Source organism: Sander vitreus, chromosome 3, assembly GCF_031162955.1.
Source record: "Sander vitreus isolate 19-12246 chromosome 3, sanVit1, whole genome shotgun sequence".
Taxonomy (NCBI): Eukaryota; Metazoa; Chordata; class Actinopteri; order Perciformes; family Percidae; genus Sander; species Sander vitreus.
Window position 1 is genome coordinate 9,868,229 of NC_135857.1, and position 71,515 is coordinate 9,939,743.

The 71,515-nt window shown below is 41.4% G+C and overlaps 3 protein-coding genes across 4 annotated transcripts; all 3 read left to right on the forward strand.

Moving 5' to 3' along the window:
• The first annotated feature begins 5,264 nt into the window (after nt 1-5,264).
• wdr81 (WD repeat domain 81) lies at nt 5,265-20,466 on the forward strand. The gene is made up of 12 exons (XM_078245915.1): nt 5,265-5,544; nt 6,319-6,817; nt 7,695-11,257; nt 11,342-11,449; nt 11,609-11,808; nt 11,938-12,119; nt 12,354-12,519; nt 12,846-13,011; nt 13,134-13,958; nt 14,108-14,253; nt 14,390-14,572; nt 19,056-20,466. The coding sequence occupies exons 2-12, from the start codon at nt 6,456-6,458 to the stop codon at nt 19,380-19,382; spliced, it is 6,228 nt and encodes a 2,075-aa protein (XP_078102041.1). The 5' UTR covers nt 5,265-5,544; nt 6,319-6,455; the 3' UTR covers nt 19,383-20,466.
• A 91-nt stretch (nt 20,467-20,557) lies between these two features.
• On the forward strand, nt 20,558-25,168 carry serpinf2b (serpin peptidase inhibitor, clade F (alpha-2 antiplasmin, pigment epithelium derived factor), member 2b). Its single transcript, XM_078245917.1, has 9 exons — nt 20,558-21,586; nt 22,211-22,279; nt 22,396-22,470; nt 22,916-23,165; nt 23,340-23,483; nt 23,649-23,837; nt 24,033-24,175; nt 24,316-24,520; nt 24,661-25,168. Exons 2-9 carry the CDS (start codon nt 22,226-22,228, stop codon nt 24,999-25,001), a joined length of 1,401 nt encoding a protein of 466 aa, XP_078102043.1. The 5' UTR covers nt 20,558-21,586; nt 22,211-22,225; the 3' UTR covers nt 25,002-25,168.
• A 1,121-nt stretch (nt 25,169-26,289) lies between these two features.
• rpa1 (replication protein A1) lies at nt 26,290-57,612 on the forward strand. 2 transcript variants are annotated; one of them, XM_078245918.1, is made up of 17 exons: nt 26,290-26,439; nt 26,863-26,910; nt 27,510-27,588; nt 27,990-28,098; nt 28,240-28,328; nt 29,448-29,522; nt 30,768-30,882; nt 31,742-31,844; nt 31,990-32,058; nt 32,381-32,573; nt 35,289-35,425; nt 36,972-37,120; nt 46,049-46,175; nt 49,508-49,684; nt 51,200-51,307; nt 51,797-51,883; nt 56,911-57,612. In XM_078245918.1, the coding sequence occupies exons 1-17, from the start codon at nt 26,410-26,412 to the stop codon at nt 57,013-57,015; spliced, it is 1,800 nt and encodes a 599-aa protein (XP_078102044.1). In that variant the 5' UTR covers nt 26,290-26,409; the 3' UTR covers nt 57,016-57,612. The 2 variants fall into 2 exon arrangements, with proteins under 2 accessions (XP_078102044.1, XP_078102045.1); XM_078245919.1 differs by lacking the exon at nt 29,448-29,522.
• The last annotated feature ends 13,903 nt before the right edge of the window (nt 57,613-71,515 follow it).

Here is a 71,515-nt window from a genome sequence, read left to right on the forward strand (position 1 = left end):
ATGCAAATCAGCTTTCAAATTCAACAGGAAGCCATATTTGGCCATTTGGGGCCAGTGCAAAGTCAGGCACTTTAGCAATAGAATTGTCAATAATCATTATTTGGTTGGAGCTGGATTTTCTCCATAATTCCAGGGTAGATATGGACAGGCTGGGCATGAATGGGAATTGTAGTATCTGTAGTATGTGAATCAGCTTTAAAATTCAATGGGGAGCCATATTTGGCCATTTGGGGGCAGCGCAAAGTCAGGAGGTTTAGTAACATAATTGTCGAAATCTGGATATGTTTGAGTTGGCTTTTTTCTGGCTTTTCTCCATAATTCCACAGTAGATATGGACACGTTGGGTATCCCTAGAAAGATGAAGAGCTGTAGTATGCAAATCAGTTTTCAAATTCAACATGAAGCCATATTTGGCCGTTTGGGGGCAGCGCAAAGTCAGGAGGTTTAGTAACATAAATGTTGAAATCTGGATTTGTTTGAGTTGGCTTTTTTCTGGCTTTTCTCCATAATTCCACAGTAGATATGGACATGTTGGGCATCCCTAGAAAGGTGAAGAGCTGTAGTATGCAAATCATGTTTCAAATTCAACGGGAAGCCATATTTGGCCATTTGGGGACAGCACAAAGACAGAGGTTTTTCTGACAACTTTATTTCTGAGGATGACAGAGGTTTTTCTGACAACTTTCTGTCTGAGGATGAGAGAGGTTTTTCTGACGCTGAGGCTGTTTTGTCTGAGGATGAGAGAGGTTTTTCCGACGCTGAGGCCGTTTCGTTTGAGTCTGACACCTGAGTCTGAGATCTGAGGATGTCCTAAATCGAACACCGTACACTCTCGGCCTCGTCGACTCCGTCCGCAGTTGTGCTGGCATGCGATGACACCTGTCCATCTTGATCCGGTCATTGTCCCCCTCTATATGTTCTGGCAGGTTCATGATTTTAATGTTGTTATGTCTGGACCTGTTCTCCTGGTCTTCTAGCCTGTTGATGGCCTCACTCAGCCGAGCCTCAGTGCACTCAAGTTTGGCTAGCAGCTGCGACACGGTGTCTTCTGTATCGGAGAGTCTCTGTTCTGCGTCTTCCACTCTCCTTTCGACAACTTTCACCTTTTAGCACACCGAGCTCACTGATTTAGTTATCTGGTCGAGTTTCGTATCCAGACTGGAGCTGAGTTTGGCGAAAACGGCTTCACTTATCTTAGGCACCAGGCCATCTATCTCCTCGTCCTCTGCCATTTTGTCAGGTCCGCTGGCTGCTGGTCCCGGCTGAGTCTTTTGAGATTTGGGTCGTAAACTTGTTTGTTTTCAGGTGTTTTAGCCCAGAGGTCACATAGTGACATTACTTCTCCGGTCATGCAATTTTAGCTGTATTAAGCTATCTCTGAAATGTTCAAAATCGTATATATTCCGGGAGCTCGACTCTGGTGCTCCCACTCACTCCGCATCACGTGCCCCTCTTCCATATCGGACCATTCTGATGTAGGATTACTGATGTAAAATTAAAGGCTTTGAAAATGTCCAAATAAAGCTATATTTTAACTCGTTTTCAAGCTCTATTTCAAGCTGCTCTAAAAACAAAACCTCCTGTTTAGCCAGACTCATTTCACCTCAGAGTGATAGTAGCCTACATCACCCCCAGACTGTCACTTGGGTAATATCGGACCATTCTTATGTAGGATTTTAAAATTAAAGTCTTTGAAAATGTCCAATTGAAGCTATAGTTTAACTCTTTTTCAGGCTGCTCTAAAAACGAAACCTCCTGTTTAGCCAGTCTCATTTGTCCTCTGAGTGATAGTACACCACCCCCAGACTGTCACTCGGGTAATATCAGCCCATTCTGATGTAGGATTTTAAAATGAAAGGCTTTGAAAATGTCCAAATAAAGCTATATTTTAACTCTTTTTCAGGCTGCTCTAAAAACGAAACCTCCTGTTTAGCCAGTCTCATATCACATCAGAGTGAGAGTGTACCACCCCAGACTGTCACGTTCGGGTAATAATATAATAAAAATAATAATATCGGAGCATTTCTGATGTAGGATTTTGAAATGAAAGGCTTTGAAAATGTCCAAATAAAGCTATATTATAACTCATTTTCAGGCTGGTAGTTAAAGCTATATTTTAACTCTTTTTCAGGCTGTTGAAATGAAACCCCCTGTTTAGGCGGACTCACTTCACTTCACTTCAGAGTGATAGTACACCAGGCCAGACTGACACTCAGGTAATATCAGGGCATTCTGATGTAGGATTTTAAAATTAAAGGCTTTGAAAATGTCCAATTAAAGCTATATTTTAAATCTTTTTCAGGCTGCTCTAAAAACGAAATCTCCTGTTTAGCCAGACTCATTTCACTTCAGAGTACACCACCCCAGTCTGTTGAAGCCATAATAAGTCTATTGGTATTCATTCATTTCATTGTAAAAACAAACAAGATGATTTGTATTTGGTTTGATTTTTCTATTTAATTTCTAAATTGTTAAATTAAATTTTGGACTTTAAATCTGGAGAAATAATTTAAAATAATTACTAGAATACGGCAACCTCACCTCATCCTCCTAATTATGTTACCTTCGCAGGTATAATGAGGTGCTGGGTGACAGCTTGAGGAGTTCTTTTGTTTGAGTAAGAGAGGTGGGCAGAAAACAGTTTAGTGACCGTAGTGTACACATTGTGATACTTTATTAGTAAAAGTTTAAGTTACTACTTTTTTTTATTTATTTTTTTGACGTAATAAATCTTGCATTATTTGAACAAAATTGAAGGATCTCCGCGAGTGCTTATAAATGTCCAATTCAAGCTATATTTTAACTCTTTTTCAGGCTGCTCTAAAAATGAAACCTCCTGTTTAGCCAAACTCATTTCACTTCAGAGTGATAGTACCCCACCCCAAACTGTCACTCGGGTGATATCAGAGCATTCTGATGTAGGTACCTGCGTAGCTCACCTGGTAGAGCATGTGACCCATGTACAGAGCCTCAGTCCTCGCTGCAGGTTCAATTCCAACCTGCAGTCCTTTGTTGCATGTCATTTCCCCTCTCTCTCCCCTTTCATGTCTAAGCTGTCCTATCATATGAAGGCCTAAAATGTAAAAAAAAATTACCCATATCTCTGTGGTTGACACCAAAACTGTAGTAGCCTACAATTAACTACTACTTCTGCTCTATTAAGTTACCACAAAAATATGGTGTTTAATTTCTGGAGGTAATGAATGACTCAATTATGAATAAGACATGGTAATCTGAATAGCACTATTCACATTATAGGGAACCATGGAACCTGTCTTTGTGAACCTTATGGTATCAGAGACTGAGTGGAACATGTGCTTGTTAGTTGCAGGAAATAATATATCAGAGAGATTATTTTATTCTGGCTGGTGTTTACATCCCACCTCCGGCCTGTGTTATTGAGGTGTTACCACACCTGGCTGATAACTAACGTGGAGAGAAAACATGAGTCCATGCTCATTGTTCTTGGTGACTTTAACATTACAAACCTCAGCAAAGAACTTCCAAAATACAGACAGCACATGAAGTGCCCCACCAGGGACAATAACACACTGGACCACTGCTATCCCACATTAAAGGTTGCCTATCGCTCTCTTCCCAGTGCAGTTTTGGTACTTCATGGTTTATGTTCCCCTGACCTAAAGGCATAAACTAAAATCTGCTAAGCCTGTGGTCAAGACTGTGAGAAGCAAAACTGGAGTTACAGGCCTGCTTTCACTGCACTGATTGGAGGGTTTTTGAGGATGCAGCTACTGATCTAGATGAAGTAACTGACACTGTGACATATTACATCAGTTTTTGTATGCCGATTAAAACCTTCACCACATACAGCAACAATAGCCGCTTTCCGACCAAGTAGTTACAGGAACGTAGTTATAGGAAAAGTCCACTAAACAGATCTACCTACTCTCCCCCAAAACCGTTTTTTCCAATTGCATTCGCACTGGCAAAGTGGCCATAGGGACAGGTAGGAGGGGTAAGGGAGTGATGCAAGCACGGAAACGGTCTTTATAGCGTTAAAATCAGAAAACAAATACACCAAAAAAAGTATGAACTAAATACTAAATCTAATGTATATAGCATATTTGTCATAATTTAAACAAGTCTCCCAAAGAGAAACGTATCTCTCTCTCCCCCCGCCTCTGCCTGCTGCACTGTGGACGTGTGTGTGTGTGTGTGTGTGTGTGTGTGTGATGGCCCGCGAGCCGCAGGACACGCTTGTGGAGTTTAACTCCGAAAAGACAGTTAACCACAGGTTCCTGTTAATCTTATGATGGACATGTGTTGTGATATTTAAACAAACTAACCGTCAACGGCTAAATAAAAGCCTCTTATTTACGAGAGCGGTCTGAGAGACCTCCAGCTCACAGCGGGGTCTCTGAGCATGACTGGCCGAGCGACGAGCTAGCGGCCGGGGCAGGCGCCTGCTGGCTGTCGCCTCACTTCATGGAGCTTCTCAACTCCGAAAACTTTGAAGCAAATTGTCAATTCGGCATCAATCTTCGCAAGACTGCCTATATTCGAAATCTAAACAGTTAATTTATCGCCTAAAACGTTGTCAGAAGTGAAATTAGTGATGAATAAGATGGCGAAAACTGTTAAAATTGTCCCGTTGTTCACCTAGGTTCCTATGCTGAAAAGGGAAAAGGGAAAAGACCCTGCCCTGAAGTAGGAGCTGAAAGAGTTACAGGAACTGCGGCCAGAGGGACTTAAAAATCCCCAAATTGGTCCAGTCGGAACACAAGAAAAAAAGGGTTCTAGGAATTTTATGTTCTAGGAACTGCAAAAATCCCTCTGGTTGGAAAGTGGCTTATAAGCCCTGGTTCACAGCAAAACTCAGGCAGCTTTGTCAGGCCAAGGAGGAGGCCTACAGAAGTGGGTACAGGCCAGCGACGCACTGAAGTGAGACATCTAAGTAACAAAGAGAAATATACTCTGAAAAGCTGAAAAACAAGTTCTCAGCCAACAACTGTGTGTCTGTGTGGAGTGGTCCTATAACACATCCGAATGGTGAATCTGAATGGGTGTTACAGGTTTGAGCCTACATTTACACCCCTCACCCACTGATATCAAACAACCATCTGCTGTTGTTTCAGCTTCCATGGGAGAAAAGAACCATACGAATAACAGGGCTGATGGGAAACATCTGCCAAACCGGACACTGTAGGAGTTCAATAACTCCAGAAGATGGCAGTAATGCAATACTAATAAGGATGCCAGCTGCCGTTAAACTCAAAGAAGAAGGGCAGCAGTAGTCACATGAGATGGGGCTGGTGTTGTGTATTGTGTCACGTGAGGTGTCTCTTCTTAAACATGGCTCCAACAACTAGCACAGAACAAAACAACATCGGCTGACTGACTGTCGTCTGTCTACTGACATGCATCAGTAAACTTTAGAAATAGGGAGGGAGCAAATGTGGCCCCGCTGTATGTCTTCGTTTTATATAGTTACTGTAGTAACGTTACAAACTCATCATGCGTGACACCGGTGGTGCACCGTTAGCTTAAGGCTAGCTAGCTGTCAACTGCTACAAGTGGTGAGAGGTAAGCAAAATACTAAACAGTGAGCGCTGTTTTTCTGTAATTACAGTGGAGTTTAACCAGTATGGCTGCTTCCGTTTCGCTTTGTGTCCGTGTTGCTAGTAACTATATGAGGGCTTTCTGCTTGCTTGAGTGAGGTATCGTAACGTTAGCCACTTCGATAAGCTAGCTAACTGTCAAGTTGACGTTACTTCCCCAATAGTCTTCTTAAACTCCCAACTCACTTTCTCCGTTCCGATAAGTAGCTAGGCCTATAACGTGAAAGACGTTGTCATAACATTTACACTTGTCGTATTTAAGCTAGCAGTTTTTATAGTCTCGGTTGCGTTTTTGATGTTAGCTATCTATTCCAGACAGCTTAAGTTAGCAGCCTAGCTAACATTATAATTCAAACTTTGAACTACTTGTACTGTATTACCGTCTTGGGAACTTGTCGTAAAGTGAGTTGTACATTTAGTAAGCCAGTGAGTAATAATTTGCTTGTGGGAAAGTTACTGTTTAAATCACTTAACTTGAGACTTTTTAGTAAACTTGCCACCAAATAGAGCAAATGTGCTGATGGGGCGGAAGCAGTAATGTGAGCAGAGTTGAGCTCAAACTTCAGGGACTTTAAGGACAAGTACTCGTGTGCATTCACCAACATCACATGACTCCTTCATTGCAGCAACCTGCTTTTCTCCTCTTCAAACATTCTCCCATCACAACAACATTACTGTTAATTAACTACGAAAGAAGCTTATCTAATTATGCATTTATGCTTTTCAATGATTTCCTCAGAGGAAGAGGAGATTAGGTCTGCCTTTGATGACCGTGATTTCTTCCTCCATGAATGTCTGAAAGACGTCCTTGTGGAAGACAGCAAGGCATAAGTGGCAGGACATTGTGCGACTCTTAACAAGCATTGGAGACTCACCATGGATTGGCTGATGCATACAGTTGAGAAAGACTTGGGGGTTGACCGGCGGCAGCAAGGACCAGGTCCCCGTCCCAGGGAAGTCATAGCCCTTGTTCCAACGCGCTGGGTGTTGGGCCTGAGGGAGAGGAGGATCATGCGCTGTGCCCGCTTTGACAGCATCAGTGAGGCAGAAATTCGCACCTACCTTCAGTGTTCCCAGGCAAAGTTGCCTCCTGGCTGGACACGAGTCTGCATTCAGGGTCTGAGGAAAAGCAAGCTGAGCTACAGATTGTCCAGAGACCCATGTCATCAACAAATGGAATTCATGTCACAGGATTCTTATGTCAAAACCATGCAGTGTGTGTCGCAACATAATGTCAGGTACTATATAAACTTTGATATTCTGTTTTTATATATAGTCTCATGTGGCTATACATGTCACCTTATGTCTGTGGTAAAACTCATTCAAATGAAAAAAATATCCTTTTTAAAGACCATGTCATTCCCATGTCAATTGACTGTTATTTGTGAACATTAATTGCTCTCATACAAAGAGCTTAAAAAAAGCTTTTCTGCGACAGTTTTAGGTAGAGCTGAAACAATTAATTGATTAATCGTTAAGTTGATCAACAGATCTTTAATCTGCAACAATGTTTAAAAAGGATTGCTTGTAAAATTCATTTATCCAACAAACATGCTGCTTTACTGCTTTTGTACATTTTATATTGAGATAAAATGTATCAATTTACAGTCTTTAGGCAATTTTTACTACTTTTGGACATTTTATAAAGTAAATGATTGATACAAAAATAACGGTTAGATTAATCTGTAATGAAAATAATTGTAAGTTGCAACCCTAAAATCAGGGTACCTAGAACTTCACTTAAAACGGACTTGCCTTTGTGTATTGCTTTAGAGTTTGTGTACAAATTAGCTTTTTTTCAATTACATAGCTACCTTCTATGGTTAAGACAGGGTATCTAATTCACGGTTAGTGGGATCGCTCAATACTGCACTCTTATAATATTAGGCAGTTCACTCTTGCTTGTAGCTTTTGGAAGGTTCCCATAGTCAGAAAGTCAAACTATCATTAACTATCTTCTTAACTTAACTAATTGAATTCTCGGGCTAGATGTCCATTAAATGTCTTGTTTGCAGTGAATTTAAAGTTCACAAGTGTGAGATTTATGTACGAGTATAAATATCTAACATGTTTGAGATAGCAATAATTCAACTATGTCTTTTCTCTCTTTTTCAGGAATCTGTGGCATGATGCTCATTACAAACTTGTGCAGGCATATGCTGGAGCCAATGAGCAGATGCATGTTGCAGCTGTAGATGCAGTGCGTAATGCTTTACAGAAGCTCTTCAATTCCACCTTCATCTCATCTGACAGAGTGTCACCATCCCTTTCTCCAGCCAGAGAGAAGGAGAAAGAAAACTACTTGCCAACCAGTTCATCTTGCTCTTCCAAGTCCCAGTCAGACCATCTGTGTCCTAATGTTCTGCCTGCAGAATGTCTGCTGGAGACAGCAGAAATGCTCTACGTGATTCTACCTTATACTCAGTATTCACTCCATGATATTGTCTCCTTCAGCCCAGCCAAGCTTGCTAACAGCCATGCCAAAGTGTTGTTCATTCTCTACCAGTTACTGATAGCTATGCAGGGATGTCATGCAGCAGGTCTGTCTTGTGGAGAGCTCTCCCTGCAGGATGTAGCTGTAGATGAGCAGCTCTGCAGCCGCCTCAAGCTCAACCTATCCCATTATGAGGAACTGGGGACGGAATGGGATGCAAACAGCGATGTTACAGGCAGACAAGTGCCAAAACGTGTCCTGCCAAGGAACAATTCATGTGTGAGCCAAGAGAACAAAATACTTTGCAAAGACTGCTTTGATGAGCTTAAGAAGTTGGTTCTGGACTGGGTCCATGGACGAGTCAGTAACTTCCGCTACGTGATGGAACTCAACAGGTTAGCAGGACGGCGAGAAGGAGACCCTAATTATCACCCAGTACTGCCTTGGGTGGTTGATTTTACTGTGCCATTTGGAAAATTCCGAGACCTCAGGAGGTCAAAGTTCAGGCTGAACAAAGGGGATAAGCAGCTGGACTTCACATATGAGATGACCAAAGAGGCTTTGGCTGCTGCAGTCGGTAATGGGGTTGGTGGTAGCGGTGTAGGTGGAGACCATGGTGGCTCTGTAGGTGCCGGCGGTGCTGGACAGTCTGACCATCTCCATGTACCTCACCACATATCTGATGTGCTCTCAGACATTACCTACTATGTCTACAAAGCTCGACAGACACCCAAGTCAGTGTTGTGCAGCCATGTTAGATCCCAGTGGGAGCCGAACGAATACCCAGCCAGTATGGAGCGCATGCAGAGCTGGACCCCTGATGAATGCATTCCAGAGTTCTACACAGATCCCTCCATTTTCCGCTCAATCCACCCCGATATGCCAGACCTGGATGTGCCTTCCTGGTGCAAGTCGTGTGAGGAATTTATTGAGGTCCATCGGCACCTTCTGGAGAGCAGAGAAGTGTCCCAGCACTTGCATCACTGGATAGATCTCACATTTGGCTATAAGCTGTCTGGTAAAGAAGCTGTCAAGGCCAAGAACGTGTGCCTCCACCTGGTGGACAACCACACCAATCTTACTACCTATGGTGTAGTTCAGCTGTTTGACCAGCCCCATCCACCACGCTTATCTCCTTCCCAGTACGCCCCAGCAGAACCTCCTCTCCTTGGCCTTGCTGCTCTTAATGTGCCTTCTCTACACATCCCTCAAATTGACAGTGGGGCTGACACTGTGGATGAAATGGTACCAGAGTCTACAGGGTGTGAGTCCAGTGGCTGGACCATGGTAGACAGAGAAGAAGAGCTTGAACAAGGTATGGAAGCTCTGGACTCATTAGCATCTGCTGGCTTAGCCAGTTCTGTGCCCTGCTCTGTGCCAATGCCAAACATCAGTACGGCTGGAGGAAAGATAGGAGGAGAGCACACAGCACTTAATGTATCTCAGTCCCCGAGTTCATTCCCTGGTGATTTCACAAGCGGCTTAGGCCCTGGTTTACGCAGTGCCATGTTACAAAGAGGTGGGTCAACAACCAAAAAACACGGGGAGGGTAGTGTTACTGCCACCAATGCAGAGGATATCAAGATCGTCCTCCCTGAAGGCTTCAACCCATTGCAGCCATTGGAAGAGCTGGAGAAGTTGAATAACTTCCTGGTAAAGAGTCTGCACGCTGAAGTATGGCATCCTGCAGGATCTACTGACTGCATGAACGATGGTGTCATAATTGAATCTCTACCCTCTCTTACACAGCTCTACCAAAGAGACATGCAGGCCCTTGGTGTTCTCATCGCTGAGATATTCCACTCCTCTAAACTGAGAGGACTGAAACCAGGCACCCCCCTGAGACAGCGTTTCCAAGCTGTAATGAAGCTATGTTGTGCCAGCCTCCGTGATGTGCCACTGTCTTTGCATCATGCTGTTGAGACACTGCTTCTAATAGAGAAGCACTCTGGAATAACACAGAAAGAAGTACCAGATTGCCCACATCCACTTCTTTTCAAATATGAACCCATCTGCGATGGTCTCCCTCCCCCAAACCCCTGCCAATTATTGAACTCAATCATCACCCCCTTTCCTTTCCCTTCCTATTTTGCAGCACTTCATAATTTCATCTTTTCCTACCATGCCAAGATGGATACCTCATGTAGTCTTCAAGGAAGAGATGTTGTCTTTAACTTGTGGCAGCAGCTTGAGACACTGTTGCGGGGTAACATCACAGCTGAGGGTCTTGAAATTCTCTTGCCCTTCATTCTAGCCCTCATGCTTGACGAGTCCACTGCTGTCTATGCTACTTGGTACCTTTTCGAGCCCATCTCTAGAGTACTGGGTCCCAGAAATGCAAACAAGTACCTACTGAAGCCACTGATCAACGTTTATGAAAACCCTCACTGCCTACGGGGACGTTTCTATCTCTACACTGACTGTTTCATTCTGCAGCTTATTGTGAGGCTCGGCCTACAGGCCTTTCTGTCCAGCCTGCTCCCCCACGTGCTGCAGGTCATCACTGGCTTTGAAAGCTGCATCTCAGGCTCGGGCGGGGAAGCTGGCAAAGGGTTGAGGAGTGGCACATGTAATCTAGAAGAGGAAGAAGACTATCAATGTGGCGAGGTGCAGCCATCTTCTGGATCTGTTAGCGGGAAAATGGGAGGTGGCGGTGGTGCCAGTGGAGGAGTCGGCGTGGTGGGGGAGTCTGGGATGGTCGATTACTCCTCTGGCATCAGTCTCAATGACCAGGTTTTTCTCTCAGAGGCAGAGGACTTTCAGAATGAGTTCTATGTCAACGGTGGAGCAGGGGTGGCTGCTGGGAAACAGCAGAGCCAGAACTCTGCAGCCAAGGATCAAGACCAGGAGTCTCTAAGTGTGGGGAAACTAAGTGACAAAAGCAGCACAAGTGAGCTTTCACTGGGTGATGGAGACTCAATGCGGGATCGAGCCAGTCTCAAATCAGCTGATAGCAGCCAGGACCTGAAACACGCTAGTGAGGGAGAGGAGGGAGGAGAGCTGGAGGAAGAAGAGGTGACCGAGACTAATGAGGGTAAAGAGGGGACAGACGACCCTAATATTGCCAACCTGGAGCTCTCTGGCTGCACAGACGCTTCAGGCACTACAGTTGCCACTCTGGAGGGTGAGTTTATGAATGGAATGGCACTGGAAGATACTGATAAAGGCATTGTGGGAGAGCAGGAAGAGGATGACCATGATCCATCAGAAGAGTCTCGGGAGAAAGAGCAAAAGATTCTTTTAGGTGAGTGAATGATTGAGGTTTATGTAAATTTGTTTATTAACTGATAATGTCTAATGATTTTAATCATGTCTACTCCACACACAGACACAGTTTGCAAAACAGTTCGGTGGCTGTCTGCAAAGCTTGGACCAACAGTCACGGCTCGATACGTGGCCAGAAATTTGCTGCGATTGCTCACAAATTGTTACATTGGTACGTAACTGTATAACATAAAATCTTTAATTGCCTCATGTATACATGATTTATATTTTTGCAACATTGAGCAAACCATTTTTGTATTTCAAAGTGGTGTCATGTGTTACTGCTCGTGTTTTCTTCACCCCTTTTCCTCCTCATGTTCTCTGCCTGTAGGGCTTGAGAAACACCAGTTTGTGACCGTTGCATCTGAGGAGAGCAGTCTGGAGAGTGTGGGAATGGGCAGTGTTTATGAGAAGAAACCTGTTCTTGGTGACCAGACAGCAGGGCCTGTGTTGGACTGTCTCATCTACATAGCTCAACTTTATGGGGAGCCTGTACTCACTTACCAGTACCTGCCTTATATAGGATATCTGGTAAGGCGAATGTACACTAGCACACAGACTGTAAAACCTCCTTTGGCCTTTTAAGCTGAATTGCTGTTTTGTGGAAAAATGAAATATGTACCAAATGTTCTTTCATTTCACAAATATGTTTGTTTCCAGGTTTCTCCACCTTCTTCGCAGCGTCTTAACACGCGTAAGGAGGCAAGTCTGCTTGGAGCTGTTGCACTTACACAGAAGATCATTGTCTTTCTCTCTGATACCACTCTAATGGACATGCTTATGAAGATCAACCAGGATGTGCTACTGCCACTACTGGACTTGCTCACCACTCCCCGTATGGGGTAAATAACACACATATAATGACGCAAATACTCTAGATGTATGTTAAGGGAAATAACTTATGATGGTGCATAATTATTTGAACACAGCATGTCAACTAGTAATATCATTGTAAAATATTGCAAACATTGATTTTCTTTTTATTAAGTGAACTGTCTGAAGTATAATCAGAAAACCTGCTACAATACATCTGTCATTCATCCTCTGCTTGGTTGTACCCATTCTGCTGTACTCAGGTTCCCCAGCGGGGTGCAGACACGCACTGCCGTCTGTCTCAAGACACTCAGCCTGATGGCTCTCATCTGTCTGCGCATCGGGAGGGAGATGGTGCAACAGCATATGGCTGACACTCTGCGTCGGTTCTTTGCTGTTTTCTCTCTGCTGCATTCTCTGCAGCCCCAGGTATTCACACACACATAACACATGAAGACTGACAAGTGTGTTGTCAGTTTATTTCTAGAATGCTTTCAACAAGCAGATCTGTCACAAAGAGCTTTACAAAAACGGATGACAGAAAGCCAGATGAAAATAAAAACGAGGCAGAAACTTGGAATACAAACTGTCTGACAGACAGAGCAACTGAAAGAGTACTTGCATTTGTGAGCATGGCAGGATGGTTTTTCTTGTTGCGTCAGATAATTTTGAATTTTCTTCATGTAGTTACACCTATGTCTTTTGAGAATGGAATTGGAAATACACACGTGTTGACTGTCTCTTATACACTGTAGCTGGACAGTGCTCCTCGCAGAGTTGTGGGAGAAGTCACGGTTGTGGACGTCTTCACACCCGAAGAGTCGAATGTGACATATGAGTTGGGGGTATTGGAGGAGCTACAGACTGTATTTAACCCTGAGATGGCCCATGCCTCATACATCCCCTTCTACTGCCTCATTGGTAGGAAACTGCCAAACTCAAAATGCCCTATCCAGCAGGAAGAAGGCAGTATACTCTGCTAAAATCAAATATATTTTTACAATTCAGTGGTAAAAATCAGTGCTGTATTGTGATTTCTGTAGGTGACATGGCTATTCGGAAGCTGGTTCCCAACTACGAGCTGGTCTGGCAGTTGGCCCAGTCCTACCATCAGAGTTTGCGTCAGGGGAGTACAGAGACGAACCTCACACAAGCATCAAGGGTGGAGTTACCTCCTACTTCCATGGGTCTCTCTGGTTTGGGCAGACGTGTGGGTTGCAGCCCATTCCCTGCACCCTCGACAAGCTCCACCTTGCTAGGAGACTCCCTTCCTGAGTCAGGCACGTTTGGGAGCCACCTGGTAGGAAACCGCATCCAAGTGTCCCGGGACACTGATTATGATGGTAGCCCGACCCTGGGCTTGGCAAACTCTTGGGGACGCTCCAGCCATACCACCCCCATTATCACCACTGCCTCCACCTTCACCACTCCGTCAGTAGGCACAGCTTCGTTCTCCTCCTGGGTGACAGGCCCCACCCCAGAGGACAGTGTCCTGAAGCAGGAGCTCCCTCGCAGTGGCCGTTCCCTGCAGGGCAACTGGCTGGCCTACTGGCAGTATGAGATTGGCCTCAACCAGCAGGATCCACATTTTCACTTCCACCAGATCCGACTGCAGAGCTTCCTGGGCCACTCAGGCACCACAAAGTGTTTGGCACCGCTGGCAGGAGAGGATTACTTCCTCTCTGGTAGTAAAGACAAGACTGTGAAGCTTTGGCCTCTCTATAACCATGGTGATGGAACACAGGAGGTGGAGCCTAGGCTGACGTATACTGACCATCGAAAGTCAATCTTTTATGTTGGACAGCTAGAGGCTTCACAGGACGTAGTCAGCTGTGATGGTAATGTGCACCTGTGGGACCAGTATACAGGTAAGAGAGACAATGCATTTCTGGTCATTATTAGAACTGCGCATCTAAAATGTATCATGCATTTTTTTTCATGAGGACATGAGACTCAAATGGAATGAAAATAATAACTGTACTATTCTATATAACTACACTCGATCTGTTGTCCTTAGGCAAGCAGATCCGCTCGTATGAAGCCGTGGATGGGAAGAATCCCATTACAGCTGTCACCACCATGCCAGCACCACACTGCAGTGTTGTGTTTGGCAGTGCAGATTCTATTCTCCGCTTCATCGACCCTCGCAAACCTGGATTGCAGGTAGCAGGTTACACTTAGCAAGCTCATTCTGCCATACAATATTCCCCAATTATATTTTCAAAATGGTAGCACCTTTTGCACTTCTCCACTATAGTTATTTCAGACTTGACGGTGACCAATTCCCCTGTGTCCCCAGCATGAATTTCGTCTGGCATATAACAATGTGAGTGCTGGGCTCATCCGCTACCTGGCAGTGAGCCCTTCAGGGCGTACTGTGGCTGCGGGTTTCTCATCCGGCTTCATTGTTCTGCTAGACGCACGCACAGGGCTTATTCTGAAGGGCTGGCCGGCTCATGAGGGAGATATCCTCCAAATGAAGGTATTTTGTGTGTGTGTGTGTGTGTGTGTGTGCGTGTGCGCGTGTGTGCCTGTATAACTAAATAGTGCTGCTTCCGTGTAAGATCTTAATCAGTAGTCAGTGGTCTTCAATAAATTTGGTCAGTGGACTACTGGAAAATGTTCTACCATTGACAGTAAAACAGATTCCATGGTTTGACTGTTGACAACAATAGTTGCAATGAACAAGTGCATTTCTTTTGTTTTTTGAGGGGCGTCTTTGCCTTTTATTTAAAGAGGAGACAAGGAATGCAACTAGAGGTTCCTGGCTAGGCTTGAACCTTGGACGTTGCAACTACATGGACAAACCTGTAGGGAGCAGGGCACCCCTAAAGTGCATCTCTTACAGGATTAATTTGAAATTAGTTATTTCAACTATTTGGGAACATTAGGCAAATGTTTTTCATGTTTTCAAATTATAACAATTGCTAACTGGGGTAATTATATTAATCTCAATATATTTGTTGAATGCATAAGTAAATGAGTGTTTAGAATAGTATAGACCAGAGATCTTCAACAGGGGGTCCTCAGAGTCACTGCAGGGGGGCCTCCAAATTATTGTTATTTTTTGTTTTGTTGTTTTTTCAAAAATTAAAAAGTCTTTACATGAATCCAACATATTATTAGCAAATATAAATTCCCACTGATGATGGGCTTACTTGCCTGTAGGTAACTCTCTCACTAAGGTAGCCATCCAGAGATACAGTTAATCCCAAAGGATTCACTGTGCCTCATTTATGTTGAGAATTTAAATATTATTTATAAAATCATGCCAACAATTATTATTTTGATAGCTTAGTATTCTATGCACTAAAAAGCTATGTATAAAGGCTTTAGGCCACCCTACACGTTATTGTAGGCCCAGTTTAACAACTTAATTTTATACAATATATGTAGTAGGGGGTCCCTGCTCCATCTCTCTCTCAGTTAAGAGGTCCTTGGCTTAAAAAACGTTGACCCCTGGTATAGACAATTAGGTGGTTGGTTAGGCTATGTATTAAAACCACTGTTGGATGCGTAGCAGACTTCAGAGAAGAAGGGAGTAAGAAAATGTGAAAAACTCAGAGTGGCTGAATACTAACATGCCTGTGACAGTGGCACATGCCTCGCTTTTTTTGCTATAGAAAATGATACCTCAATCAAATGGTGGCCAAACACTTACTTGAACCCTTGTTATACCACGCACCAGTATTTTACATGTTTCCTAATACCGGCTGATGTGTGGGATTAACGGTCAAATTGTTGACTCAAGACGTGGGCGGGGGGGACGCAGCTCATGCAGTGTGTCAAATAAATGGGTAGTTGCCCACTATGCTGTAGTCAAACTTTGTGTTCTGTCAGATAAATTGTAGTTAAAAACAAGTGGACCATTTTTTCCAACATCACTCCATTACTTTGAGTTGTAAGCATGGTATAAATTCTCAAATAATAGAAGGGTTGTATGGTTTGGGAGGGCTTGGATGATCGGTATATCGTCAAATGGAACAGGCAGTGTTGTAGTCAAGAACACCTAAACCAAGACCAAGTCATCGCCAAGACCAGAGTGTATCGAGACCAGAGTGTATCGAGACCGAGACTTTGAGGGGTTGAGACCAAGTCAAGACCAAGACCAAGGCAGGGCGAGACAGTCTAGACCAAAACCAGACCAGTGCGGGTCCCACACTGCATGGCACAATAAAATGTGGAAAATGATAACCATAGGCACTCCTCAAATTGATCGGAAAGATCCGCATTCCCATAAAAAAACACCCACAGAAAACTGAGTGTGTGTTAAGGGGGTCGGGGAGAGGGGACTAACAGTAACAAATTTAAATTAGAAATGAGTCAAGCTATTGGTTGCATCCAATCACAGTGATGATGTTAACACATAAATCAGACAACGCACAGGCAATTGAGTGATATCTCTGCAGTTGTGGTCATGACCGGTCTTGAAATAAATCCTGAGTCCTCTTTATCTGAGACACAAGACAGAGTAAAAATTTGGTCCATACAGACCTTCAAAAAGACCAAGACTGATCTTGAGTACTACATCACTGATAACCGGCCTATACAGTAGGCTTTTACTGTTAGGAAGATCATATCTTTCTGTTTATTTGTTGTTAGTCGATGTTAAGGTGCATCAAAAACAGCATCCGAATCTGGTGGATAGTAGATTACTATCAGGCTTCCTGGTAAACAGTGGGAACTTTTAGTTGAAACAGCTGTGGAAGTCACAACCCACATAATGTCAGCCAGTTAATCACTTTTCACTTGTGTTGACTCTGAGCGGCCCACATTACATCCGTATGTCTGACCATGACACCTGGTGGATTGCCTACATGAGTTATAGGATCATTTTACGTTGATTAGTGACCTGCTTTTGATTCAGGTTGAGAGATCTTGGTGTAAAAGGGGTATCGTTGATACACATTGCCGCCCCCTGATAAAAATTAAAACAAGCTTTTTATTAAATGCACAAAGTTTGCAAGAAGAGGAATATTTCTGTTTAAGGTGCATTCAGCCTGTAGTGTTAATTTAGTCTTAATTTAGTTTCATATATGTAAAACACCTGAGCTATTGCATGACATGAGTACTGTCCCCCCAAAAATGCAAGACAATAGTTGTAAGAGCCTGTTACTGTATTCTTTGACCACATCACATACTTGAGCCAGAAGGTGTGGCTGTACTCTTCATTAGGCATGTGATAAATATTCAAGAAGACGTTCTGCCAAGCGACTTTTTCTTTTGACATTCCCCAATGGTAGTGGTTGAGCTATACTAAGCGGTGCAGAGATGGTGAAAGTTGTACCCAGCAAGTCTGTTGTCAACAGTACGCAAGGATGAGCAAACTTTATTTAACCCCAAATTAGGTCAAGGATTGTCTCTCTAGTTTTAAAGGCACAAGTTTAGGCAAATATGGACACAGGTTACTCATTAGAAAGACCACAGTGGTTCCCATTGGCACATTCATATTACTCCGACTTCCCCCGTAATTCTTACGTGTAGCAACCAGTGGCTGTTTTCATATTAAGCTGGGTAATTAAAAACAAACTCTGTTTATTATCTTATTTGAAGAAGGAAAAAAAAAAAAGGAAAAAGTATTTGTAGTAAATAAAGATTATCAAACAAATTGTAATTAATCCCAACTAAAGGTTCTAAGTTTGTGGGTACAAGAACACTACAGGTTTTTATTATGTTTCATTAAATTCCAAGCTATGTGCTTTAGAGTGTCAGTAACTGAAGACAATATGCAAGGCCGGATTAGTATCCCCAGGGGCCCCTGGGCACTGAAGCTCATGGGCCCCCCTCCACCCCATAACACCCACGCCCTCCAAAGGAGGCGATAAAAAAATCTGTTGACAACCAGTAAACTGCAGGCAGCTGATAGAACATACAATATAGAAGATACTAAGGCCCACCAGGTGTGTGATTTGACATGCCAAATCACTATTGGTCAAAAGATGAATGACTAGTCCAGCTGAGCAGGCATCAAGTATGCCTTTCCAGTTCAATAAACCAAGTACTGCCATCTGACTCACATCACAAGACAACGTTACAATGAATTAAATCGTACGAAAGCATTGTATGACTCAAGACTATGGCGATATAGTATTAATCACCCAAGCAGAAAGCACAATAGTAATTCTGAAACGTGATTGACTAAAGATACAACAATGCCATCACACAACACGACTGAGTGCAGGTTGCAAAATAACAGTCACTAAGTCAGCTGGCAACTTCACAAACTGCAAAAGCCAACATGTACTGCATGTTATACTTGACATCTAAGTCTCACACAGGCCTATAGCAGCATCACAAAATAATGATGCAATACATGTCTGATATGCATGGAATTTCAATAAACAAAACAAAATATGTACATTATCTGGTCACACGGTCACAACAGATTATATTAGCCCACTCAATTTACAGATAGCATAATGGCGCTTACCTTTTAGAATTTCTTTTTTCTTGTCTTTTTCTTTGCAAAGTCGCAGATCAAATCCTCAGTCAAGCTTTGTTTCACGATACTTAGTAGTATTTAAAGCTATAGTGCGTAGTTTCTGTCCCCCCCTCCATGAGGAATTCTAAGTAATGACAACAAAACTGTTGGCGTGTCCACATGATACAACCCTTCCGTGATAGTAGCCAAGGAGGACACTGAGGATTAAAAAAACATGATGGACTCTTCAGAAGAGCTCATTCTCTTCACTCGCAAGTTTCTGCGCACGAAAGTCGCCGGACGCCACAATCTTCTGAGCATAGCCATACTGAGAAATACAGAGAGAGTTGTGTGGAGCTGATAGTTTTAATTAGCTTTGTAGCAACTCATTTGACAATGGCTTGAATGTAACGGACGTTCATTAATATCAAAAAGTTACGCACTAAAGCTTTAATCTTGAAAAAAGGGTGTTGGAGACTGGCAGAGTTTACTGGTATATGACATCAGCAGTCGGTGACTTCCTTTCTTGTGTTTTACTTTTCAGGCTGCAGAAGGAAACTTGGTCATCAGCTCCTCCACTGACTACACGCTCGCTGTGTGGAAAGATTTGGAGCACAAGCCTCTTCGCCAGTACAAGTCGCAGTCCGACCCCATCCACGCCTTTGACCTTTACGGCTCGGAGATTGTGACCGGAACAGTGGCGAACAAGATCGGGGTGTACTCCATGGCAGATATCTCCCTGAGCCCAGTTAGCAGCACAAAGCTGAGCTCGGAGAACTTCCGCGGCACTCTGACCAGCCTGGCGGTCCTGCCCACCAAGAGGCTTCTGCTGCTGGGCTCTGAGAACGGGGCCATCCGGTTACTAGCTTAGGGGAAATCAATGGCTCCCAGCTATGCTAAACACTCTTACCTTATTCCTGAAGACACCAGGTGTCTGAGCTCTCGCTGTCCCCTATCCTGGGCTTGAGGTGTACTGCTAGGGCAGTCACTCTAAATTGCTTTTTGAATGAAGCAGCACAAGTAAAGGCATCGCATAAGCTTTTTGCCGAATCTTGCCACTCTGGCTGTTGGCACGGAATTTGATGAACAGAAAATGCCACGCAGTTAACATTCATCATGTACAGTAAATCCCATGTTTTTTTAAAAGCCTATAGATAGTATATAATGGGGAATTCCTATCTTGACTAGGTCATTTATTCTTTTGACTAGGTCAGTTATTCTGTTCAAAAGAATGAATGAGACGACATGCTCAGGAAAGGTGGAACCAAACCTGGTTCTTATGTAGTGTTTACGCTTTCCAAATAGATGCATAACAACACCAAAAAACCATTGACCTCAACTTTTATTTCCCTCGATGTTAGAATACATGCGTATGCAAATGCACTGATTAAACTATGCAGTATTTGTAGATCAAATAATTTGTTTGTGTTAGTGTTAACTCCGTGTTTCATAAGAGTTGTTTCACAGTAGATTGTTTATACATCATGAACAATAGAAGTACACCCGCTGTTCCGGTGCGTCTTCTCAGAGTGGAGACGCTTCCGATGTCGTCGCATTTAAAAGTCAATTACTGATGCACAGCCTTTATTCTACTGCAGAAGTATGGCCCGAATTGTAACCTTTAGATTCTCACTCAGATTTTAAATACTGAATGTTTTTATCCACTAATGCATTACTTGAAGTTGCTTTGGGATTTTTAAACCGTGTTTAGAAATTCTTGATTTAGCAGTCAGAACCTGTAGCAACATTACACGGGTGGTGTATCTAGGCAGGTGCCACTTTGACTGGGTATGCCAGTTGTTAGACTCACCACTCTCTAATTTCTGTCGACAAAAGCTAACATTGGAACAGTCAATGCCAAGATAAACAGTTTTGTATTTTAACATTTGTATGTAACTGCATATGAATATGTTGAGAGAGAAAAAAAGGTCAATAAAAAATGTGGTTTAACTTGCTCTTTATTGTGTAATGCAAATGAATATACAGTAGAGATTCCCACAAAACTCTTAATGCCTCGGTCAAAGTTTTCACAGCCCAATAGCATCCAACAATCAAAACTCTCCCTTTTTGTATGATTTTATCAGTCATGTTGTAAAACACAGTTTGCCTACTTTTCTAATTATTTGCCCAAAGCTCAAAATGCTCTGACAAGTGTATTACACCTTTTTGATATTTTGTGTTTTTTGTAAACCAGGAGTGAAAACTCAATAATCATAAAACAACAAAACTTTGTTTTTGAAAAGAAAATTTGTAGTTGCAATTGGTTACGATTGTTCCACTATCTCTGAACATTTTTAAGGAAAGTCCTTTAACGCTTATTAACTGGATTAATAAAAACATTCTTCCTTGTTTTGTTGTTTGTGTTTCAGTTCTGTGTGATTCACCTGGATTCATCCTGACTTCCAGCTTTGCCTCCTGATCTTGGCTGCTTCACTAGAGCTCAGATTGGACAAAGTCCCCTCTTGTGTTTGCACACGGCTGTCATGTGATCCAGCAGATATCACGTTAGCTTAGTGGTGAAATGTGACCAAATACACTGACATTTTTTTTTTCTTTTGTAATTTCTTTCCCTCTCTACAGTATTTATAGATCACAACATAAAACCACAGTTTCTAGACTTTGCAGAATGATCACGTCTTTTCTTTGAAGTTGGTAATAAATCAAAGCCAGGGTTCTTTTTTGACAGTGTAGGAGTGTGGGCTTGTGTTCTCTGACATCAGATGTGTAACTCCGGTGTCGGCAAGCTGTGTTTGTTTACCCACACAAAGTTTGATTAACCACAATTTTGCAATTAATCTGTCATGTTTTCTGTCAAAGACTTCGTTGCGTCATGATATTATCACATGCCCATTCATATGCAAAGTAGCTAAGCATTTTTAACCCTGAAATTGTCTCAGTAGCCACATTTACAAACAAATAGTGGCTTAAATGAGGCCCCAATCAATGTAAGTTGATGTTTAACTGTTTGCTGAGCAGGCGCCAATCTTTACTCTCAGGAATTCTGCCATCCACAGTCACTTAGTCGCTCCTTTTTTGGACTGGACAGCAAGTTATTTTTTCTAATTTAAATTTAAGGTAAGATCACGTTTATTTTATTAAACTTATTGGGATACTATTGTACATCTGAAGACTTGGTGGAATATGCTTAATACAAAGTTATTTATGGTGATTTCATGTTTGTATAAGGTCTGCAGAAGGGCTATGGCGCTACAGTTAACACTTGACTTTTTTCTTTTTACTTTCAGACATTTAAAGTTAATTTGAATACAGAATGTAGACACCATAATGCACTGATACTCAAAATTGTTTGTGGATTTTTTTTGTCCCTCAAAGTGCATAGCCTATAACAGTGTATTATTGAACAATAAATCTGCAATGTTAGGATGTGGTTCAAGACAGCCTGGATATCTGCTTAAAGCACACACTTTGCACTTAGTGTGTGGAAATCTTGGTGCACGGCCTACAAAACATTTTGTGTGGCTCCCAAATTTCCAGATGATCTGGCTTCCTTTCAGAGAGAGGGCAACTAAGTAGAACGAAAGTGTTTGAGACCTGCATACAATACAGCTAAGAAACTATAAAGAAAAGGACAGAGTGTTGTGTTTTAAGAGGTTGTATACACAAGCGGTGTGTTTGTTTCATAAACGTGACCAGCTAGGCCACATTTTTTTCAGCCAGCGTAATTTCTCTCTTTTACAGTTCCATTCTAAGGGCATGGACCTTCGTCTGACACTCCTGTTGATCTGTCTCTGCAGCCAAGGAGTCACTGTAAAGCTGAAACTCCTTATAAATCACTTTTAAGATTATGCTAGATGTTTATAATCTCTGCTGGTTATATAACACTTGTATAGATTGTTGTCTTATACTATCTTTATTCTCAACAGAATGCTGAGGTGGCAGAAAATGACTCAATCCCTTTGGTGCCGCTCATTCCTTTGATGCCCAGCCACCCCAGAGAGGTTAGAGGCAAAATACAGTTTGGAAGTTTCCCCCCGCACATTGTGATTGTTGTGTTACTGTTTTCTGGTCATTTCACATTTTTGAAAATGTGCCCTTGTATCTCTCTCAGTCAGACTGTAGCAGCCCTTGCATCAGTGTGTCTGTTCCTGTTGCTTTCTTTCTGTTGTGTTTATTTCTTTTGAGGATGGAGGTCTAGTAGTCTAGTTTTCACAGCTTTGTTTCTTTGTGGGTTGGCCCAGGCTTTATCCCCTATTTTGTTCTTTTTAGCCAGACCTCCAGACTCCCATAGATTTGGCAAAATCTACGGTAGTCAATTTATGTGAATATAATTACTTAAACTAATCTTCGGGTATGGTGTTCTTCAATATGTTGACGGTCACAGTTAAGTTGAGTTTGTTTTTTTGTTGCCATAACATTAACATCTTCTCCTATTCCTGCCTTTAGAAAGTAGAAAATGAAAGTGCAGTACCACCAGGAACTACAAATACCCCAGAAGCACCTCTAATCAATGGGAACTCATCAGAGGAAGAACAAGATGAAGTTTGTCTGTCTGTAAAGGGCAGGGAAGCCATCGCTGCGGCCATTCAGAAACTCGGTGTGCAGCTTCTGCAGAACCTGGAAACAACGCCAGAGCAGCCAAACGTCATCATATCTCCTTTGAGCATATCATTAGCACTCTCCCAACTGGCTTTAGGTATGCATGTCCTGCTGCAGTTTTTGCGTGACACATTGTACCTGTATACAGCTTGTTCTCTACGTATGTGCAATTACCACCTCTGTTGAATTGTGCCAGCAACTTGCCCAAGTTTATAGTCGTCTGGAGACTGTCATCCTTCTCCTCATATAATTGCACCCTTCTTCTTTACAGGTGCAGTAAATGAGACAGAAAAGCTGCTGATGTATCATCTCTACAAAAACACTCTCTCCTGCTATCACGAGTCTCTGCATAGTATCTTAGGGAAGCTCAGAAACAGCGACCTGCAAATTGCCACACGTATTTTCCTGCACCAAGGTTATTATATTTCCCTGGAAATAATTTTTAACTCTACTAAAAGTTAAGACTACACAGCTCCTGCAGGCAGAAACATTCATTTTCTTATAATTTATATTCTTATTTATTAGTGCTGACCTAAAGAGTAATAGAGCCTGACAGAGTGTGTGTTTATATGTGTTTCAGGGTTTGAGCCAAAGCAAGACTTTGTCCGTGAATCCCAGCGGTTATATGACTCAGTACCAGCAGTCTTGGAGAGCCTGCAGCAGATAAATGACTGGGTAGAAAATGCAACAAAAGGAAAGATGACTGGCTTCCTGTCTTCTTTACCACCCAATCTGCTCCTCATGCTCATTAATGCTGTTCATTTCAAAGGTGAAATGTCATCATATTCATATAATTAGCCTATTTTCTAAAAAAAAAAAAGGAAATGCTGAGAATACTCATTTCCCAAGATCCCAGTGGAAATAACCTATGAAATCTCCTGTGTTTGCAAGATTCCCTTTTTCATAAGCTACTTTATGTTTGAATTATGCTGCTGCTAAAAACTGAGACCCATGTTACCCACAGGAGAGTGGAAAGCTCGATTTGACCCGCGCTTTTCCTCTCGTGGTGTGTTCTATCTTGACGACAAGCACATGGTTGACGTTGAAGTGATGGAAGATGCCAAACATCCCCTGAGTTTAATAACTGATAATGAACTGGAGGCTCAGGTAAAATACTGTTTCATCATTTACGCTTTAATAACTGTCTCCAAAATACACTTGCCTCTTGTCATACAGTTTGGAAAGATGCATAAATACCTGGCATTACCTCCGTTTAATTACAACACGATTTCTTCTTCCGTGTGCAGGTAGCAAGATTTCCATTCCAGAAGTCCAAGAGCTTGTTGGTGGTTATGCCTCAGTCCGGCCAGGTGAACGTGTCTTCACTTTCCGCAAAGCTGAATATCTCCGACTTGTATCATCGTCTGCCCAAGGAGAGGGCTGTTCAAGTTAAAGTCCCCAAGTTTAAACTGGAGTATGCTCAAGACCTACAGGAGGTTTTTACCAAATTGGGTAAGACCTCATAATTTTCTGTGGTCTTTGTTATGGTAGTTATTTTCACCACACATACAAATTCATATTGCTCAATGAAATGTTTTAACATAATATACATTTTGTCCCTTGAATTGACTCTATCCTCTCTGCTCTGTTAGGCCTCGGAGGGATGTTTTCCAGTCCCAACTTGGCTGGGATTGCAGACGGCCCCCTGCTGGTCTCCAGTGTGATGCATAAGTCCTGCATGGAGATAAATGAGGAGGGGGCAGAGGCTGCTGCAGCCACCACTGTGGTCATCTCACGGGCATCCAACCCTGTTTTCCACCTCAGCCAACCTTTCTTGTTTGCCCTTATGGATGATATGACTCAAGTGCCAATTTTCATGGGTGTCATTAACAACCCAAATCCTGGAGCTCCTATCTTGCAGAGAGGAGAATTCGGGAGCAAAGATAAAGTGGTATTCCCAATTGATAAGAATCATGTTGGCCCACCTAAGTAGGGACTAATACCTGCACTGCTGTCCCAGGGAAAACCCAGACCAAGATCTCTATGACTGTACATATTAAATGTACAATATCACAGAGCTGGATCAAAATGTGTGTGTGAAAACAGATGCTTCATATATGACTTTGTTTTATTGTAAAATAAACACACTGAGGAACTGAGTATCCCATGTAAAAAAACTAATATTTCTTTACAAATATTACAGTTTTCCTGCATTAGATGGCATGTCCTGGTCAAGCAACTCGGAATAGATACAGGATATTAGATAAAACAAATGGTTCACACCCATGGTAAAAATCTTTCTTCATCTTTAACTGATTACACTTTACATTTCCAAAGTATCAAAATGTAAGGCCAATGTCACAGCATTACTGCATCCTTTTTGAATCTAGTTGAATTTTTTAATTTATTTTTAAAGATGTCATCTAATGGCCTAATAAATATAACTGATTTGAATCACAACATGTTAAGGTTATGCGTTTTATTGTCTTCTTGAATGAAGAACTGTTATTGTAATGTGAAGGTAAACTGATGCGTTGACGAAACTGGGAAAAGATTAAACGGAGGCCATTTGTAGAGAGCTGGTGGCAAGTTAACATAGATGCGTGGCACTTTTTTTTTATCCAAATGCCAGCGATTTGTGGTTGTAGAGTTACCCTTTCATGCATTTTGTAGTAACTACTGTAACTGGTATTTGGTGGCCCTAGCCCACCAGTTTTTCCCTTATCTCTGTGACTAAAGTGATTGAAAGTGGTGCCATAGTGATTGACCAAAAGATGGGAGTTACAGTCACTTCTTACATTTTTGTAAATACGTTTTTACACCGCCGTTTTGTTTATATCATGTAACGTTATTGTTAATTATTATTTCCACAGTGAAAGAGTTTGTGATGAAATAATTAAGGGGAAAGGTTACTTCTTGCATAATTTCCTCATTCACTAATTTTGTCAATGGTCATTAGATGTATATAAGCGTATAAAAGGACATCCACTATACCATATTTCAAAATTATTAACCCAATGTTAATCATTAAAAATGTACGGCCATCCAAAGTGGATTCTGAACTTCCTAATTTCCTCTGGCTGTGAACGCATCGTAGTAAGCGCCTGACGTCACGTTATGTTTGGCGCTGACATTTATGCAGCTGATCTCCGGTCAGTTTTACAGTGTTTACCAGGCCGATAGATTCAAGGGGCTGACAAACTGCAAACTGAATACAGATCTGTGAACGGAAACCGGAACCGGAACAGCACATACGACGCTTCGCGCGTTTGTCCAAGCCGTTGGCGCCAGTGACACAATCCACCGAGTACTGTCAGTGGTGGTGGAAGCATAGAGTTAGCTGTGTTAGTGTACATTTCAGTAAAGTTGTCTTTTTGTAGCTAAACCAACTCCTTACAGACATGACGAAGCTATCAGAGGGTGCGATAGAGGTAAGGCTACTCTTTTCCGTGTAACTAATACGCTAAAACATGATTTTCAAAACGAAAACCTGCCAAAGTTAGTTGTAAGTGCAGTCTTTGTTTAACGTTAGCTGTAGAAGCTAGCTAGCAGTCATTTGTTTGCACTCCGAGCTACTTTCTGCAATTAATGAACGTTAACTTAATGTAACATTAGCAATGTTGTTTACGTTCGTAACTGAAGACACATTGCAGCCACCTCTCTGTTGTCAGACATAACGTTAGTAGAAAGTGAACATAAAGTTTAACGTTAGATAATAACGTTGAGTTATGTTTGAGAAAAGAGTAATTTTCGAAATGTTTCCACCTGTAACATTAACATGGTTGAATATAGAACTTGACAGCAAATGGCTTAACCAGTTAACGTTAATTAACTAGCTAGCTCTTTGTTTCCAGGCTCTATCAAATGGCACCGGTGGCAACGACGCAGTGCTTCAGTTGGTGGTGAGTATCAAAAAAGACTAATGTCACACAATATTTTCTTAACGTTACCGTTTAACCACTAACTAGCTATATCACCATCATCAACCTTTCCTGTATTTGGTAACAATTGAGCTAAAATTGGCAGCACACGCACACATCCCCCTTGTCTCCTCAACAGTTGCATCTGTTTGAATCAGATTGAGAAAGCATTCTGCAAACCAAAGCTGGATCTTCAGGGTGGAAAACCTTCTGAAACTACCTTTCAGACCAAAACACAAAACCTATAATTGAAAATACTACAATATTATTAGTTAGTAGCTCTTAAAGGCTGGGTGCCACTACACATATTTAACAACAGGAGACTCCAGGAAACAGATCCTGTCCTAACATAATGCGGCTCACTGTATAAAAAGTGAAGCGTTTTATTTACAAAGGAAATCGAATGGACTAACATAGGCAATGTATTATGCAGTTCCTTCTTTGAATGTACCATACATCAAACTATACAAAATGAATGCTGTCATAGGATGACAGAATCAGACAATTAGAGAAACGTTACATTTGGGAAGACAACCCTTGTTTTTATTGAACAGTTTCACTTGTATCTCACCTTTTTAAAGAACATCCGCAAGATTGATGGAGGAAGCGGTCTACCTCGCTTTCGGGTGATGATGAGCGATGGACTGCACACACTGTCCTGTAAGTGTTTTTGTTTTTTTAAAATACATAGCGGAGTACATAATAAAAAAAAAAAAAGCAGATTCGGATCCTTAACAGACAATGTGATATGTAAAACAAGTTATTGCAAAATATTGGTGTTTGTTTTGACTGATTTTATAGGTTTCATTTTTGATTGTTTATGAACAAATAGTAATGTGGTTGCCAGTATTCAGACAGTAAACCATATTTAAAGATTTGTCTGGATCTTAGATCTCCTAAATAAGTATTATCTAGTTAAGATGTGAATGTAGTTGGCATTTAATGTAATGTAGGATGGGGTTGCAGACTGGCTGTTTTTAGAAGCGGTTATTCTCTAGAACCCCTTAGTTGAATGAACAGCCTGTCTTATTTTCTTTTCTCACTTTTCTACACCTTTGCAGCCTTCATGCTCTCAACGCAGCTGAACTTCATGGCTGAGGAGAACAGACTGGCCCCAAACTGCGTGTGCATTCTCAAGAAGCATGTAACTAATATACTGAAGGATAAACGGTATGCAGTTTTTCTTTGCATTTATAATCTTCATATCAAGATTTTGCCCACTTTCTGTATAATTGTGTTAGTAATAGCAAGCAAATTTAGTAAGTGTCTTCCAAAACTTAATGGATACAATGCTATTTTCTGTTATTACAGACGGGTGGTGATCATTTTGGAAATGGAAGTCATCAAGAGTGCTGAAGATGTTGCTGGAAGAATAGGTGAACCCACTCCTTACACTGAGGGTAAGCCTTCAAATCACATTTCATAATAATATCTGCTACTTACTGAATAATTGTTTGTCTTGAAGCAGTGGTTAGTGAATGTTTATGAAGTGAGATTGATATTTACATATACATCAGTCATAAATAATGGGTCAAAGTGTCACTGCAGGCTAAAGGTCGTTTTACAGCCAAGCTGGCGCGCGCCATCGTGACGTCAAAATGATGTAGATCTAGCTGGCGCGAGCAGAGGTCGCACACCACTCTTTATTTAATTTCAGCGGCGCTTGACAAAGCGGAAACAGGAAGCATGAACGAGCTCCTGGGCAACCGGATGCCAGGACTCTCAGTGACTGCAAGTCTCTCTTGTAAACTAACTGGGTTAAGATAAGTTCATTTATCGTGAATGAAAGGCTCGATCTGACGAAGTAGGTCATTGAATCAAATCGAAGCATTGACGGCAATGCTGCTGCCAGTTCTGCCGTTTATCTTCTTTTTCTTCTTCTAGTCCGTAGAAAGAGCAAAGTTGGTAGCCTTTCCTCATTAGCGCCACCTCTCTTCAGGAGAAGACTGCAACTGGTGTCGCGACCACCAGCGCGGGTAGAGATGGCCCGATACAATTTTTTGCTTCCCGATTCCGATACCTGAACTTGCGTATCGGCCGATACTGAGTACCGATCCGATACCAGTGTGTCATATATTTTATTATGTTTTAACAACTGTATACTACTATCCCTGTATGGATGTGATATTATTTCTATCTTTGTTGTTGGTCTGGCTCAGGTTAAACTCTTTGTGAAACATGAACAAACACAAACAATGAACGCCCCAGAACTTTCTTTTATTATCCAGTTTGACAGTCATTTATAACGGAAAAAGAACATAAACTACTTTAACGTAGATTTTCTTTAGGGCTTTATTACGTGGTATCGGATCGGTGCATAAACTCCAGCACTTACCGATACCAGCGTTTTAGGCAGTATCGGAGCCGATGCTGATACCAATACTGGTATCTGTATCGGAACATCTCTAAGCGCAGGTATAAATAGTTACGGCGATCCCATGATGTCACATTTGCGCGCGCAAGCTGGGCTGCAGCTACTGTGTAACGCCCTTAATACTAATGTCAAATCTTCCTTGCAGGTCAGGGCAAAGGCTCGCAGTCAGCGCCAAACCCTGAAAACCGCCCTCCACTACAGCAGCAAAATAGAAATGAAGGCGAGTGCAGGTTTTTATTTTAACTCTTGAACACAAATTAAAAAGGGTGAACATTCTGAATTTACCTTTTGTGGAGAACACTGTGCACAAACTAGTTCATTAATGACCACCAGAGGGCAGCATTTATCTGCTGCTTTTATAGTTTGTGACCCACAGATTTACAGAAGACGAGCAATTTTGACAGCCCCATTGAGAAACACTTATTTTAAGCTTTCTCAAGCCTTTCTTGAGTTTTTTCACATTGTTATTGACACTCACAATTCTCCGTAGCTCCCCTTTTTCATGTGAATGCTTGGTATCATAAACGTTAACAATAGCAATCCAAATGTTATGCTATGAGCATGTGTCGATGGGTAGCTATCTTTCCTGTCCCTGTCAATCATTGTTTATCTTCTTTTTTTATGCACAGTAGAATACACAAACAAATACATAGCAACACCTGGAGAGTGTATCTTAACCCCATGAACAAAAACATTTTTTTTTTTTTTTTTTTTTTAAATTTGTTCATGTCAAAGATAAGCAGTGGATCACAGCAACGCAAATAACTTGCACCAGCAGAGATGTGCAATCCGGCTGTCAGAGGGGTTTTGCAGTCTTCTAGTTTGGGTCATAGCAGGTATTCATCCCTCTAATCTGCCGTATGGGAATCAAGGTTGTGGCAAGCACCCTCCTCATCAGCACAGTCATTGTTCATTTCTCTGTGTGTGCTGGTTGATCTGGGGGCTTAATTTCCAGAAGTGCAGTGGTTGGCAAAGTGGGAGGACTTAAGTGGACACTTTGAACTCTAATCCTCCGCGTGAGACGCACACGAATCAAATGTGCGGCGCTTGTTCAAACGGAAAATCTCAAAAGTCAGGCAGCACAGCTCTCCTGGGGAAGAGCAGCTCCAGTTTGTTATAGCATTTCACACTCTGCCCTGATTCTGCAAAATGTGAATCATCCTCACCAAAATGCTGGATCACATATCTCCACCAACATGACAGGATTTTTGTTTCTTGATGGATTCTTTCCTTTTGCTCGACTCGAGAGCCAACGGTGGTGAATTTACTTTAATTCGTTAGGTTTTTTTTTTATATGAAACTTTCCTCATGGAGTGAGATAATTACAGTGATCAAGCAGTTGCAATCCAAAGAAATTGGATTTTTGTAATTTGTCTCTGATGAATAATGTATGTGCCACTCTCTTGACTTCTCTCCATCACTGCTCTTCATGGATCATTTATTTCTGTCTTTATTCCTCCGACAGGGAACAAAGGTTTCAATAGAGACTTTGGGAAGAAGGCCCCATCTGCTATGCCCAGTACTCCAGGGGACAGATCCAAAGTTGTGCCCATTGCCAGCCTCAACCCCTATCAGTCCAAGTGAGTATGTAACCCAGTCAGTGGGAAAAGTCATGTCAAAAGGTTGTGTAATTGCCACGTGTGGGACAGTTGCAACACATCACCGCATACATTTGTTATAAAAAAAAAATAAATAAATTAAAAACTGGTGTAAGTAAATGCAACAAAAACTTATGAAGCGCACCAGCAAAACCTTGTGAGGTGTTACATATTAAAGCTAGACATTGAAAACAAAAGAAGGTAGGCACAATACCATGAATGGCTATATCATTTAATGCAATTCTAGTCTTAACAGTCCTGCCACATCTTTTGTGAAGCTTTTGTATTGTCGAGACTGTCCAAGAAATGCTGAATCAACTCTGGCTGTTGTACATCTTTAGTTTGTTGTGCTGCATTGGATCTATTCTTTTGGAAATATGTTTTTTGCATTTATCTGTACTAGTGCAGTGGAACGTGCCTGTTCGGTACAATTCAGTTGCTTGTCCTGTGGTATTGCTGCTTGCAGCTTTCTCGAGAATCGCTTATCCAAACATCTTCACACTTAACACTGTGCTTCCTCCGGTCCTGAGCAATGCTGGAGTACACGCGTCATTTGCTATCAGCTAGCTATTTGCAACCAGTCTATTTCCCGGGGAAAAAATGTTCATTCTAAAAGTTACATCGCTGAGGCTTAACATGTTTGAGTTTGCTGCAATGCAACGTACATAAGAATGTCTACCGCCCACAAAGGGGCAGATTATTAAAAGGGTCCAAGTTGGTGAATAAATGCATGAATTAATACTGTAATAATGTATATGTAGGGTTACATTCTGGGTCCATGAGTGGCTCTCAAATGAACAATACTGACATGATTAACCTCAGACTTTTCTCTGTCCGATAGGTGGACCATCCGTGCCCGTGTAACCAACAAGAGCAGCATCCGTACATGGAGCAACTCTCGTGGTGATGGCAAACTCTTCTCCATGGAGATTGTGGATGAAAGTGTGAGTATTATTGTGGTCCCACTGTTAATTTTTTTTTTTTTTTATGCTTCGTAAATAAACTACAGAATATCATGAGTTTGAAATCCTGTGCTGTCCCTGACCTACTTTAATATATTAACCACAGTTTATATTTCATTTATTACAGGGAGAGATACGAGTGACTGGTTTCAACCAAGAGGTGGACAAGTTCTTCAGCCTTGTTGAGGTTGGCAAGGTGAGACGCTCCTCCAGATAATGATTCAGTATGTCGTAATTATCTGTCAAAAGTTATTTACTGTGCTGTAAAAGATGGATTTGGCCACACACTGTTCTATCAACAACTGCCAGTACTTTAAGAGTTAAACCACAGAGACTATGAATGAGTCCTCTGGCTGCACTGTAGCCATACAATAAGCGGCTTATGATCATCTGCCAGCCTTTGTTGATCCTCCAGACTGTCTAAAGTCGTATCTTGTTTGCACCATTCAGTCAGGTTAAACGCTCCGCATCTCTGATCTCTCTGATTAACACGTGGTTCCTCCATTTGTATGGGCCAGGTCTACTATGTCTCCAAGGGCTCCTTGAAGATCGCCAACAAGCAGTACACATCGGTGAAGAATGACTATGAGATGACTCTCAATGGAGAGTCCAGCATCATCCCCTGTGAAGACGACTGTGATGTTCCTGTGATGCAGTGTGACTTTGTTTCTATCGGTGACCTAGAGAACAGAGAAAAAGATGCCATCGTTGGTAAGGAGCACAAGTAATGATCTACATGTGCATTTCTGAACCCAACCTGTGTCATTAAATCCCCAGATCACGGTAACCTATGGGTTTGTTTCTCATGTTCCCTGACTGTATTTTGAGACAAAAATACAGAACAGCCTGCAGCCCCAACTACATACAAAGACATGGCATACTGTCTAAAATAAAACCTAAAGCCCTATACATAGCCCTGAAATTTAGCCAAGTTCAGCTCAAACCTGATGTCTTTATTAGAAAGCAAGTCTCCCGAAAGTTCAATTAATGGTTCAGGCCACAGACCTCTAAGCACAAGTTTTTGACTGTTGGCAATTATTATAGGTGCTTCTAGATATGTATAGAGTGAGATAGTGGATGGAATAAATGAGTGGAACTGACCGCTTCAAACCCTTTTAAGTTCAATGTTACAACAAAGAACGGCTGAATTAAGGACTGGCCACGTAAAATGTTAACTAAATCTAGCCTACAGTCCTTACCGGATGAAATATGTGCTGGAGGAATATAAATATTGGATCTGTTCATCCCTATTTGACTTGTTGTCTCTGTAGCCGGCTCAAAGTATTTTTTTTAATGGGCCTTAATATGGATGATTTTTCCTTTTTTAGTTGAAGCCCCTTTTAATCCTCCTAACCAGCCCCTCCTCCAAAAAAACACTGTAAAATATTGTATACAAACAGTTAGTGAGACCAATACAGTATTTGAGACTAATTTAGACTTTTGCTATTGAGAAACCTTTCGAGCTCTACTGCACACTTCCTCAAGTCTTATTTCTCAGAATCCAGCCGTGTCTTTCAGGGCAGAGCTTTAGGCTCAATTGGTTCCTATGCTGCATTTTTGTTGTGGGATGATCCGTCTAGGATCAGCTGTTTCTGTTTGAATGGTGGCCACATTTTGCCCATTTTATGAAACATTAGTTTTGATGATGTCTTTATGTATTTAGCGCCCTAAACTAACGTACAGAGAGCAGAGTTGTTTAACATCGGGTGTGCACAGGGGATTGTTAAAGTCATCACCCCTCTGTGAATGTACCATGCACCAAACTACGGGTAGCTTATGTTTGCATCTGCTTGGGTTCCGGTTTATGAGTGCCAGTGTTTTCCTTTTATGGAGGGCTTGGGCTCTATGAGGCCTAAACACATCATAATTCTTTTAAGCAATAGTGTGTTGCAAAACAGCACTGCCAACCAACAGAAGCTCAGAGCCCAGCTCCTACTGAGGTGTTCCCAAGCAGCCAATAATAAGCCATCATAAGCAGAGGATAAAGTTTGTAGCAGAAAGTAGAGCCGGATATGCTCTGAGGTTAAGGTAATTACTTCATACGAGCAGAGAGATAAAAGTGGTATTAATACTGATGACAGTAATAGCCTAATAGTAGTGCAGATTGACTTTGGGCCCTATGGCAAAGCCGATGAGAAAATGAGACCCTGCTGTCACAGGTAAAATTAAGTAATAATAAGTCTGCTTGTAATTCTTTTAATGAAGACTGCAGCTTGTACTGCTGCTTGAGTCATTTCTCTCCCGCTTACCAGTTGGCATCAAACGTTAAGTTTTGTTCCATCATGGTTAATACATTTAAAATCCTTTTACTCAGCGGGGGAGGGGGTTTATAGACGATGAGTAATGATGGTGATGCCACTCTTGCACCTTAACAAACAAATGGCATCTATCATGCTTGATTGCATTAGTCAACAAAGTATGCTTGATGAAGTACTTCGGTGGAAACGATTAAAGCCGGCCATTTCATGGATTCTCTCCTACATTATGGATGCAAGTGCCCAGTACGCAGGCCAGTGACCTCACACACCTGATTTGAAATAAATGAATTACTTATTTCCCATGAGCCAATTTGTGCCGACAGCCATGGGACCTAGAGTGACCTGTGGGCGTAAACACCACAATCAATATTTATGATATGTATATTTGGGAACAATCGGGGGAATTCGTGGTGAAAATAATGTGGTCATAGTCTCCTCAAGACTGAGCTGTATATTAATGCTATCCAGTGTTTTCCCTAGGTTTGTGGAAGACTTGGGTGCGTGGATTTGGCAGGGGGTTTAGGGGTCCTTTCTCAAGAAAAAAGGACTGCAATTTCACATTATTTAGGACCATTATTATGACCATATCTGTGTCTAAAACGTTGTAAAGCTAAAGCAGATAATAAATAAATAAATAACACTCTAAAAGCTTAAAGACAAAACTTGCTAAAAAAGTCCACTGGGGACCAACTACAATTATTAAAGCTGCTAAAAGATATTAGAAAGTTTTGATGCTCACCACTTAAGGCCGTTTTTATGGTTCTGCGGAGGCTCCACACAGAGCGTTCGCTGTAGCCTACGTAAGTGGCCTGATGTGTGTGTGTGTGTGTGTGTGTGTGTGTGTGTGTTCAGCCGGCGTGTGTGGGGAGTGTGTTAGAACGAGGGAGAAGTACCGACTAGAGTCAATGCAACGCTACCAAGCCACGGCTGAGCGATGTGCGTCGTGTCATTTTTTTGAGAGGTGCACGTTCGGCTACGGCGTAGGGTCCGGCGTAGACGCAGAGGGGTCTGCGGGAGTACGCCATCGATTCTATGCAGAAGCATAAAAAGGCCTTTAGGTGGTGCCCAAAACGGCTTGGTTGCTGCGCCTAAGCCATATCATGGTAGGGAATAGAAAAATAAATCCAGTGTCTGCTTCCAATGCACTGAATCCTGTTTTTTTTTACAGATGTGATTGGAGTGTGTAAGAGTGTGGATGAAGTGACCCGCCTCACCACCAAGTCCAACAGAGAAGTGTCCAAGAGAACGCTCAACCTGATTGACATGTCTGGGAAGCTGGTGACTGTCACGCTGTGGGGAGAAGAAGTGAGTATAGCCATTAGATGGCGAGTGAAACGTGTAATGGGGTAGATGTGTTGTGTCTGCAGCTTTTTTTAATGGCCAGTGAAAATCAATACCAATCTTGTAATGCATAGACCTGCTTATTGTAATGGTGAAGCTTTGTCCTCGGAACACTTTTCTTTTCAAAGCTAATCATCTGAGAACAACCATTTAGTATAAAAGACTTAAGCTAAACCGAAGCTAGCTTACACATTCAGCGGGTGAACACAATGACCAATGAGTACCTACAATACAAAAAGCCTGCAATAAATGTGACCTTTTGTTATTCTCATTATGTTCAGTTTTTTGGTGAGACTATGTCAGAAAGGTGTTTAATTAGAGAGGTTGTTCAACGCATTTGCCGATCACTGTTCAGCAGTTTGAGAACCGAAGGCATTAAATAATGTGCACAGTGTTTAATAGAGGCAGATGTGATTGAGATCGTTGACTGAATTCCCTGTCGCGGGGTGATGAAGGAACTGTGCTCCTGCAGTTGATTTTTACCTGTGGCTCAGAGGGACTGTGCTGAGTTTGCCACCATTTTTTCCCCCCCTTCTGACAGGAAGCATAGTGTTCCCTGTTTGTTTGACATTTACCCCTTTTCCACAGGGACTTGCTGAGGTACACAAGATGTATAGTTTATAAAGAACAATGGCAATGCCAAAAAGCAAGTGTTGGAGATATTTTCCCCTGTCTCTGAAGGCAGTACTGTTGCCCCCCCTTCTCTCTCTCTCTCTCTGTGTTAGTTTTTCTCAGTTGTTGTCCTCAGGTTATTTCAGTAAAGAGCACTGGAAATCTACGAAACTAAAAATCAAGTAGTGACATGACATTTCTTATAACAATTTGTCAGTAATTTTGGAACTGAACTAATAAGAAATGTGTTCATAGTTCCAAACTGCGAGGCTCTAGAGATAGCAATGTCTTTTGGTCACTCTGTCATCCACCACGCTGGTTCAGAATAAAATATCTTAATAACTATTGGGTGGATTAAGATTAATGGTCCCCAGATGATGAATCCTACAGATATGGGCTATCCCTAGACATTTCCTCTTGTGCAGTGAAAAAACTCTATCAGATAAACTATCAGATGGATTGCCCTGAAATCTAGTACACACATTCATGTTCCCCACTGGATAAAGTGTAATAACTTTGGTGATCCCTTAACTTTTCATCTTCCATGACCATCAGCTCAAAATCGATTTGTCAGATTATGTGGTTTATGACCAAATACCTGCAATACCAAATGGCATTCCCATCATCCTCAGCTGTAGCGCTATGCTCAGTGCTAATTAGCAAATCTTAACATGCTAAACTGAGATGGTAAACATAATACCTGCTAATCATCAGAATGTTAACATTGTCATTATGAGCCACCTCACAGCACCATTGGATTCTGTAGGTGCTTTTTCTCGTTGTATGAAGAACCAAGACGTAACTTGATATACCAAAAAACCTGAAGAAATGAAATCCAGTCAAATGCAAGTAAAAGAGTGATGAGTGTTTGTCCTTTGTCCATATCTCTTGTGTGTAGGCAGAGAAGTTTGAAGCCTCTGGACAGCCCATTGTAGCCATTAAGGGGGCGAAACTTTCAGACTTTGGAGGCCGGTCCCTCTCTGCATCCTTCAGCAGCACCCTGATGATCAACCCCGACATCCCTGAGGCATATAAGCTCCGAGGCTGGTAAGTGAGCCTGAGGTTCATAGATAATGCAGTGCAGAAAATTGCTCCTGTGTTCTAGCAATTGCATACTCATGACAAAGTGCTTTCCTAGAAGGTATGAAACATGGTACACATTTAACAGCTGCAGGCTTTTTCGTATTTATTTCCCCCACTGTTAACTGTTAAACTCTTAAAGTAGAAGAACTCGAAGGATTTAAATGGTTGCAATAGTGCATGCTCTGACTCTCATTATCAAGATTAGTTTTCCCCCATTAGCCACAATGTGGCGCGTTGCTTCAATGAAGCATTACATATAAATGGAAATCACAATAAATCTGTGGAAATGCAGGTTTTTTTACGCCCCTAATCGCCTTTCCAGAAGAAATGAAATCCAGACTAATATCTGTGTGATTATGTTGATTGCAGCATTCTTTTTGCCTTGGTGTGTGTGGTTTTGTAGTGTGTAGGCCTACATGTAGTTTCTTCATGTTTTTCATTTGAACACATAGGATTATGTGGAAATTAGCCAAGATAGGTTTTGTCTTTCTATTATCTGTGTACATGTTGTTATGCGCATTGCACTATAGTTGATTTTTAGTTTTTTAGATGGATGGATAGAAAGAAAGAAGTACTACAGCCAAATGCAGAGTTGTAGGATAGTACACAATTAAGGGATGTGACTCTATTCCTTCTGGTTGACTTTTTCTGCAATGGAATAGAGAAACATTGACGACTCGAGCTTTGATCTTTTATTTGGGCTCACATTCCTTATTTTCTAAATTATTACCTCTCCCTGGTGCACAGCAATACTAACAATAATCAGGAATGTATGTATTTTGTCAGAGGTAAAATGCAGGTTTTTTTTATTATTTTTAAACAGAGACATCACCTAGTCGGTGTGTGATGACAAAGTTCATAGGGACACTGATCTGTTCTTTTAGATCCTACTTAAACAAGCGGTGTGTGCCCCTCCTTGCTGACATGATAGCAGATGTCTGTATTTGTGAGTTGAGATCCAATCGATTCCATCCCAAGAGTTCTATTTATTTACTTCCCAATGCCAGTGCCCGCTCTGCACTGAGGAATAAAAAATGGTAAACAGTTCAAATTTATTTTGCGACTAGTCCAGTTCAGTCTCTTTTTCTGCCTTGACAAATGTAGCTGTGAGTATTTATAGGTGATCAGAAGACCTGATCTGCATAATCAGAGCAGTTAATGTGACTCTACTTTGCAGGTGAGAAAGAGGCAAATCACAAATTATGCTCAAATACGGCTCACAGTAATATCTGGATGATAGTTTAGCACCAGTGTCCGGTTTCTCTGAATACATTTTCTTATTTTATTTCGTTTTTTAAAGAGTGCCAACTGCTGCTAAGTAATTTTTTATTTTTTATTTTGTGATGGGATCATTTTCTATTTGCATTGCAGTAGAAAGTGCTCTATTATCAGTACCATTCCTGGGTCTTCTGCTTTCTTTTACCTGAACACCATTAAGGCTGTAATCACGTTTCCACATCCCTGCTGGAGCATAGACTTTTAATACTTCCTGTGCTCTCTTCTCTTTAATGAAAAAAAAGGTTGATCCCCACGTTGTCCCGTCACTTCTCACTTGGACAGCCAGAGATAATGACCCTTAAATTCTTATGTTGCTTTATCCACTGCTGAAGAGGTGTTGGCCCATGTGGGTCTTCTTTGGACAATGGGTTTCTGCATGTTCGCAGGCATCCGCTAATGAACAGTTTGAAAGTCACAGATGGACGGAGGCCAGACCTGACTCATTACTCTCGATCTATGTGAGAACCGTGGTGAAGACGAGATCGTTATGCAGCATGTCTGAGAGCTTCGTCCCAGCCAGCCTCATGCTGTGAGGAGGATGAAGACAATAGCCTCCCTAGTTGTTAATCTTTATTTTAAGGCTGCATTACAGCGACGATATCCTTTGATGACAAATAAGTTGTTAGTGTGTGCTTTCACTGGAAGACTGCCAGTTGTGTGTTTTGTTGTGCTGCTGAAGTCTGGGTCTCAGGATGGTAGCCGTCCACAAATTGTTCTGTAAGCCAAGATGTGAATTATGGAAAACCGAACAAGGGAGCAATTCAATTTAAACTCTGAATGAATCTCTTGATGATTATTTTTTAATTTCACAAGAACCCAAATCTTTTTTTGCCCTCAACCGAACAAACATATGCCTTCACTGTACAGCCAAGGCTGCTGAAACATCGTTTTACTCATGCAGAGGCGTCTTAATTTAATTGTGTTTTGGCGCAGACCTTTGGGACTTCCTCAAATGAATAGTCTATCCTTGGTGGGCTATTGACTCAAACTCATGAAGAGAATTAATGGTGGCGCTCAGCACTATTCAATGTGCTTATAAATAAGATTTCTGCACTATGCACTAATTATCTTGATCTTGGGTTGGTCTGGGATCTTAGTGTGTTGTAAGTGTGCATGTGCTGCTGTATGCCCTAACCCTCTTTTTATTTATTGACACAGGTTGCCAACTTGACATGAAACCTACACTTAGTTCGTCTTTGTGAAAATGATCAGCGTAAAAAATTTAACTTCACATTTTCATCCATCGAGCTGTGAAGATGCAGTTGTCCATTAGGTGGCAACAGCACATTTAGAGATGGTCATGCTGCCTTTTCCCATACCGTCCCTTTTTTGTTAACTACACTTTGTCATGTTTATTCTCAATGCTTGATGCTGTCAACCTCAGCCATTCACCACAGACTCTTTTTAGTCACCCAAGTCCAAGCTGACATTTTCTCCGTCTTCCTTATGACTCCAGTATTCCACATGTACAGGCCACAGCATATAGATGTGACAGTAATTATGTCAGCCCAGAAGCAAACAAGCTTTCACACAGCAGTCTAGTGTGCATGATGCCTTAGTATTTAATTGACTGTTATTTTGGATTCTGGACTGATTAAAAAAATAAATAAAACATAGTGGCGGAATTACTAGCTGATTAACTGGTGTTGAGTTATTAGCTGAATTGAATTAGTAACTGACTTACTGAATGTTTCAAACAAAGTGTCTGACAAAGTGAGTAATTCTTCTCTTGTGTGGCACCTTTCAGTCACTGCTGTCAACCCAGATGCTTAACTGGATCTGCAGGGTGGAATACAGAGCTGTCATTTAATTAGCACTAAGTTATTATGTTAATGTTTTGTTTGTCAATACAGCAAAAATGCCCAATTATTTTCCAGTTGCAGATTCTCAGTGAGGATTTGGCATGTATGATAGTAAGCTACAGTGGGGCAAAAAAGTATTTAGTCAGCCACCAATTGTGCAAGTTCTCCCTTTAAAAAGATGAGAGAGGCCTGTAATTTTCATCTTAGCTACACTTCAAATATGAGAGACAAAATGAGAAAAAAAAATCCAGAAAATTACATTGTAGGATTTTTAATGAATTTATTTGCAAATTCCTCGGGAAAATAAGTATTTGGTCACCTACAAACAAGCAAGATTTCTGGCTCTCACAGACCTGTAACTTCTTCTTTAAGAGGCTGCTCTGTCCTCCACTCGTTACCTGTATTAATGGCACCTGTTTGAACTTGTTATCAGTATAAAACACACCTGTCCACAACCTCAAACAGTCACACTCCAAACTCCACTATGGCCAAGACCAAAGAGCTGTCAAAGGACACCAGAAACAAAATTGTAGACCTGCACCAGGCTGGGAAGACTGAATCTGCAATATGTAAGCAGCTTGGTGTGAAGAAATCAACTGTGAGAGCAATTATAAGAAAATGGAAGACATACAAGACCACTAATAATCTCCCTCGATCCGGGGCTCCACGCAAGATCTCACCCCGTGGGGTCAAAATTATCACAAGAACGGTGAGCAAAAATCCCAGAACCACACGGGGGGACCTAGTGAATGACCTGTAGAGAGCTGGGACCAAAGTAACAAAGGCTACCATCAGTAGCACACTACGCTGCCAGGGACTCAAATCCTGCAGTGCCAGACGTGTCCCCCTGCTTAAGCCAGTACATGTCCAGGCCTGTCTGGAGTTTGCTAGAGAGCATTTGGATGATCCAGAAGAGGATTGGGAGAATATCATATGGTCAGATGAAACCAAAATAGAACTTTTTGGTAAAAACTCAACTCGTCGTGTTTGGAGGGGAAAGAATGCTGACTTGCATCCAAAGAACACCATACCTACTGTGAAGCATGGGGGTGGAAACATCATGCTTTGGGGCTGTTTTTCTGCAAAGGGACCAGGACGACTGATCCGTGTAAAGAAAAGAATGAATGGGGCCATTTTGAGTGAAAACCTCCTTCCATCAGCAAGGGCATTGAAGATGAAACGTGGCTGGGTCTTTCAGCATGACAGTGATCCCAAACACACCGCCCGGGCAACGAAGTAGTGGCTTCGTAAGAAGCATTTCAGGGTCCTGGAGTGGCCTAGCCAGTCTCCAGACCTCAACCCCATAGAACATCTTTGGAGGGAGTTGAAAGTCCGTGTTGCCCGGCGACAGCCCCAAAACATCACTGCTCTAGAGGAGATGGAGGAATGGGCCAAAATACCAGCAACAGTGTGTGAAAACCTTGTGAAGACTTACAGAAAACGTTTGACCTCTGTCATTGCCAACAAAGGGTATATAACAAAGTATTGAGATGAACTTTTGTTATTGACCAAATACTTATTTTCCACCATAATTTGCAAATAAGTTCATAAAAAATCCTACAGTGTGATTTTTCTGGATTTTTTTTTTCTCATTTAGTCTCTTAGTTGAAGTGAACCTATGATGAAAATTACAGGCCTCCCTCATCTTTTTAAGTGGGAGAACTTGCACAATTGGTGGCTGACTAAATACTTTTTTGCCCCACTGTATATGTCTTGGGGTTTTAGACTTAGCACTTTGAATACTTTAGGTTAGTTACAGCCCTGTTTAGAGATGAAAAAAGTTTAGACGGATTCAGCTTTGGGGAGACGCAAACCAGACTTCACACTGCGGTGGCCAATCATGTAACCGGCAATCAGACTTGGCAGTCCGTTTTGAGGCGTTGTGAGAGTCCTTTATGGTAAACAGTAAACATCTTGGCCTCTATCGCCGCCACAAGAAAGTAAAAAAAAACTGAGGGTAAAAAACAAAACGCAAGCATTTTACTGCCCAGGGGTTTGTGTATCAGCTGACTTGTTCATGCAACAAGCTCCAGGCCAAAGCACAGTTTCTCCCTCTTGGAAATGTTGAGATCTATAAACGATCTGATGGAAAACAATAATTGTTAAATAGTCTACTTGTGCCATGTTGGGGGTTAAAAATCACAACGGAACGTCACACAAACGGGTCGCACAACCCTGCAGTGAATTGCTGGACAGACTGATCTAGTCTAGATGAAGCCTTACAAAGATGTGAACTGTAACCCTGTCTTAAAGAGATTCATAACTTGTCCAATATGATATATTTTATTCATACAGGTATGCTGAGGTCAAATAACAGGTTAGCAGGATGTTCAGACTTACTGCACTAAATCCTGTTTAGCAAGAAAAATACCGTAGCATAGCAATAACTTTCCGGTTTGTTTTTCCATGATATACAGACTCGGTAGAGCTCTGTATAGGACAAACTCATTAAAATGCAACTATTGTGACACAGTGGTGAGTCTACTGATGCATGCAGAACTGTCCTAGGGTGTAGGAATGACGTAACCATTAGATTGCTGTATTCTCACAATTATATTCTACAGTGTTCTTACACAAATGGTGTTATAATTGCAGCCTGTGTGATCTATCCATTATAAGGGAAAAGAAACCTTTTGCTTTCATTCTTTCAAAATGAGAATAAAGGAAAATGTATGTTCATCCATGTTTACATTTGATGAAACGACTTCTGTGGCGTTATTTAAGTTACTGGTAGCTCACTCTTTGACCGCATGTCACTCACTTCAGATGAAGTGGCTCCCGCCATGTAACACACAACATGGAGTAATTGTGTTTGTGGTTTATTTTCATTAGAGCCGAGAACACTGCTTACTGAGACTTTCCCATCATCCCCTCATGCCTCTTGCTCTGACACATCTCTGCTCCTGGCCTGTACTTGTTCATTGACACACTGACATTTGACATGTCTATGTCATGCACATGCATGTCTGCCAACCTCCAGTCTTCTATCTCGGTGTTCCTGCAGATAGTTTGTCTCACTGAAGCCACGTTCCTCTAAGCTGGGATCTGCCTGCTTACAGTTGACTGTTGCACATTTTCTGCCAGGTCTAATTTGTCCTCTTTTTGTCTCCTTAATCACGATCGCTGTCAGCCGTGCCATTTCTGGCATTTTCCTGTGCTTCTCGCCGTGTCTATGATTAACAGCAGCAGCTCCAAACCTGGATGCTGTCATGGGGGTTTCTCGTTGAGTGTCTTACAGTCCTTTTGGGTACCTGTCAAATCAGATGTCCAGCTCAGCCATGTAACACTGTGAAGCCTTTCTAGTCTGCGGTCTTATCCTTTTTTTTTTTTTTTTTAAAGTGCAATACGTTTTTATTATCTCAGCTATGTTGTCACTGCATTGTTCTTCTCTGTAAAACATGTCTTTGGAGAGTGTTGAGCCATAACAGGAAATTGTATCTCCATTTTTTTTGTCTTGATTTGATTTATCAGAATCAAGGTTATAATCGTTAACTAAAACGAACGAAATAACAAACTAGGTGGGAAAAAACATTGTCGTCAACTGAAATAAAAATAAAAACGAGGCATTACAAAAAAAACGACAAACTAAAACTGTAATGTCTGTTTGCAAAACTAACTAAAATAAAACTATCGAGTAAATGTCCTTAGTTTTCGTATTTGTTGATGTCTTCCATAGAGCAAATAACGGTATATCTTTCCAACCATGACATTTCCCGTAGACATCTCCTTATTCTCAATAGTTTCCGACTGGGAACCCAGAAATCCCGACATCCCACGTCAAATTGAACACAACACAGTCCGTGCCCCTCGCCTGGCATCATAGCGGTACCGAAAGTTGGAAGAAAGCGGCACCTATTTGATTATGACTGTGTCAGATAAAAGCAAGTGCCTTGCAGTGGAAGGTGGTAGAAGATGTGGACAATTTATTACAGGGAAAAATCCCACGAATTTGAGAGTACATTTGAGAAGCGCACACAAGCTAGGAGGCTAACCTAGCTTACCTTTACAAGGTAAAGGAGAACGCAAAGCCCCCTTTCCCCGAAACAGAAGCCAACCTCGGTAACGTTACGGGCATGGATGTATGGATACAGGGCCAGGCAGCAGGACAGACAACAGCAGGACAGAACACTACAGGAGGGCTTTCACCAGCGACCTGATAGCTGCTGGTTAGTACATACGCAGTAACACCAAAAACGGGAGGACGTGCGGGTTAATGTGGATTGATACTGGGATGTCTACACAACTGTGTGAGTCGACTGACTAAAAAAAAGTTCTCCACTTTACTCGAACCAAAGTTCAAAGCACCTGTTCATGTCTGTCTTCTTTAGTCTTTTGGCTATTTAGGTTTTTTTCCTGGAACACATCACTTACACATTTTGCACTTAATGCTGCGTCTTGTGTAGACTGTTGACATATTTATGACCATATGTAGGCTACATTTTATGTACTGGTGTTATTGTTCAATACATTGTGAATACATATTTCTAAAATTGTATGATGTTTTTGTTGAGTTATTATTACACAATACTTTTTCTGACCTTCTTGAATCCCCTGACAAATAACCCATATTACAAAAAAAGACTCAAACTAAAGCTAAGCATTTTCAAAAAATTAAATCTAAACTAGCAAACCCGCTTTAAAAACTAATTAAAACTAAACTGAATTTGAAAACAAAAAGTCAAAACGAAATAAAAATAAAAACCTAATGAAAAATGCAAAACTATAATAACCTTGGTCAGAATATCTTTTTTTCAAATTCCTAACTGGGTGCAGGCACAATTAAGGCAGAGCAGTGCAGGTACACTAGTGAGCATTCTGGTGCCAACAAAGATTTGCTCACATTTGTCAAATGTGAGAAATTGGCAGCCTGTGCGTTGCTCTGGCCACGGTCTGAACGGTTAATGGGGAAATTTTCAATTAGTCATGCCTCCAGGAGCAAGGCATGCCCTCACTGTATTTACAACCCAACCTCCCCATTGTGCGCCACTCTGCCTTGTGGCCAACAGATTAGTAAGCTCTATTGATCCCTCTGACCATTTTAAACTGTTATTTCCCCCCCCCCCCAAACTGCATTTTACCTCCACCCATCTTTCTTCTCCTTCTACCCTTCTATCGCTCTTCTTCCTATTGTCTTCCCTGAATTACCGAGAACATTGGGCGAAAATGGGTTCCTGATGTCACCGTAACAGCCCTGACCCTGGCCAGCTCATCTGTCCCTCTGCTGTTGATTCATTTCACAAAGCTCTCAGAAATGGATGCTCTGCCTGGGACAATATTTTTTTTTCTTTTTTAAGCTAACTGTTAAATGCACAGCATGTCATGTGAACAGCAGAGTATTGTCTCCTGCTCTGGTTTGGATGTATAGAAAAAAAAAACAGAACTGCAGTCCAAAAGTAGGCCTCAGCAAGTGGGAGAAAATATTTTATTCTAGGTAAATGTGGTACTGTACTGTATGATTTTATTTACTAAACTATATATAATCTAGCATTTAAGATGTGTTTTGTTTTAAGTGAAAAGGCCAAATATTCAGCTCAAATGTGAATATTTTCTGATCATCTTAGTCCTCTGTTATTTGTCTGTCAGATAAAATAAACAATAACAATATGCTGGCTTGGGCTTGGCAAAAATGGGGTTAGGGAGCAATGTGATTTCTTGATTTATTATCTTTTTACTATTTTCCAACCTTTTACGGACCAAACTATCAATCAAGGAAATAATGAACAGATTAATGTGAGAAGAATATAATCATTAGTTGCAGTCCTACAGCTATACTTGGTTGACTGTGACTAAGTATTTGTTCTTTTTCACATAGGTATGACAAGGAGGGTCATGCCATGGATGGACAGTCTCTGACAGAGGTGAAAGGCAGCGGGGGAGGACTAACCAACTGGAAGACTCTGTCTGATGTTAAGACGGAGCACCTGGGACATGGAGACAAGGTATACACGTGCTCAGCTTTGCCTTGATGCACTCAAACATTCAAGATATGGTAACCCCAGACATATTGTTATTCAAGGATGATCCTATGAAGATATACAAGGACAAACTGCAAGACTGGCATTGAATTCCAAACAGATATGAAAGTGCTCGCAGTCAAGCTGCATTTATTATCGAAAAACCCACGGTACACAATGCGTGTCTCTATAGTCTGGCTACAATGTAACCTTGTCACTAGTTGCTCTGCTTTGCAACACTACTTTTAGCTGAGAGCCAACGTGATGAATCTTCATAATCATTGACTCATATAATCACTGCTCCACCGGATATGTGTGCTTAAAAAATCGCACCCTGATCTTCTGCTCATTAATCACCCTGTATTGTGGGTGTCCTCTCACAGTGTTGGGTGTATGTTCATGGTGAAAGTCGCATTTATCTCTAGTATTGATTACTAAGATTGCATATGCTCTATTATTTGCCCTCTGTAATGAAATTACTGCCCTCAGAGGTAAAGTAATGTGTTCTTTAAATTCCCCATTTTTTTATTTATACTGTGCAGGGAAATTGTACTCACAGAAGTGTATAAACTGTCTCGAGCAGATAATGTGACCTGTGCGGAGATCTTAACTTGTGTAATTTAACATGCTCTGCGCATTAGAAATCCTCACCGTATGATGAGTAGGGCTGTAATCTCCCAGTCGACTAGTCGATTTATTGGTCGATACGTTCTGGCTCGACCAAAATTCTGATTGGTCGATTTTTTGGCGTGTTAATTTCTTTCTTTCTTTCTTTCTTTCTTTCTTCTTTTTTTTTTTTTTTTTTTTTTTTTTTTTTTGCCGTGTTAATTTCATCAGGTGGAAAGCACTAATTGCTAACGGGGGTGTTTTCAGAACACCCCCCTTGTTTTCACTTTTTGGATCAGCCCAACCCACTGGAGACAGAATGAAGAAAGTACTAGAAGTGAGCGTTTAATTTATTGTCAGTCCTCCTCTACCATGTCAAAGACATCGGCAGTGTGGCAGCATTTTACAAAAATAGATAATGGAAAAAAAGTTGAATGCAAAGTTTGCAAGCAACAGCTTGCATATCACAGCTCAACTACAAACATGGCATATCACCTAAAAACGGTAAGCTAACTTGTCTGCGTTAGGTTGCCCCGTCTGTTTTGATTAGGCTATATGAGCATATCAGAATTGGCATATTCTAATGTTTTAGTCTAATAATCGTCTTATAACTGCAGGCGCACCCGCCTGCAACTACGGTAGCATCCCCCAGGGTTAGCCACGAAGCTGAGCTCCTATGTTCAGCCTCGCTCTGTGCAAGGACATGCACAGAGCTGCTGAAATTATGGTGTCTGTCAGTTATTATAACATATGACAAAAACAATTGTCTTATTGTATAGTATTATGTTGCATATTCCTCAACAGTTCTTGTGCTGATATCACTAGTTGACATAGTACTATTTTTGGAAATCATAGGCTATGATATTGCGCAGGTGCATGTGATGCAACGCTGACAGACAGACTTGAGTGTGTCATTTCAGTGCAAAATAATTAGGTTAAAAAACAATTTAATATACTGCAAATAGCCTACTAGTTTTTTATGTTTATTTATAATTCATTTAGACAGACAAGGCTATTTGGAAGCTCAAAAATGATGTGAGGGCCCATATTTCCTTAGAAAATAAAGAGAAATGCAAAAATACATGGATTAAACCAAAGTTGCAGTTATCTGTAAGTCTCAATTAAGTGAAAAATATGTTGTGGTGAATGAGTAGTTTCAGGATTTTTTGTTTTTGTGCAGTGGTGAAAACTGTGCTCGTCTGCTGCCAGAGGCTGTGAGGGACCCTGTCTTACTTGTGGTGCCCTCATAATTCTTTCTGATATGGCCACAACTGCAGGATTCTCAGTCACAGACTCAGTAACATGTCTTACTGCTACTCATTTAGCCTCTTTTGGTGTAGCCACTTCAGCTATTCTATCATCTGGAGGCCTACAATGCAGCTTGAGCAGCTCCATTCAGTTTTTTTTTTTCTTCTCTTAAATTTCAAACCCCAAATCCTGACTGTTACCATTAGCCTTCTGTCAGGTGAAGGGCTTCTCGTGGCATTGGCTCCCTGCTGTTCAGGAGGAAAGGTTTGACCTTAGGCTATGGCGGCTCTTGCTTCTCCTCAGCATGGCGTGTGATAAGGCCCGGTACTGACAAAGGAGTTGAGCCAAGGCCACTCTCAACCCCTCTGAGACATCCTGTACACAGGGGCATGGATGTCAGCCCCCTCTTACCAAAGCCTGTTGCAATTATTTGTGCCTGTCACAAAGACTTTGTGTCACAATCTCAAGTTTCCACGTTGCTCCTGTGCCCTCGCTGACAGTAAGTGGTCACCCTCCTCTCGTTGGCTTGACACTGCATCTGTAAAGGCCTCTGACAGTGGCTAGAAACAAGTTCTTCTGTCATCTTCCCAATGTGGTCAGTCGCACACTAATTGAAGAGGTTTTAACTTCATTAATTGCACATCTTTTGAAAAAAGTAGAGGTTGATGTCTGAATTGTTTTTGGTAAATCAAATCAGTAATTAAAAAAGCAGCTAGTGGCTCCTGGTGTGGGCACAGGATGAGTGTCTCTTGTTTTGTTGCTGTCATTCACTACATTTAAGGGCTTTTTATTTATAAAAAATCAATAGACTTGTTTTGGAAGTTAATGGGGGTTGAATGCCTTTCGTGTACTAACGCAATGCTAGGGTTAGTAGGAGGGGGGTGTTAGGGTGCAACAGCTATATTGTACATTAGGGCCTGCCATTAATGAGAAAACTCTTCCAGAGGAGGAGAGGTAATGTGACTCATCTGCAAACTTTCCCCCCTACATTCAAGCACATCCAGAGCGGCTTCTTGTATTAATCTATTTTTATCTAATGTGAAATTCATGTCACTTGGTTGGGTGTTTTCCATTCCGACTAGGAATGTTTCCTGAAGGCTGTTTATGTGCAGCCGGTTTCAAAAGTTTGCCTGTTCCCCCACAAGCGCAGCAGCTCGCTCACTAGGTTGCATTTGTGTCAGAGCCATTCGAATTCTGGTTGGGAGTGTAACTTCTGCATCTGCTACACAAATGCTGCTTTCTGACTGTTTGCATACACCATTATATGTTACTTAAAATGTCATCTTAATGTTAATGCCATGCTGTTTTATTCCTGGTTTTCAACAGTCAACATATTTAACATACAAAGCACAAAGGTCGTGAGAGAGAGAGAAGACATTGAGCAAGCAGCACATTCCAGTAACATTATTCTACACTGAACCTTTTGTTTATATGCTTCTTTGTTTGTTTATATTCCCTTTTAGGCCGACTATTACACCTGCATAGCTACCATAGTGTACCTGCGCAAGGAAAACTGCCTTTACCAGGCCTGTCCCAGCCAAGAATGCAACAAGAAAGTGGTAGACCAACATAATGGCATGTTCCGCTGTGAAAAGTGTGACAAAGAGTTCCCCAACTTCAAGTACCGCCTCATCCTTTCAGTAAGTGACTCAGCGGTGGCTTCCCTAAAACTTTTCCAGCTGTGCCACACATGCACTCACATACAAGCATATACAGTCATGTGAAAAAATTAGGACACCCATGCTGAAGTTGACTAAAATGAGGAATACAAAAATCATCTTTTGCAAATTAATCTTAATGCCTTAATTAAAAAAAAAAAAAAAAAGAGGAAAAATCCAATCTTTAAGGACACCAATTTTGCATGGCATGGGGTACTTTCCATAAGATCATCTCTCAATGCAAATCAAACCAGCTATTAGGCTAACTGAAATAAAACAATGCCAATCTCTAGGTATGGTGAAGGGGATGTGATGATGTGGGGCTATTTTAATTCCAAAGACCAAGGAACTTTATCAGGATGCATAGGAGTAACTGGCCTTTAAACATAAAAATCTGCCTGCCTCTGTGGGAATTTAACATAGGGGTGTACTTACTTACGTCCCCTGTATTTTAAGAAAGAACATTTATTTATTTACGATACATTATTCATTCACAAAGAAAATTGGTGTCCTTAAAGGTTGGATTTTTCCTAATGTTTTTAATTAAGGCATTAAGATCAATTTCCTAAAGATGATTTTTTTTTTTTTATTCCTCTTTTTAGTCAACTTTAGCATGGGTGTCCTAATTTTTTCACATGACTGTATTCTAATGCACATATCTTAAATGCTCTGTTCTTCCTGCTTTGTCTTGAGCAGATGTCTCTGCTGAGGCCATGCGGATCATCCCTCCAGTCCTTCTCATTGCCTCATCTTTCTGTTCTCCTAAGTTACTGTCCTTATTCTGTCTCCGGAGACTCAAGCCCCTTTCTCCCCTTATGGCCCACCCCCTCTGGTTCAACATTGCCCCAATCTGCTTGTTGCAGTTAAATTTTGAGACATTTAAAGCCAACTCTGTCATTTCTGTGACACAGCGTAACAAGGAATACGTTTAGATTTTACACTTGTGTTTAAATCAGAGCTATGTTTGGTTAATTGCTGCAGCTTTCCATACTGTGCTTGTAGTCAATTTACAGAAAGTGCAGCGAGGAATGCAAATACAGGCTTTTTTTTCTCTGCTTGTTCGCAAACAAACAGTATTTGGAAAGAACAAATGACGGCATTTAAATACAAAAACTCTCTTCGTCAGCAACAGAGCAATTGCAGCCAGGCATCTGAAATAAGCGGCTTTTGTTTTGTACCACTCACCAGTCAACATATTGTTATTCTTCGCAAGCTGTAGCATAAGCTGTGAATTTGCTTCCACTGTATGCATCACAAGAGCACTGTGACTATGCTTGTTTTGCCAGGCTTGCTAGCAGGATACAGGCTAATATAAAGATGTAATGATTTCTTAGCAGTAACGTGTGTTAAGTTAACAGACCATATTTAAGCATACAGCAAATACTCCCAACAAACAAAGATAATTTAAACACAAGTACATTGATCTATATTGGTGTATATGCGTGTAACCTTTCTTGCTATTCACGCTTGCCTTTTGTTTTCTGTATAATCTGACAGGCCAACATTGCAGATTACGCGGACAACCAATGGGTGACTTGCTTCCAGGAGAGTGCAGAGGCCATCCTGGGCCAGAATGCAGCTTACCTTGGGCAGCTCAAGGACTCGGTGAGGCTCCCCTTCCTGAATATAATACTCCAATTGGATTCTGTCATTGGTTTTGGGGGAAGGAGGGTCTCCATTGATGTGTTGATATGTGTCCTGTGTTGTGTTTACAATGTTGTTCTGTGTATGTGTTTTAGACATCGTGCTGCACACTAAATTTCCTTTTCTAAGGATAAATAAAGTGAAATTTGAACTTGAAACTTGATAATACTGACTTCAGGAAATGGCGAGGGCACAAGCCAAACCTCAGTCTTTAGTTTTTATTGCCAAACATGCACACTAACATACACTCCTGCAAAGACAAATTTACGTTAACAACACCTACTGTGCTTTGTTTCTTCCAGGCATAATTACTTAGAAAATAACAGTTGTTGTTTTTCAGTTATCAGACACTTCACTTTATTTGCACTTAAAACTTTGATGAAACTAACGTTTGATCAAAACAATATGTACCTCTTGAAATTGAGCCAATTAAATGTTTCTCACTCACAGAACGAAGCTGCCTTTGACGAGGTCTTCCAACAAGCCAACTTCAACACTTTTGTCTTCCGTAGCAGAGTGAAGCTAGAAACGTATAACGTAAGTAAAGCAGGAATGGTAATTGGTGTGATAAAATGCCTGTGGGTTTGTTGCCGTCGTATAATGCTTTGTAGACGGACCGTATTGCTGTACAAAAATAGAAAATGTGCTTTTTATTCAGCCTCAATCCCCTTACCACGATCATTCCTATGCAAACTGAAAATGCATAGCAGGTAAACGGGTTCTTTATGTTTTAGTTGTTTGTGTTTTCCTCCTTGATAGTTTCCCCATTCATTAACAAAACTACCCTGCTTTCATTTTGACTGACAGAACCGTCTCTAAAACAAAGCGTGTCTTGCGTGTTTGTCCTAGAATGTTGCTCATTTTCTGTGGCTTTGTGAAGGGTGCACACACAGATTAGTCGCGGTCACTGTTGCCTGTAGGCCACACAGACAGAGGTTTGTTTTGAGGCAAGCACATGAAAGAATTGATTGGGCTGGGACTCTGAGCAGGAAGTTTGGAGCTGAGCCAGAGGCTGCATCCGCCTTCAACACACAGAAGAGGCCACTGTCTGTCACATTCAGCTCAGCATCTTAACTGCCAGTGGCACTGCTGCAAGCATGTATTGGCTGCTGCCTCCAGACCCCACACTCCGTCAACAGAGACACCTGCAACCCTGCTTTTGGTTTATTCTCACTTTCTCAATGCTACAAGCCAGCCATTGTGTCGTGCTCTCACATGTTGTCATATGTGCAATGTTGTTTTTGTTTGGTGTTGGACAAAGCAGGTCCTTAACAGTTAATGACACCTATCCATCCTATTGCATCACAGTTTTGACAGAAACTCTAACAAGGTGCATCAGAACAGTTGAGGAAACTATACCCTTCATTTGCAAATCAATTAAGAACCTGCAACAGTGGCATGAGGAGAATGAAATGATCCCTCATGATGACATGAAAACACAATGTCAGCACATTTAAAGGTCGCCCTTGCTATTGGAAGGTAATAATAGCAATAATGGTAGACATCATAGTTTAACCTTATGCATACATATCTAACATTCAAGCCAAAACAATTGATCTATTAGTTGGTCAAAAGAATATTTTGATAATTCATTGATTTATTTTTTTTTTTTGCCACTTTGTAAGCAAATTAGCATACCTCGTTCCAGCTGTAATGGCGCTTATCCACTGCTAGTACCAGCTCTGCTCGGCTCAGCCGCAGTTCCCCGTCCTCCTTTTCCATTGGTTAATGACGACCAGCATGGCTGGTGTAGTCGTTTGCAATATATGATAGTCTCGCATAGACCTCCACAGCTCATCAGAGGAGGGTCTAGCAAGTCCACAAAACATTCCGCGATGGGAGAAAAACGTGGTCTTGTTTTTGGCATTCTTTAAACTAATCACAATCGTCATGGGTTAGCTGAGCACCACACAGAGCAACGGTGCCTCTGCAATATAGCCTCAGGGAGGAACTTGTTTTGGTGGAACATGTGTACGTTCAAAAGTAGTTTTAGTCGTGCAACAGAAAACTGATTGGACAGATAGTCTAGCTAGCTGTCTGGATTTACCCTGCAGAGATCTGAGGAGCAGTTAACCATAGTCCTCAGAAATCCACCGCAGTTTAGAATGCGAACACAAAGAGGAAGGTAACGAACATCTGGCCCAAAATTGGGGACATCCCCTGGATCTTCCGGTGGCACTGGAGCAATCTCGTAAATGAATCGTCGTCAGTAGAGACTAAATTACTGCTAACAACTTGATTACTATCACTATATTACATAGATCATTCTTTATAACAACTGCAGAGTCATTATCAGGATTTATCGGACCTTAGTATCAAAATGTAAGTATTATGATGCATTTGTTGCCTGACATCACACCGAACAAAAACTCAAATATGCATGACGTTCTTTATAAGCAAAACCAAGCTACTGTTGAAAGAGCGGAGTGTCCCATTAAGGATCAAAGCCACATTCAAGCTTAATTAATGTCATTCTGGCATCATTGCCCATCAAAGCCTTTTAAGGATAAATATGAGGTGCCGCTGAGAACCAAAAGCTCTGCCACTTGATATAGTTTCTTGCTATTAAATGACACAATGATTAATTACAGTGTATTTATCAACACTAAGTGTAACAAAAGTGATGTGCAGTTTTTTTATGTGAGCATGATGCGTAATGTAATTATTTTCACACAAATCAATATCAAAGTTGCAATGTGGGCATTCAAAATATTTATTATTTTGATATTGTGTGTAGGTAATTGAGTTGTAGCTCTCAAGATGTCAGTGGATGACTGACTCACTATAAATGTGATGTTGCTGTCAAAACAATCTTTTAAATATTGCCACTCAGGTATCACTTGACTCTTTAGTTCAGTTTTATTTATAGTATCAAATCATAACAAGAGTTATCTTGAGACACTTTACAGAGAGTAGGACTAGACCACACTCTATCATTTACAAAGCCCCAACAATTACAATAATTCCTTCAAGAGCAAGCATTAACGGTAGCTATTGTGACAGTGGCGAGGAAAAACTCCCTTTCGGGAAGAAACCTCGGCAGACCCGGACTCTTGGTAGGCGGTGTCTGACGGTGCCGGTTGGGGGTGTGATGAACAGTGGCAGTAATAGTGATAATAAAGATAATGGAACAGTGAGTACAATGGTAGTCGTAGTAGTTCATGTCATAGTAGGGCACAGCAGGGCGTTACGGGGTGTAATGTGGCACAGCACAGCATGGGTGGACGCGACAGGACGCAGCCGGACACTGCAGGGAATCGCAGAGCGTAGCAGGTCCCTAGCGACAGCTGCACCCAAGACCCAGGTCTTGGTACCACCCTAATCCAAGGTGATATTCTGGGTGAAGAAGAAACATAAGGACTCCGGGGAGTAAACTCCCCAGAGCTAGGTTAGTAACAAGCATTTCTGGGAGAAGGATGCACATAAAAGGAACAAATGAAAAGAGAGATGAAAGAGCAGCTCATTGTGTCATAGGGAGGAAGGAACTTCCCCAGCAGTCTAGAATTATAATAGCATAACTAAGAGAGGTGCCGGGTCGGGCTTGAACTCTCCCCTGCCCCTTTAACAGTCTTAAATCTTTAATTTTGATGTTATTTAGGTCCCATTGTCCCTGTAGGCCGTGTCTAGACATAACTGTTTTAAGTGTCTTACAATAATGAAGCTGATGAAAAAGCTGATATTGGACATTCGAGGCTTTTCATCACAGCACTGGCCCACTGCAGGCCCAGTTTCAAATCACTCAGCTAATATTTATATTTCTATTGGCACTAAATCCTTTGTCTTACAAGATGTGATCATCAATTATCCCATGATGAAGTCTTACATACATTATTCTGGGGTGACAGTGCAGGGTGTAGAGTAGCCAAGTGGTTACCAATACTGTTTTTTTTTTTGTTTTGTTTTTTCCTGAGTACTGCTGATTTTCCATCCCACCATACATCAGTTGCTACAACCACTGGTGTAGCAGTGTGTGCAGTAATCAAATATACAGGTAGCACCTATGATCGGGATTTAAAGTGAAGATTTGACTGGTTTTTGTGTCACTCATCAGAAATTGGTGTCTGTGCCCAATTTTCAGTCGACTGCATCCCTGCTGCTCTTGTTTAAAGGCTGTAATAGGAAATTATATTTCTTGTTTTGCACGAATGAAATGGTTAGTTTCCTTGGCTTCTGTTTTCTGTAAAGTGTTTATGGCAAGTGTAAAGCTGTTAGAAAAAGAAGAAAAAAAAGGTCCCAGTGGAACAAATGCATGTGTGTTGTTCCTCTTGTACTCGTGTGTATACACACACTGGCAGTGATGGCGGTAGGGTGGCAAGCACAGGTCGTCCAAGTATGGATCAACACCCAACTTGGCTGTGTGATGTTGGCTGCTTACAGATTCACACACATCTCATCTTATTCACCCACTCATCAACTGCAACCATAACTTGGCTCGAAAACTTGCGTACACGAGTTTAAACTTGACGTGAGATTTGATCGTAGCCTCCGCTCACGTCCACATTGATAAATGTTTTACACTTGTTTTCTGTCGTATGTTCATTTCGTAAATGAGGGCCAATGTGTGTATCCTTGAGGCCTGACAAACGTGTCTACAAAGCTGACCCCCCAATATTTTAAATCATAGTGTTTATATCCATGTTTGATAGCTGCTAAGTATAATTGCATGATTCAAATCCTTTCTCCATATCTAAATCAGCTTTAATGGCCAAGTAAGTGTAAACACATTCAATTCATTTGACTCCATATTTTCATAGTTACTCGTGGTAACAAATTCCACAGGGTACCTTAACCCCTTTTTCTGAGGGTATTGCCATAATCCCCAACGGTTAAGTCCATCTGAATCTACACCTATTCCTTCTTCTGCACAATAAAGAGGGGTTTAACCCTAACTCACACCAAGATAGTAGCCAGAAGTGACATATTTGTTTTGTACAATGCTATGCCAAAGTTTTAGTATCACGTTAATTTATCTATATCAAGGTTAGCATGACAGTTAATTCTACTTTGTCAAACTATAATGATGAAGTCTTTCTCTAATATGTCCATATTTCTCTTGCATCATACAAAAGAGCTAAGAGGTTTAGAACGGGCTATTCTGAAAGAATGTGGGCACGGTCCAAAGGCAGATGATTTACAATTAAACCACTTGATCTGCAGAGGATTAATGGAGATGAAATGAGTGTAACCTCTGTGCAAATGCAGAGAATAATGGCCCGGGTAGAAATGACCTTCCCCTGTCTAGACGGCTGTGGAGGTGGATGTGGCTTTAAAAGCTGCCTCTTTCTTGTGAAACATTCTTTTGAATGCCAAACACAATTCACATACCCAGTCCAAACATGTCACATTAACCCACTTCATCATGGGGGAAGGGAAGATGCCTATATATCGTAAGTTTCAAGTAGATGGAGGATGGATGTAGATAGATGGATATGTAACCTATAGTCTAGTCTATTAAATCTGAGAAAGCTCATACAAGCTAATATTACACACTATGAATTTTGTTGGAATAATCAGCTGTACATCATATGCCACATGAATGAGTTTTCTTATTGTTTGCCTGACAGGATGAATCCAGGATCAAGGCTACAGTGATGGATGTGAAGCCTGTTGACCATAAGGACTACAGCAAGAGGTTGATCATGAACATAAGGAAACTGGCTGCTCAGTAGGATCTTATTTATGCCAAGTATTCTGATTCTGCTTGGTTTTTCTTTTTTGTTTCTGTCAACAAACAGCTCTAAATTTATGACAAAGTTTTGCTTACAAAGCATTTGTGTTTAGTTTTCTTTTTTGGTGGTTTGTTTTTTTACTTCCCTGTGAATGAGTTATCCTCAAAGTCATTGTGACTGTTCACTTTTCCTTTGTGAAATAATGATTAGTGGTATGATTTATGTTTGTTGGTGAACGTAACGGACAGTGACTTTTTCCTTTTTTTGTGTTATGTGGGGGAGCAGAAAGTGGGTCAGTAAGCCACAAAAGAAATTCTCACTGTCTGTCTTAAGTCAGCCAGTTGTTGTGTACTGTGGTTATGTGTGGGTGGTGGCTGCTAAAAGCAGAAGACTGCTACAGTAGCTAGCACTCTTTTCACTTTCTGACATGAACTCAAAACAGCTGGGCTGGACCTGCACATCCCTGATAAGACCGTTGACTCTCCCACTCTTTTTGGCTCCGTCTCTCACATACTTGCATACACACATACACATGCACAGTGCAGTAATTCAGTTTTTTTGTGATAATTGAAAATAAAGACGTTATTGTATATTTTATTTTGTCTATTTGTATTAATTGAAGTCCATCACAGTAATGTATACATCTATTGAGCTGACACAACTATCCTTTACAGCACCTGATCCTAACCTGTGCCAATCAAAAGTAAACAAAAACATGCAGACATGTTTTTTGTGTAGGGGATTTATTCAAGGGCTGGTACACAATGCCCTCTATGTGCTCAGGTTTTGCTCACATGTGCAACACATTCCCCTGCAAACTTGACTTTCATGTTGTAATAAAGCAGAACATCAGTGAGGCTGCACCTTCCCATTTTTCTTGTGATAGCATCTCGTTTCTGCTGAGTGCTGCATCTGTTGCCTGTAGTGTGCTGAGATGGATTAAATCTGTCTTTAAATGGTAAGGAAAGGTACATTTTATTTATTTTTATTTTTCCAGTCATGCCTCGAGATATGGATTTGAGTTTGCCTGTGATCGCCTTCCTACATCTCCCTGCTGTCACTGTTATTCTAACATTAAAATGCTTTATATTCGTCCTCCTAGGTGTTGCAGTACATCTATAGATCTTTTAATAACGCCGCAAGTCAGTTATTGTGGTAGATAGTGTCAAAGGTTGCCAGTGATGCTTCATCCCATTACTGCCTCAAACTCTGTCAACATACAGCAACAGCATGAAAGGGCCTGATATGACCTGGTGGTTCTTTAGCTGTCTGAACTGAAACATTTGAAGCAGTGATGGACATATTTTCTGACATTCCCTAAACTTCTATTTGAAAACTACTATTGATCAGGCCTCAACTCATGCGGAATCACTTGATAATTCAATTCTCGCACCCGTTTTCTAATTTTGATTGTTGATTACACAGTTCTAGTTAAGTGAAAATGAGCTTGTAATGCATTTATAATTGATTTTGCACTTGTTAGAATACGATGATTACCTGGACTGAATTATGCGTGTTACTCTGGAATAGTTTTGCTCTTGCTTTCTTATTAGCAGTAGATGAGCATGGCTAAATGGAATAGTCACACAACATGGTCAAATGGCTTTGTGCTGAGGTCATGGGTTTGTTTCCATCCCATAACCAATTACAACATACTGAAAATGTAAACTCATGTTTATTAAAAGACGTTTTAATAAACGTTTTGACCAAATGTCTTAATAATCTATGGTTGTCAGATAACCAAAAACCTGTGCTGGATGTCAACAACTAATAGGTATCCAAGGGATAATTGCACCCTAATATCTTTATTACATTTTTGATTTTAGTAAAAATGTGGAATATATCTTCCCTTGTGTGGTTTGACAAGAGATCCCAGCAGTTTCATTTTGTATGTGTCCCTGAAGTGAGTCTGAATAATGTGCTGAACTGAACTTGTTTTCATTAGGGGCCAACAATAAATGAGACATAATAGGATTTAATTGCAGTTAATAATTACAAGGCATCCTTGTTGACCACAAATGATGATTTAATGAATATATTCAACCGCATTTAGTTTTTCCAGTATTTAGGATACTTATATCGCACATCTTCTGTTTTTTATTGAAAGAATGTAGAATGTGACCTTTACACCACTGCCTATGCTATGCCAGATAATTCAAATAATCGTAAAGGTCCCATAGCATGAAAATTTCACTTTGAGGTTTTTTTTTTTAACATTAATATGAGCTCCCCCAGCCTGCCTATGGTCCCCCAGTGGCTAGAAATGGTGATAGGTGTAAACCAAGCTCTGGTTTTCCTGCTCTGCCTTTGAGAAAGTGAAAGCTCAGATGGGCCGATCTCCTCCTTATGACATCATCATATGACATGAGGAGGAAGGTTACCTCCCCTTTCTCTGCTTTGCCCTCCCAGAGAAAACAAGCCGAAGCACGGCAATTGGTCAAGGCCACACCCCCACCCTCCACCTTGCCCCCCCCTCTCCTCCTCAATACTATTTAAAGCTACAGACACAGAAATGGCACATCCTAAGTAAAGCTCATTGTGGGACTGGCTCTAGTGGCTGTAATTCTGCACCGAGGCTGAATTTCGGGAAAGAGACTTCAGAGACAGTATTAGGGGACCACTAAGGTCTATATAAAAGAGACTTCAGATACAGTATTAGGGGACCACTAAGGTCTATATAAAAGAGACTTCAGATACAGTATTAGGGGACCACTAAGGTCTATATAAAAGACACTTCAGATACAGTATTAGGGGACCACTAAGGTCTATATAAAAGATACTTCAGATACAGTATTAGGGGACCACTAAGGCCTATATAAAAGAGACTTCAGATACAGTATTAGGGGACCACTAAGGTCTATATAAAGAGACTTCAGATACAGTATTCGGGGACCACTAAGGTCTATATAAAAGAGACTTCAGATACAGTATTAGGGGACCACTAAGGCCTATATAAAAGAGACTTCAGATACAGTATTAGGGGACCACTAAGGTCTATATAAAAGAGACTTCAGATACAGTATTCGGGGACCACTAAGGTCTATATAAAAGCATCCAAAAAGCAGCATGTCATAGGTCCTTTAACATATGCACAATTGGTCATCTGTTTTGAAGAGAGCATACCTGTTGTCCTAAGTAACACTAGACTTGGTAAAACACATGCATTGCAGCTGTGGTATCAACAGATGTCACACTGTTGACTCAGTTTGCTATGTTGGTGTGCTCATCTGTTTTACTGAGGTGTTAATGGGTTTGACATTTTCAGTCTCAGCGTGGGAAAATATAATTTGTAAGTTTACATGTCCGCCTTAAAGAATGACATCAGTTTTATTCTATATGCAATTGCCCATAAGATAGACCACCTAGGGCACATTGTAATTCTTGATGGCTCCCGGTCCGCATCCGTGTTTGTCGTTGCCTCCCTTTTTAGGGTGTGTGTTGATCTTGAGCCTTGGCAGCTGCCTCCATCTTTTCAAGATTAGATACCTCTCATTTTAATCAACTTTACTTTGTGTTGGCTTCCAACACTTCACGTAACAGGTGTGTTGAAGGTTTAAAGCTATCGTTTTAACCTTTTCCTATCCACCTCTTTTTGTTTGATTTTGTTGATATGTTATAATAATATAATAAAATAACTAAGGCCAAAATGCATGTATGAGGCTTCATTCGAAACCTACATTCTTCTAGTTTCTGACAATATGCTTGATTAGCATGTGATTCAAACATGTCTACACTACATCAGTTCAAACACGGTTCAAAACTAGTTTTCTTTTGGTCCTTGTCTATAATAAGTCACATCCATCCATCCATCCATCTTCATCCGCTTATCGGGTCGCGGGGGTAGCAGCTCCAGCAGGGGACCCCAAACTTCCCTTTCCCGGGCCACATTAACCAGCTCCGACTAGGGGATCCCGAGGCGTTCCCAGGCCAGGTTAGAGATATAATCCCTCCACCTAGTCCTGGGTCTCCCCCAAGGCCTCCTCCCAGCTGGACGTGCCTGGAACACCTCCCTAGGGAGGCGCCCAGGGGGCATCCTTACCAGATGCCCAAACCACCTCAACTGACTCCTTTCGACGCAAAGGAGCAGCGTCTCTACTCCGAGTTCCTCACAGATAACTGAGCTTCTCACCCTATCACTAAGGGAGACGCCAGCCACCCTCCTGAGGATAATAATAAGTCACATTTGAATAACAATTACTAAGACGTGTTATGCCATACCATACCAAACATACATTTTAAAACTTGTCAACAACACCTGCATAAAGTTTCAGACCTCTAGGCCTAACCTTATGGGAGCTAGGGAGTTTTCAGTATGGGTGTCACTGGAGTCCCCATACCTCTCCAAAATCTCTCCAAGTGACCAAATTGTGCTTGTCTTAACATTAACATTATGACATAAGAAAAAAACTAAGTGAAACCTTGAGGTGAATTTAAAACCTTTTTACATTCATTCAAACGTTCTTAATCATTTTTTTCTCTCACAAAACAAAAGCCTGTGACTGCTGGCTCTGGGAGGAGGGACTTAGCTCTGTTAATTAGATGAATTTGATTAGCTAAGATCGTTATGATTGACGTGTTGAAAGCCAATGACAGCTCGTTCTAACATGGCTGCTCATAGACATGACACAGCTGGCCCACGTTCAGTCTTATTACATCCATGGTTCAGCCCAGACAAAACGTAACAACCCCTTTTGCGTTGAACACCCTGTTGTGTGTGCAAGCCTCTGCCTTTTTGTTACCACACACAGACACGTCTCTGCTAATTGGGTATCACCTGTGACACAGCCAATAAACGAGAGACAAACCCACCAAACGAGAGAAAACCTAGCCAAAAACCTTTGCACACCTTTTAGATGAAACATGGAAACCGTAGCAAAACGGTGCACACCTTTTGAGATTGAACGTGCCCCTTATAGACCTTTTTCACAGCAGACATGTTGACATGTCATAGAAAAAGCACAGGTGTATTCAAAACCATTAATGATGGCTGCATTCCACTTAGGAGAGGCCCTGGAAGGTCCATTGACCTGCCACACTGGGAGCACTTGCTGGATGTCAGGGGCTGTCCCGTGGTAAAACCTAAACAGAAAAAGGTGGGGATAGTTTCACTGTGTAGGCAGCAACCTAATAAAAACAAACATACCCAGCAACACGTGCAGGGAGAGGAGAAAAGACAACAAGTTCCGACAAACAAGTTAACAGACAGTTAGCAATGGACTCTACAGGACGATTATCATAACTTGGATTAATTTGAATGAAAAACCCCTTTGATTCACTTGATCAGTTGACACTTACGGACTAGAGGAATATAAACAAACCAGGAATGGACCCAGATTCAGAATTTAGGACCAGCTCACAGGTAGGGATAATCGTCATGATTTATCTCTTTTTTTTCTTTTTTTTTAGAATGAGCACTATCATGCTTTGGTGCTTATGAAATGAACTGAATGATTGAATTGCGTAGAATCTAACCGATCTAGATGTGTAGGTAGCATGTCCACACTGACCCAAGTTTTGAACTTTTGTGGTTTCTGGCTTACAGTAATATACAGTAGCATATGAGGGTGTACCAGCGGATTGCTAAATAAAATCATTTAGGCTAATGTCACGGGCATATTTTTATGAATAAGCCAACATTGTCTCCCATGTTACAAGTAATAAGTTAATGCGTGTGTAACCTTAGCTTATATACAGTTCTCCTGTCTTTTCCTTTGCTGTAAGCACATACCTAGTCATTTTGGAAATGAAGCAGTTAATCCTATGCAAACTCAATAATGGAAACTGTAATGGTGCCATTACAGAAATTGAATTCATATTGCGGTTACGTGAATGTAGAACCAGTATAACCAAGGGGTCAAGTCCGAATAATCACCAGTCTAATCTTTAATATTATGGAGTGCCTCGGTGCTGACAATATAGTCACATACTGCAGGATCTTTTTAAAGCAGCATATGCAAATCATTCAGAGCTATTGTACTCATAGGCAGTTAGCAGTGCCTTACCCAGTCTGCTGGTTGTTAGCTTTATTGCGTGTGCTTCTCCTTTGGACTCGTGGAGCCCGGCAGGTAGAGACTCTGCGCTGTGCTGAAAGTAGGAAAGCCCTGGGCCCCGACATCGTGGAGACAAATGGGCAGGAGGAAGACCCCTTGGGTACTGCTGTGAGGAATGGGAGTAAGCAGTGCGTCTCTTTCTAAAGATTCATGGGTCTCGTTCCTTTCCTGAGCCAGGGGTATTTGCTTGTGTGTGTGTGTGTGTGTGTGTGTGTGTGTGTGTGTGTGTGTAGCCTTGTCTAGGGACCATTGGCCAAACACTGGCCACGTGACTGCAGCATAGCTCTTTTTCTCTGACTGAGCTTTGCAGGTGAGAGAGAAAATAAATGTTTCTGGCTCAAGATCTGTGCTCTGTCTTCAGATGGGCTGCGGAAAATTGCACTGACAGTCAACATATCTGGCAGGTGGAAAGCTGATGGTTACAATAATTGTTGCAATCAAATAAAGTAATAATCCATTGTAGCTTTTGAAAAGCAGTGCAGATTGAATCTGTAGATACAAATGTGTCTTGGGCCTCTATCCTATTTCCACTTTAATTGGATTTGGGTATAGATAAAGTTGTTTTGTTTCTTCTCAAGTACTAGATTATAAGGTCATGTAGAGAGTTTGTATTGCTATTTTCTCGGCATTGTCTCCTTGTCATTGTCAGGGCAAGACGTCCTGAAGAACACACTTTACTGTGATTCAATTTCAATGAATCGTTTTCATTTCGGTGTTTTTGTTTCTCCTTCAACTATTCTCACTGAAAAGTCAGACTAAGGAGAAAGTTGCTTTGTACAATTCTCATGGTAAGTGTGGTAGCAATCTCCAAAGATTATATACTTTTATGCGATGCATTTTTCTCCTATACACTAAACAGTTCAGGTAAAGGCATGAGAAGTGGACAATGTGTAATGGTTTGATGTTTTAGGGCCTGACAAAGTGTTAGATCGTTGGATTTTAAAACCAGGTACTTTTGTCTGCCATATTTTGGCACAATTTCTCTGACCGTAGTAGTGGTCACAGTGACTGAAAGTGTGATGTGAGATGCTAAAAAGAAACTACACCCTCTTTTCAGGTAACGTTAACGTTTTGATTGTTTGGATTTTATTCCAGTGCATTTTTTTGTTAACAGAGACTGAGAGTCCATTTTATTTATTGTTTTTGGTTGTTTTGTTCATTTATTGTGGATATTTAAAATGTCTTCCAGTTCCAGTGTTAAATATTCTTTAGAAATAAAAGTTTATTGATCTTTGAAAAGGTGTACCTGATGTATTATGCCATTATCATTATATTAGATGAAAACGGTCTCTCAACGACAATATTATCGTTTATCGCAATCATTTCTGGAACAATTTATCGTCCAGCAAAATTTGTTATCGTGACAGGCCTATTCACTTGTTTAAATCATCGTCATGTACTTAGTAACAGATTGGTTATCATGCAGTCAGGTCGGCAGTACTATGTGCCAATACGAAAAACTAACCGCCATGCCAACTCATTCATTCCCTCTGCTATAAGACTGTTAAATAAACATCATACAAGACTGTTAAATGAATACACATAATTACAACAAAACTGTGTGTGTGTGTGTGTGTGTGTGTGATGATTGGGTCATGTGTAGATGTAATGGGAGAGAGAAACATCTGTATAGGGTGATGTATGACTGCTGCAGTGCTTATTTATTGTTTCTTATTTTTTAACATTATATACATTGTATGCTAATGCACTTTTTAACTTTAACTCTTAATGGATGGGTTGGCTGTAAAACTGAATTGCCCCTTGGGGACTAACAAAGTTATCTGAAATAAAACTGTGATGATTAGGCAATGGGGGGGACGTGCCCTCTTTCTCTCTGAAATGACCTGTGTTTGGCCAAAGTCTCCATTCACCGGCTACATTTTCCAAAGCCTGAAAAAGGAGCCAAGAGGAGGCGCCGAAGTCTAGTTATCTCTCAGACCACTTGAATTACAATATGCTGAAAGGTTGTTATGGAATCTTTGCCCAGCAACGCCCCAAAAAAACTGCCTACCCAAGTTTCAGATCTCTGTGTCAATCTGTCTGTCTGCTGCTGAGCAACTCACTCTCTTGGCTGCTCTTAAAACATCCTCTAAGGAGGCCTTTCGTGTTGAGTATGCAGTCTCTTGGCATAATTACTGTATATATGTGTGTGTGTGTGTGTGTGTGTGTATGTGTGTATATATATATATATATATATATATACTGTGCAAAATTAGAAAAAAAAAACTCTTGAGCACGTGTGTTTAAAGCAGCAACAAACTAATTCAAATACAGTTATATTGGCCAAACCGAGCCATTTTCTCAGCCATAAACCACCATTTATTTAATTTTACCTTTTTGTTTTTTTCCCACATGTATTAAGAAGGATGATGGTGGGGTGGGGGGGTTGTCCTGTGGGGGGGGGGGCTGTCAGTTTTTTTGTCCTTAAAGGAACAGAATCAGCACCACAGGGGCGTTTGAACGGTGCCGGTAGAATATTTTTTAGATTCTCATTACATCGAAAGAGGGTGGAGAAAAAAAAAGAAGCAAAACATCAAAGGTTCAGCACGTCACTGAAATTACTATTCCTAGTCCGCTTTCCGATATCAAAATAACTTTGAAGTTTCATGTTGCTTTTTTGTAAACCTCACAAAGGAACTGACACGCCACGCTTTGAGATCCGCAGGTCTTCATTCTGTATGTACAGGTGCGGCTGACCTTGGTCTAGGTCCTCTTTAATTGGATGACCCATTGCTTTGAATAAGGGCTGCTTATCAGTGAACATTGAGGAGTGGTATCATCTCGGGAGTTCATTGAAGTGTCAAGATAACAAGTGATTAGACAGTGTGAGGAGACATGGTGCGAGACTGTCAGAGCCCATCGCCACACGTGTGTGTGTGTGTGTGTGTGTGTGTGCGTGCGTGTGTGTCCCACCTGGCAAGTAAGGATGTCAACGTATATTCTAAATTTGAATACATATTCGAATTGTAAAAAGGAACAGGCATTTGAATATGAAAATTCATATTCGAATTGGGGCTGCATGATATGAGTAAAAATATGTGATAACGTTAAATATTGCAATAACGATATTACTTGCGATAAATTATAAAACCGATATTAGGGTGTACGCCGTTTTGCATTTCTGCTGCTTTCAGTATTCTGCTAAAATACAACTTGCTTGTTGAATTTAAAACAACTGAAAGGAAATCATTTCCAACATTCTTTTATTGAACGACTTGAACATTGAATTAAATATAAAGGCACCATTAAAAATGGAATAAGAGTTACATCTTAAAAACTAACAGGAAAGCACACGCGGAGTGTCTTTCGCGATACGTCACGTGTTTATTGCCCCAGTTGATAGTGTGTATATGTGTGTGTATATATATATATATATATAGTGCAGCCCTAAGCGTTGAGCTCCCTGTCTGATTAAAATAAGACCCGGCCGGTCGGGAAGAGAGTTCCCAGCGAGCGACTGGGCGTTGTGATGACGTTCTATCATGCGGCTGCTGCTACCAGAAGTAAACAAACAACAGGGGTGAAGAAGAAGAAGACGCCAACAAAAATGTCTAACTGGAGCAAGGGGGGTAAGCTTCGCTTCAGATCTCGAACCTCCTATGGCGCCATTTTGATGCAACAAAGCGATCAGCCGACGTTAGCATCCCATTCATTTTGACGTCACTTTGACAGCGAATAACTTTACATCTGAAGCGTTTAAAGACTTTTTTTGTCCATTGTTTATTTCTAAAGAAACACGACAATGTATACAAGGCTCCATTACCTTGTACCTCACGTTATGGCTCAGTAGCAGACGTTTTTATAAAAATAGTCTAACAATTGTGTCATAACCACGGGACTTACTGTCGCATAGTAGAGGAATTACCGTATAGTACAGGAGAAGCTCGCAGGCAGTTTCAACTTACATTAGCTGTTTAAGTTGAATTACTAATGTTAACTAGCATTTTAGTTAGCAATAATTAGCCTGTGTCCATGTTATCTCCTTACATATATCTACGCTCTCCGTCTCTGCAAGATTGGGAATGATTGAGATTTCTCTTGGCACAGCTACCAGAAGACTTCCAACTTTCAGACAGGTTGCTCACGTCACATCTACGTCGTCTCTCTCAGTTTGAGGCTGCACAGTAACGCTCAGCGCTCACCGGAAAAGTGCTTCTAATGGCCTTCACTGGTCTCCGCCCAGAGCAACGGGATCTGTTGGTCCATTCTTATATACGGTCTATGAACTGGAGAGACGACGAGATTCGGAAACTTCTGTCTGTAAGTGCCGGCGCAGAAATCGTCGGGCAAATTCAAGGAATGAAAAGAACAAATTACAAACTGCTCCGTGGTCGCTGTGTAATGTGCGGCATGCCCTTCCTCCTGCACTCTGAGAGAGAGAGAGAGAGAGAGAGAGAGAGAGAGAGAGAGAGATTAGTTTGTTTTGTGATGTGTAGGTATGTAAAAAAACATGTTTATGTTGAAAGAAATATACCCATACAAGTAGTTATGTGCCCGTTGTATTGGTTTGGGACATAATGCGCAGTAATAGACATTGGAATATATTCAAACCTGTGTGTTTGTTTTTTTTCTTTTTCTTTTAGAACGAATATTCAAACGTCATCTTTGGCCAGTTTTGACAGCCCTACTGGCAACACTTGTGTTTCCTTGAATGAACAGAGAGAGCATTATAAATAGCCATGTATTGTGATGCTGATACTGTACAGCTCTGTTCTTGGATTCTTGTGCATCATCACTCTATCCACCCTCTATCCAGTTCTTTTCCTCCCTCTCTGCCTGTCCACATACACACCACTTTGCTTTGCTCTCCTTTGCAGCCTCTATACAGAGAAATGTTTAATAGTCCCTGTGTTGTGGGATTTGAACAGGCATTTTAGTTATGTAACTGGGCCCTGCTTGTGCTGCTTCTGTGCCTCTATTTCCCTGCCTTCTTGTTTTCCCCTCTCCCTTGTCTTCACGTTTTCATGCATTGGGGCTTTAATTGCTTAGAAATGCTGGTGGAGTTCCCTTAAGGCTTGAGTGTGTGGCCTGTCCTACGTCTGTTTGTGTTCCTGTGCACGTGCCTCCAGTTCTACATTAGTTCAGACGCCCCATCCTCTGTGCTTCTTTCTCCCTCTCTGTACACTCCACGAGGTTTCTACATTTATAGTATTCCTCAGTGTGGAGTTTCTCTTTTATTTTCCTTTTTTACTTTTACATTGTTGTCTTATGTTACTTCAATATCTATCTTCAGTGGGTGCCTGCATCATCTCCTCAGTGCAATGGGAGTCCAAGTGTAACTCATGCATTCAAACACGATTGTTTGAATTTATGCCAAGGTCTTGTTGGGAAAACGGAATTTGCTTGCTTTGCTTGCTCCTCTGTTTCCCCCCGGGATACAGATTATATCTCCATGTCAAGTAGGCCAGGCCGGGAGAAGAGTCACCCCCTGAGGGGAGGCCATAGCCTCAGGCCCTGCAACAATACGTATCGGTAGTCCTCTAGCTCTGGGTGATGCACTACAGTGACACAGTCATTTTTCTCCCGCATCTGCACAATACTCCATTTGCACAAACCCCTTTTTGATTTGTCCCCCTCCTACCAAAGTGAAAAGCAATTGGCTTATATTTACTTACTGTCAGTGGAAGCTTTTCCTTTTCCTGGAACAAGATGACATAAGGGGAAGTCAGGAAGAGCGACTGTGCTGTCTCAGGAGCTGACAGAGTGCTTGCACAGGCAGCTTTACACACTTCCTGCTGGAGATGATATTTTGACATCTTTCTACAGACCTCTTGAAGATGAGGCACAATCTGGAGAACCCCTTTTAGTCAGTCATGTGAATGTAGTGGAAAAGAGAGGCTGAAGTTAAATGAAAAAAAAAATCCTCTTGGAACTATTTTCACTGTTTTTGTGCATTGCTCCGCTCATATGATGACTGTCTCACTTAAAGTATTCCTACAGAAATGTGGCCATCTTGAGCTTGTGTGTGTGTGTGTGTGTGTGTGTGTGTGTGTGTGTGTGTGTGTGTGTGTGAGAGAGACTGTACTCCAAAATGTAACAATTAGATCTATTTAAAACTGTCAAATTACTGAAATAACTAGATTAAAGGTTGTTGTTTTGTTTTTTTAAAGATTATTTTTTGGGGCATTTTCAGCCTTTATTTTTACAGGAAAGCAGGGGACATGAAAGGGGGGAATGACATGCAGCAAAGGGCCGCAGGTCGGCGTCGAACCCGGGCCCGCTGCATTGAGGCGTAAACCTCTACTGCCCGCTCTACCATCTGAGCTATCCAGGCGCCCCAAAAAAAAAAACGGAATCATTTTGTGTCACATTGTGCTGTCGGCTCTTTGGTCGAAGGCTTCAAGTGTCAGTTTGAGAGATCAATACTGTCTTCAAACCAATACAACAAGCAGAGCCGGTACAGTGGTAAAGTCTTGGCAACACCAGTGACTCTTGGTTGTTTCATTTTCTGGAGTGGGACTTTTACATTGTAGTGTCTTCCTCTAGCTCTGTCTCTTACATTATAATATTGGAAAAAAGAGAAAGACACTCCGTCACAAACACAACTTAGCTGTCAATGTGCGTCAGCTTCTCTCCTGCCAACTCCATGGCTTTACTTCAGCAGATGCCCTGCAGCTATCAAGTCACATCATTACTTAAAAGCCATTGTGCCTCGTGTTTGACTAATATAATCAACAAACTGAAAGCAGGAGTAGAGGGAGAAACTAAGGGATGCTTTATCGCAATCATTAATGAGGGAAAATTAAGCTAATGTGCAGAATTACTCTGACGAGCTATAATTAAACAACATCCTATGCCAACTGTGTGTCTTCTGAGGAGCTCCAGGCAATGCATGCATGTCTGTAGTGGGAGAGATAACGCTGCTGTGTGGGTGGGAATGTCTCCTCGAGCCAGTAGTAGCCTGAACTAGCACCCATTGTTTTTGCCTAATTGAAGTCCTGATTTGGCCAAGCAGTGACCTATGTGTTTCCTGGCCGGTGTTTGAAGTTGGTGAGGCAGCCGCAGGATGTAAATTGAATGGTCTGTGTGTGGGTTGGGCAGTATTTGGACTGTTTATCCCATCAGCAGCTGCACCATTGAACCACACAGGAAACGTAACAAGAGCAGCAGGAGGAAAATATGTCACAGTTGAACCCGAGGATGTGTCTTTGACTGGGAGCTGTGCTGGAAGCTTTACAGCACAAAGCAAGGTGGTGGGACAGTGTGATACCAGGCCTTACTTGCAGACTTCAAAGCCAGGTGGAGGGATGTTTGGGTCACCATCTAAATCCCTTCTTTCATGCCTGTCAGTCCTGGAATCAACAACAACCCCTTAAGACTGGGGTTTACACTGCGTCTAAAGACATGGAGCCTGCTGTTGTCCCATGCCATGTTCTATACTCTGAGTTCTCCCGATAAAGAAATAAGCCCAGGATCTGGTGTCACCAGGAGCAGTGCTTCAATCACCGGGGGATTCTGTAAGAATGTTTACTCTTTTATGAATAAACAGTGTGGTACGAGAGTTTAAAAGAAAACGCAATTTCTGGTCGGAATGAAAAGAAACAGAAAGAAGGACATGATATAATTTTCAGATTGGGAGATGATACAGTCTTGTATCTTCATGTAGAAATAACAGGACTCTCCCGGATAATGCAATAATAACAATCCTATAGGTTTATGTTATGGCCACCAGTTTTAATTATTTCCAATTTTGTCTCTGAGAAATAAGGGTGTCCCGATTTCGAGATCGACCGAAATTAAGTCACAATCTCGAACTTCGAATTAAAAAATGGAATCGTTGATGCTGCCACGCCCCCATGTCACGTCCGGTCGGCTTGCCAAGCGGAAAAAAAACACACACTTGTTGAAGTGCTGCGAGTCAACCTCCTCTAACGTAGCTACAGCCAGTCAAAAGATAGCATGGCAACTGCAGATGCAGGAGACCCATCGACAGAACTTGAACCCCCTCCTCTTTCACTGAAGTCGCCGGTGTGGAAGTATTATGTGTTATGTTCTTTTGGGATTGCTTTTCATTGTTATGCTGACGATATGCAGCTGTATATGCTATTAGGTGTAGGAAGCGAGTCTAATACAGCTAAACTTGAGGCCTGTCTTGCAGCTGTTAAGAGCTGGTTATCAACAAATTTCTTGTTGCTTAATTCTGCCAAGACAGAAATTAATCGGACCAGCAAAATTAGGTCATCTTTTTGATCACATTACTTTGTCTCTCCATGATTGCGCAATCAATCGCAGAGACCAAGTTAAGAATCTTGGGGTGCTTTTCGATCAGACACTTTCGTTTGATTTACGTATAAAGGAGGTGACCAGAGTTGCTTTTTTCCATCTTAGAAACATCTCCAAGATCAGATCAGTACTGTCGTTTAAGGACTTTGAGGTTCTCATTCATGCCTTTGTGTCACCTAGGCTAGATTATTGTAATGTCCTTCTGTCGGGTCTGCCAAAGAAAAGTC

What these genes read in the sequence shown, in the direction of transcription:
- rpa1 (XM_078245918.1), top strand. Translation starts at nt 26,410, where the DNA reads ATGACGAAGCTATCAGAGGGTGCGATAGAG. An exon ending in ACGCAGTGCTTCAGTTGGTG is followed by an intron (nt 26,911 to 27,509) that starts GTGAGTATCAAA and finishes ACCTTTTTAAAG; the next exon opens with AACATCCGCAAGATTGATGG. An exon ending in CTCAACCCCTATCAGTCCAA is followed by an intron (nt 30,883 to 31,741) that starts GTGAGTATGTAA and finishes TCTGTCCGATAG; the next exon opens with GTGGACCATCCGTGCCCGTG.
- wdr81 (XM_078245915.1), top strand. Translation starts at nt 6,456, where the DNA reads ATGGATTGGCTGATGCATACAGTTGAGAAAGACTTGGGGGTTGACCGG. An exon ending in TGCATTCTCTGCAGCCCCAG is followed by an intron (nt 12,520 to 12,845) that starts GTATTCACACAC and finishes TATACACTGTAG; the next exon opens with CTGGACAGTGCTCCTCGCAG. An exon ending in CCTGTGGGACCAGTATACAG is followed by an intron (nt 13,959 to 14,107) that starts GTAAGAGAGACA and finishes TGTTGTCCTTAG; the next exon opens with GCAAGCAGATCCGCTCGTAT.
- serpinf2b (XM_078245917.1), top strand. Translation starts at nt 22,226, where the DNA reads ATGGACCTTCGTCTGACACTCCTGTTGATCTGTCTCTGCAGCCAAGGA. An exon ending in TGCCCAGCCACCCCAGAGAG is followed by an intron (nt 22,471 to 22,915) that starts GTTAGAGGCAAA and finishes TCCTGCCTTTAG; the next exon opens with AAAGTAGAAAATGAAAGTGC. An exon ending in ATAATGAACTGGAGGCTCAG is followed by an intron (nt 24,176 to 24,315) that starts GTAAAATACTGT and finishes TTCCGTGTGCAG; the next exon opens with GTAGCAAGATTTCCATTCCA.